The 66,493-nt window shown below is 46.3% G+C and overlaps 1 protein-coding gene across 1 annotated transcript; it reads left to right on the top strand.

The window, feature by feature from the left end:
• The first annotated feature begins 21,070 nt into the window (after nt 1-21,070).
• Nucleotides 21,071-65,606, top strand: WDR26 (WD repeat domain 26). The gene is made up of 15 exons (XM_073556402.1): nt 21,071-21,480; nt 35,500-35,599; nt 35,764-35,820; nt 51,731-51,805; nt 52,735-52,871; nt 53,341-53,438; nt 54,045-54,201; nt 55,193-55,331; nt 57,419-57,559; nt 58,448-58,567; nt 58,865-59,010; nt 59,164-59,242; nt 60,061-60,190; nt 60,497-60,682; nt 61,469-65,606. Exons 1-15 carry the CDS (start codon nt 21,203-21,205, stop codon nt 61,492-61,494), a joined length of 1,869 nt encoding a protein of 622 aa, XP_073412503.1. The 5' UTR covers nt 21,071-21,202; the 3' UTR covers nt 61,495-65,606.
• The last annotated feature ends 887 nt before the right edge of the window (nt 65,607-66,493 follow it).

The following is a 66,493-nucleotide window of genomic DNA, read 5'->3' as shown; positions in this document are numbered from 1 at the left end:
TTGCAGGCCTGCATGACAGTCAACTGGAGGTCAGGGGTAAGGTGTTCCGCCGTGTCCCGAGCTATTTGTGTATAAAAATGATGCGCTGGTCTGGTGAGGTCGACTTCCAGGCGCTCAAGGCGACCCTCGATAGACTTGTAGCGTTGGTCCAAAAGGAGGAAACCACTCTCAAGTCTATCGGAGAGTGCCTTGAGGCTACTCTGAAAGACCGAGCTCAGTTCAACGAACTCGGGCATGAGAGGCCTGTCCGAGGTCCTCTGCCGCTGCTGTTGGGAAGTGCCCGCAAAACCAGTGGCAGAGACCTGGGACAGGGGACCACCCGAGCGACCAGCTTCCTGGTCTCCAGATGACTGTGGTGCAGACCTGCAAGGTGCTTCCTCGCTGATGGATGGCTGGGAGGGGTCCGGGGCAGCTTGATGAAGGACCGCTTCGGGCCCAGGTTGCAGGGTGCTGCTCCAGGTGCTGTGAAAAGAAAAGAAAGAAATTACTACCATAAATTAACAATCGCCAACTCCTGTGGAATAGAAAAGCACAGAATAAAACACAATACAACTAGAAAATACTTACGTTCGGGAGGCAAGGACCGGTCTTAAAAATGCCAAGGCACGATGGTATCTGTACTTCGTGCCGGTCCTTGCCGCAGCACCACTGCGAACCTGCTTCTCCTGACGGATATCGCTGTTGAAGCGGTCCTGCATCGAGCGCCAACGGGTTCTGACTTTGTTCACTGTGGGGAAAAAAAAAAAAAGGAAGACTATGCACTGGAGGCTGTGATCATCCAACTGTGTGTGATGATAGAAACTCCATGGAGTTAATAGCATCACACACAGTTGGGTGATCCCGGCCAAGATCACTGCTGCATCACACTGCGTTTAAATACTTACGAAAATCCTTGCGGACCCGGGGAGAGGCGTTGTCCCAGCCATCCATCAGCGATTCGGCCACCTCGTTCCAGAGCCGCCGGATCACCACGTTGTCCGAGTGCAGTTGGTGACGGGTGTCCCACAACGGGACTCGCTCCTGGACTAGACGGATGAGCTCGTCGTTGTCCAGGGCGAGGTCCTCCTCCCGCTGTGGAGCCTAGAAAAGAAAGACAAACATTAATCTTTGAAAGATTTTAAAATGAAAAATCTAGAAAACTAGCTGAAGAGCCCGGCGCTGCCTGGGCATAGTAGAACTGTGGTTAGTTATAGAAAATTAAAATTATCCTCCATCCCATAGTCCCGTGCCCATATACCCATCACACATCCTCCAATCCATAGTCCTGGGCCCATATACCCATCATACATATCCTCCATCCATAGTCCAGTGCACATATACCCATCATACATATCCGCCATCCCACAGTCCCGTGCCCATATACCCATCATACATATCCGCCATCCCATAGTCCCGTGCCCATATACCATCATACATATCCGCCATCCCATAGTCCCGTGCCCATATACCATCATACATATCCGCCATCCCATAGTCCCGTGCCCATATACCCAAACATACAAACAAACATACACACACACACACATACATACACACATACACACTTTGAGCTTTAGATATTGATACACAAGCCATGAAAAAAATTTTTGTTTTAAATGAAAATAAATGCAAAAAAGCAAAAAAAACACCGAAAAAACAACCATGAAAATTAAAAAAAAAAAAAGTAAAAAATGATCACCAAAAAAAAAAGAAAATAAACCAGCCTAGAAATGAAGTTTAAAAAAAATCTGTAACCAAAAAAGCAGCAAAAAAAAACAAGGAAAATTACCAAAAAATACTAATAAAAATTTACCAAAAACATAAAAAAATAAACACCTGAAAGAATTTTCAATACAGTTACAAAAAAAAAGAAAATAAACCAGCATAGAAATTAAGTAAAAAAAAAAAACAGTCCGTCTGTACTTACATCCCGTCTTCCCGCCCGCACTTGGCCTTGCTGCTCCTGCCGTTCCTCCGTTGGTGGTGGCGTGGTGGAGGATGAGGTCTGAAAATTAAACAAAAAAAATTAACCACATGTGAATATTTTTACCAATCCATACGGAAGCATGGTACTCACTTCTTCTGCCTCTTACCCTGTCCCGGGGACATATTCATCACCAGATGAAGACATGCTGCAATAAAAAAAAAAGAGACATAAGTACATAGAAATGTATTGAAATTTCAGCCAGACATTAGGTTTTTCATACTTACATTGGTGCAGCTTGTGCTTAGCTGTGTGTCCACTCGTTGAGCAATCTGTTGTGGAATCCCAGTGCCCACACCATTTTATCACCTTGTTTTAATTTTTTTTTTTTTACTGTCTAGACCACATTCCAGGCGTGTTTATCTTAGAAACGCATGCGCATAAAAAACGCAAGCCTGCGCAAGACCATGCGCACGCATGCGCTCCCATAGGCTCCAATGTGGTGTTTTTGCGCATTCCGTGCGCAAGCGTGCGCATGCGTTTTTTTGATGAGACAGGGCGGAACAAAAAATGCAACATGTTGCGTCTGACGCGCCTGGCGCGAAAGACAAAAAAACGCATGCGCACGAAAACGCAAGTATGCGCAAGACCATGCGCACGTCATGTTAAATATAGGTGCGCAGTGCGCATGCACCCTGGTGCGCACGGTGCGCTGCGCACAAAAGCGCAAATGTGAAACCAGCCTTATATACTGTTTTTGCACAGCACATATGAGACATACGTAACGTTCTTGCGGTTACAGCTACAGTCTTAGTTCCTAAAAAAAAACAAAACAAAAAAACTGTGTACGCAGTGTGAGAAGACAAGTTTCCATCTAGATACTTGCTCAATGCCCCTTACATTCTTGCTAAAGTTTTGGTTAACCCTTTATGATATATTTTAACCCCTTAATGACCGCCAATACGTCTTTTTTACTGACCTGAGATATAAGAGAATAGCATCCCCATACAGGTGACAATCCAGCAGCTGTCGGCTGTCCACTATAGCTGACAGCTTACTGCATCAGCCATGATCAGTGTTGGCACCATCCATATCTGTTTAACCCCTTAGATGCTGCTGTCAATAGTGACTACATCCTATAAATGGTAATTCACGACCAAATAGCGGCCTTAGAGTCTGCCGGCTATAGCAACCTGCTCAGAAGTCAGTGTCATTTAGGTGGTAAAAATACATATTTTCATTCCTGTCATGTCACTTTGCATTAATTCCTGAAAATCACCTGAAGGGTTAATAAATTACCTGACAACAGTTTTCAGTATGTCAGGGGGTGCTGTTTTTAAAATGGTATCACTTTTGGGGGGTTTCCGATATATAGGTCTCCCAAAGTCATTTCAAACCTTAGTAGGTCCTTCAAAAAAAATAAATTTTGTAAATTTCCTTGAAAAAAATGAAAAATTACTGCTCCATTTTTAAACCTCCTAAGAGGCTAACAAAAATAAAATAACATTTTACAAATGGTGCCGCTGTAAAGCCGACACGTGAGAAATGTTATTTATTAATGTTTTTGTGTTGTATGTGTCTGGATTAGGCCTCTTTCACACATCAGGTTTTCGCCGTCAGGCGCGATCCGGCACTTTTGACAAAAAACGGATCCGGCGAAATGCAATGCCGGATCCGGTTTCCCCCCCATTGACTTGCATTTGCGCCGGATCGCGCCGAATGGCCATGCGTTTCATCCGGTTTCAGCCGGATCCGGCAATGTGTCGCGATCCGGCGTCTGGAAAAAACGGCTACTGTAACGTTTTTTGTCTCCACACAATGAAAGCCTATGAGCGCCGCAATGCACCGGATCCGGTTTATTTGGTCTGAGCATGCTCAGTAGCTCTGCCCACAAGACACATATATAAAAGCATGACAGTGGGACCCTCAGCCACACCCAACATGCCACCCAAGACAGGAACCAGGCGCAGGAGAAGGCAGGAGACCACTGCAGCAGCACCATCAGCACCACCACCACCCCAAATGGAGCAGCATGCTGAGCAACAGGAGGGGAGTCCAGCAGCAGATGAGAGACGGTAATTATCAAATCCCCCATTCCTCCAAACTAGGGCCATGGAATATCAAGATATTCATTGGCCCTTTGTTTCTCTTTATTCAACAGCCGCCAAAGAGATGCTGCAGCAGCAACAGTGGCAGCACTGGCAGCACTGGCAGCAGCAGTAACACCACCCACAGGCATGGAGTCTGGTCAGCAGGAAGACAGCACATCTTCTTCTGGGAGCCCTCCCTCGCATCGTCAGCGTTTGACGGTAAGTTTTTATTTCCAAAATCCATCATCTCTGTAATATATGTCTATTCATTGCCTTTTATTTCAAAACAGGAATCACAAGCTGAAGAGGAGCTCCCAGAAGAAGAAGGAAGGGGTGGACAGACACCTGGAGTGGGCTCACAATTGGTAAGTTTTTTGCATCAAACGCAGAAACACAACATCACACTACACACAACACATAGAAAACAATGTTCTGCAGACCACACACAGCAAACAAATGCCTACATCCAAAGACATAACATTTTTTCTTTTCTTCTCTAGTCTTCCCAATCTGGTGCTCGGCCAAGAGGTCCTCGCAGTGCCTCCCAGGGTCGTCGGCGACAGCGATGCGGCGGTCACCAGCGTGTAAGTATAAATATTTTTGCTTTGTTTTTTTGCACTTTTTATTTCATTTCTTTTGTGGAGGCTAATTATGTTATTTTTGTCTTTTTCTTTAACAGCCTTCACAGCGTGCTCCCGACTCTGACGGTGAGGATGGAGGGATTGATGTGGACCACCTCATCGATCTCGTCAGAGAAAGGGAGCCGCTATGGAATATGGCTGACCGGCGAACCTGATCGTTACCCGACGACTCTGGGAGGAAATCTGTTCGCTCCTTGTGGACCGCTGGGAGGACCTCGATGCTCGGGCCCAGATTAAAGAGCATAAGTATATACAGTACCGGTTGCTTGATGTAAACCAGTGTTTCCCGAACTCCAGTCCTCGTGGTCCCCATGGATCATGTGTTCAGGATTTCCATTTACTATGGAAATCCTGAAAACATGACCCCTGGGGACCATGAGGACTGGAGTTTGGGAAACACTGATGTTGTATACTAACCACTCCTTTCTCGTTACAGGGGACATAATTGTGAAGCGGTGGCGGTCTGTGAGGGATCGTTTCAAGAAGGAGTTCAATAAAGAGATGCGGGCCCCGAGTGGATCTGGAGGACGCAGGAGCAAGTACAAGTACGCAGAAGCCCTGTCGTTCCTCCGGGAAACAATGGTCACCAGAAGGTAAATATTACACACCACATGTGAAAAAAAATGTTTAGATGTAACAATTTTTTTTCAGCCAGGGCCATACCATGTCAGTATTTTAATTGTTTTTTTTTCTCTTTATTCCACAGCACGGTGAGCAGCACTCGGGAGCCTGCACGGTTGGACCCTTCTGAGGCAATCCCTGAGGAGACTGGCACCGAGGGACACTTCGGCCGCCCCGGTACATCTGCACCTTCACAGCCTTCCCACACATTCGACCCCTCTGTCCCATCCACCAGCACAGGAGCATCGTGGCCGCCTACATTACATTAAGCTGCTGGTGAGGAGATCGCTTTCCCTTTACCCCACCCTTCTGCCCCTGCCACCTCTAGTACACCTGCGGGTACTGGGCGGCAGCGGCAGAGGGGTCAGGAAAAGACTTATGCGCCAGAGTTCTTGCATCTGAATGCATCTTTCCAGAACTGTCTAAAAGTCTTGTCAGAGCAAATCTCCGCAGGCTTTCAGCAGATCAACTCCAGCATTCTGGAGGTGAAGACACTTCTGCAAACCATGCATTCAGAAGCAAGATCTTCGCCAAACCACACTTTTTTCAGGTCTGTTGTGGAGCGCATGGAAACGCTCTCTCCTACCCAGCAGATGCATGTAATGCATTCATGCCACGGTGCTCTCCAGCACATTACCTCCCAACCTCCTCATCCCACCCCAGTAGTTCCTCCACCTGCACCCCCTCCAGCCACTTTCCATCCTCCCCCTCCTATTACATACCATCCACCTCCCCAGTACCAGCCACCTCCCCAGTACCAGCAACCTCCCCAGTACCAGACATCTCCCCACTTCCAGCAACCTGCCCCGTACCAAACTCCTTCCCTGTACCAAACTCCTTCCCCATACAACTTGCCATCAACATCATCTGCTCCTACAGTCCCTGCCCAACCCTCCACTCCACCGCCCACCACCTCTTCTGCCTCCCACATGTCCACCCATTCTGTAGCTTTTTCCACACCTTCACCTCTAACTGTTCCTTCCCCACCACGATCCCAGTCCTCTCTCCACACTCCCAGTGTCGAAGTGTCCCGCAGCCCCTCCAGCAGTATTTCCACCCCACACTACACAGATTTATAATGTGTTTTTTTAATAAAAATGCCTATTGGTTTTAAAACCTTTATTAAAAAAGTTTTTTGCACATTAAAAACATTTTACAAAAAAAAAATATTTTAAATAAAAGTTAAATTATCGTTTCACAATGGTTGTCTGTCATTTCTTTCTGCGGCGAACTATGTTTAAAAAAAAGGTTAAATACAGGGTATTTAAAAGGTAAAAAGGTATTCAAAACCAGGTATATAACTGTGGGTAAATTTTAGCTTTTTGCCACAGTTGTGTTCCTGGTTGTGTTTGAAGCAAAGTATTTCACCTAAAAAGTTGTGTTTATTGTTGGTGATTTCCTAACAATGTACACAACTTTTGTTACAAGGTGAAATACTTTGCATAAAACACAACCAGGTACACACCTGTGGCCTAAAGGTAAAAATAGTAAGACCATGACAAGATAGCCAACTTTGGTTGGCAAAGGTATATACTGTTGGTACAGAAGGTACACAAGTTTGGTTAAGGGCACAAATCTTTCACACTCTGTCATCCTGCCAGTGTACTCTGCCTTGAGGTGACATAAAGTATAGTGCAAAATTGTCCCTCATTACTGAAACCGACACAGAACTTCTAGTGGTAATGTCATGGTAATCTTGCAAGGTGGTTTCTTCAGAGGTGTCCTCAATGGAAATGGGTTCCTTGCAGATAACAAAATTGTGGAGTACCACGCACGCTTTGATCACCTCGTCCACAGTTTCTGTCTTGAGGTTGATCGCAGTCAATAGGACCCGCCATTTGGCTGTCAGAATACCAAAGGTACATTCAACCATTCTTCTTGCTCTTGTGAGGCGGTAATTAAAAATGCGTTTTGTTCTTGTCAATCCTCTGCTAGAGTACGGTTTCAAAAGGTGTTCTGACAGCTGGAAGGCTTCATCCCCTACACAGACAAATGGCATAGGTGGACCAGATGTTTGCGGCAGCGGTCTAGGTGGTGGGAACTGGAAGGTGTTTCCATACAGTTTACGCCCCATGGCAGACAGTTTGAAAACTTGAGAGTCATTGGAGCGGCCATAGGCCCCAATATCAACAGCAATAAATTTGTATTCCGCGTCAGCGATGGCCATGAGGACAATGGAGAAATATTTCTTGTACTTGAAATATTCCGATCCCGATCCGGCTGGCTTTACAATGCGGATATGTTTCCCGTCCACAGCGCCCAAGCAGTTGGGAAACTGACATATCTGTAGAAACTTTTCTGAAATTTCAATCCACCTCTCTGTTGTGGGCTCTGGTAAAAACTCTTCAGCTAAGGAGTCCCACAGTGCACGGCATGTGTACTTCACTATTCCAGATATGGTGGAAATCCCGAGTCTGTACTGGAAATGCAGTGACGAAAGGGATTCTCCAGTTGCAAGAAATCTGTGGGGAATTAAAAAACAATCAATTAGTTTAAAATCACAGCATTACATACCAAAACTGACCTATAACACTTGGAGATACAAACTACCACCAACAAGATTGCAGTGAAAGTGTGCTCTGATGCGATCACATCCAATAAATGTGGCTTACCTTAAAGTCACCATCAGACGCTCTGCGGGTGAAACAGAGAAGCGGCAATAGGTGTCCGCTTTTCTTATGAGGTGTGCAATGCGCTCCACCAAGTAATCAAAATTCTCCATTTTCATCCGAACATATCCAAAAAATTTATCCGGGTTTCGTCTAAGGTCCATGCAGAGTGTAGAATAGACCCCACGCGTCATTCTCTTGGCTGTGATGGGGTGGATCCACAAACGTCGTCTACGATGCCTGATGCGCTGCTGTCTCGCTCTCTCCTTCTCCAGAACAATCACCCTCAAACGATTCGCCTCCGCTGTAAAATCCGCCAAATTCTTCAAAATATTTCCAATCACAACATCCATCTTCGCCAGTAACTTGCTCTTCTCTCCAACCTGCACTTTCTCCTCTACAACCTGTCAAAGAAGGGCTGTAGGAACATATAGTATATATAGTTTTCCAGTAGCCAATCCCGTTCGGAAGGCCACAAGGGGCGATTTTAAAAACCGGATCCGGCGTAATCCGTCGAAAAACGGAACAAAAACCGGATTAACCGGATGAGACGGATCCGGTTTTGTCTGTCAAGAACAAGACGGATCCGGCAGAAAAACGGATCCGTCACATCCGGTTTTACGAAATATTTGCCGGATCCGGCGCTCCGGCACGACGCCGGATCGCGCCTGACGCCGAAAACCTGATGTGTGAAAGTAGCCTAAAAGAGATAATCACTCAAAGTTTGAAAATTGCTATTTTTTTATTTTTTTTTACATTTTTGGCAAATTTCTGATATTTTTTGTGAATAAACACAAAACATATCGACCTAAATTTACCATTATCATAAATTATAATGTACACCGGGAAAAAAAAAAAACAATCTCAAAATCACTGGGATTTGTTGAAGCATTCCAGAGTTATTACCACATAAAGTGACATTGGTCAGATTTCAAAAAAAAAAATTGACCCAGTCACTAAAGGATTAAAATCATTTATCAGACAGAATATCCCTTTAAAAATGCAACAACAGTGCAAAGAAAGGCCCCATTTAATCTTCTGTCTGCCCCAGAAACAGAAACCCCCCACAATTTATAGTGGGCGTCTGAAAGGCCTAAAAGGATGTTCCCATTGAACGTAACCCTTTGCAATGCAAACGGTGAAACATGCGGCAAATTAGGACCCTTTCTGCGAAAATAACTTGTATCTGCAGCTCCAGGTTTTCTGCAGGATCAAAGATCTGAAAGATCATAATCATATACCAGGCCTCATCAACAGTAACAAAGCACCTTTATTTGGTTGCCATGTAGGCCTCGTATAAGATTGTTGTTGCAGCCCATAGCAACCAATCAAAGTCCAGCTTTCTTTTCATATAGTGCTCTGGAAAAATGAAAGGTAAGCTCTGATTGGTTACCATCTGGGCCTCATTTATCAAAGCTAATAGTTTCACTGACCTTGTTGCCCACTCAAGGGGTGTTCAAGGGTTGCTGTGGCAGCTAGGGGTCTAATGATGTCTCCAGTTGCTGGCATCTTGGGCCTGGGAACAACCTGGGCTTCAGCAGGGCTGTTCAGTTTCAGTATACACTGCAATACTAAAGCATAGCAGTATAAGGTACAGGCAATCGAAGGATCATAGGTTTGAGTTCATTAGGGGTCCTAAAAAAATAATATGTAGACTACTAAATTTATAAAAATATATAACATTTTCCTTCCTCAATATCCAAAACGGAAAAAAAAAATGTCTATCCATGTACCCATAGATGTCTCCAGTATGAAAATATAAAACTGGTTATCCCAAGCGGTAAACTGCAAAAAAAAAAAAAAAATAAATTACATTTCAGAATTGCCATTTTTTGGTCAACCATGCCTCCTTAAAAAATGCAACAAAAATCAATCATACCGCTGTATTTCTCCTGAAATTGTATTGTGGCGCCCCTGAGGCTCAGTCGCCACAGAGGTACTGCACCTTCTCCTAAGGTGTGGTGCCCCACCAACTAGGTAAGTTGGGAACTCCTTTCCACACTCCAACACTCGCACCCACACACAGGATAGTTCAGTAATGGACCGGATTGCGGCTCCATGCTTAGAGGATATCAGAGCACCTTTCGTGGGTCCTTGGTTCATAACACGAGATGTGCTGGGAGGTGGGTGGAGTTAGATAAAAAAGAGTGGGAAGGTTTGGAGTTGAGTTGAGTTCAGTCCTGGAGGAGAGGCTGAGAGCAGGCTGACAGGAGGTCAGCCTGAGGGGAGCTCAAGGCGGAGGAAGGCAGTCAGTCAGGAGAGGCTGAGGACTGGTCTTAATGGAACGAGCTCCCTAGGAAAGGAACAGAAGGAGAAAGACGTAGAACTGCAATCTAAGCTTCCATAAGAGAGAGAAGGAACGGTGCGGAACGAAGGAGTAGGAGAACAGAGAGGAGTTGTGGGTTGGAAGAGGAACCCTGCCTATAGGTTCTCAGCGCAAGGCCGGGGCCCGGTCCCCGAGGTTGTATGGACACTTATGGTTCTGCAGCAGACACCGGTGGAGTAGTTGACTGTAAATGCACTACTCCCATCTAACACTTGGGACACCACAGCAACCGAATAGAGAGCCAGGACTCCGGAGAAGGGAGTCGCCGATAGAGGCTACAGCTGTCTGTCATACAAGTAAGGTTCTAGGAACATCTGACAGGAGGAACTTCAGAGTACCACGGTACTGGAGCTCTTCACACTAAAGGCGCAATAGAGGAGTCGTTCAGGAAAGGTACATGTTGGCGGAGTGTTGGAGAGGAGAAGCCTAACTTGCCCGAGAGGTTGATTGAGTCTCTGCCCCGGAGGACACGGCATGGAAGCGGGCACCAGTGGTTACCAAGAACTGTGAGTAAAGCGTTGAAACTGCAAGCCCTGGTGTCCTCCATTCCTTCTTGTGTCCGCCAGCACTGCTACATTCCCTGCACCAGACACTACACCATCAAGGTGTCCCCACATCTACACTGCCCTGGGACAACAGCCATGCCTGTGGAGGGCTATACCACCATTGCTGCACCACACCATCTGTCCCAGAGGATCTGTCTGCAGCGTCGGCTTAACATCTCCCTTGCCGAACACCACAGGTAGCGTCACGAACTATTCAATTCCATTAACCACACACCACCATTGACATTGGGCGCCCAGGGCCACGGACCGGGTCACAGCTGCCGTGATACTTTCCCCCTCACACCGGCCCGGTACCCCACAGCCCTGGGAGGGCGACCCAGTATCAATAAGAACATCAGCTTGCCGAGTAAAAAAATAAGCTACAAATAGCACCGTCGAGGAAAATTAAAAAGTTATGGAAAATCGCAACACAAACTGAAAACTTTTTTTAGAAAGTAAAAAAAAAAAAAATATGACACTAAAATACTCCTGCATTGCTATATAACTGCGATCAGACTTAAAAATAAAAAAAATAACAATAATATATAAATACATATACTGTATATTTATATATTTATATGCTCTGGCAAAAATTAAGAGACCATTTTCAAATGTTCAGTTTGTCTGATTTTTCTCTTTATAGGTATATTTTTGAGTAAAATGTAAATTGCTCTTTTAGTCTATAAACTTCTGACAACATGTCTCCGCATTTTTCAAGCAATAAATTTTGTATTTTATTCTAACAAAGAAAATCGTCAAAAAAAACAAACAAACAAGCAAACAAACAGTGATTTCAGACCTCAAATAATGCAAAGAAAACAAGTTCATAATCACTTAAAAACAGAAATACTAATGTTTTACCTCAGGAGGAGTTCAGAAATTAATATTTTGTGGAATAACCATGATTTTTAATCACAGCTTTCATGCGTCTAGGCATGCTTGCCACCAGTCTTTCACGCTGCTTCTGGCGCAAAAATGTAAGCAGTTCTTCTTTGTGTGATGGCTTGTGACTATCCATCCTCCTCTTGATTACATTCCAGAGGTTTTCAAAGGGGTTCAGGTCTGGAGACTGGGCTGGCCATGACAGGGATTTGATGTGGTGGCCATAAATAAATATTATTATGAATAAAACACAATAAAAGTACACATATTTGGCATTGCTGTGTCCGGAACAAACTGTCCAACTAGCTAACCCCTTTAGTTAACACCAAAAAAAAAGATTTAAAAAAAAAAAGCAGACTTGGATTTTTTTCCCCCATTTTCCAGTACACTATATGGAAAAACCAATGATGTTGTTCAAAAGTATAACTCGTCCCACAAAAAAACAAGCCCTCACGTGGCCATATTGACAGAAAAATAAAAAAAGTTATGGCTCTGGGAAGAAGGGGAGCAGAAAAACAAAACTCAAAAATGGAAAAATCAAAGGTGGTGAAGGGATTAAGATGAAAACAAGCTTGGGGGGGGTAAAGGGATTAAAAGGGGCATTTGATAATGTTACTGTTCTATATGGGTTTGCCCAAGAGCCGGGGGCCAACATACTTTGTGGTAAATGTGGACTTGCTATATTGGGTTATTATACTGAGAGGGGAGGTAATAGAGCAACTAGTGGCAGCAGGGCCTTATAGGCATAGGGTGTTAGACCTGGCCCATTTTCATGTCTTAGGTGGGTATCTGGGTATAGACAAAACCCAAGAGCAGGTCCTTCATAGGTTCTACTGGCCTGGATGTCACCAAGAGATTGTTAACTATTGCCGATCCTGTCCCACCTGCCAGCTTACTGCTCCCGTTTCTCACTACCGTAGTCCCCTATTGCCATTACTCACAATAGAGGTCACACTTGACCTCTTTGCTATGGATCTTGTTGGACCCCTGGTCAAGTCTGTCATAGGGCACCAATATATCCTGATGGTCATGGACTACGCAACACGGTACCTGGAAGCATTACATCTGAGAAACTCCTTCACTAGTAGTATAGCCCGAGAGCTAGTATACATTTTTTCCAGGACAGGCTTGCCAAAAGAAAACCTGACGAACTAAGGAACTCCTTTTATGTCTAAAGTGATGAGGGAGATGTGTAACGCCCTCCAGATTATGCAACTCAGGACATCAGTGTACCATCCGCAGACGGACGGACGGACTGGTGGATAGGTTCAACAAAACCCTGAAGTCAATGCTCAAAAAGGTTTTAGAGAAGGATTGCATACTACCGTATCTGCTATTTTCTGTTAGGAAAATTCCACAGGCCTCTATGGGATTTTCTCCTTTCAAGCTGTTGTACAGTCGGTACCCTCAGGAACCTCTGGATATTGTAAAGGAGACCTAGGAAGCAGTGGTTACACCCCACCAGAGCATCACCGAGCATGTTGCCCAGATGCAGGATAGTATTGCGAAGGTGATGCCTATTGTGAGAGAGAGCTTCCTTCAGGCACAAGAGGCCCAGACAGGAGTTTGCAAATCGGTCTGCAAGACTGAGACAGGACTGAGACAGTTCAGCCCTGGAGATTGGATGCTAGTGCTGATTTCCACTGTCGAAAGTAAATTTCTGGCCAAGTGGCAGGGATCATACAAAGTGGTCGGAAAGTTGGGTGACGTCAACTACAAGGTCCACAAGCCAGGGAGCAGAAAATCCTACCAAGTGTACCACATCAACCTGCTTAAGCTGTGGCGAAACAGGGAGCTAATGGAAGCTACATGCCTGGGGGCCAATTCCGAAGTCAACGCTGAGGATGTCACAGTGGCAGAGACACTGTCACTGGCCCAGAAACAACAGTACCGAGAACTGCTTCAGCGGAACCGAGACCTGTTTTCAGATTTGCTGGGATCTATGCAGGTTGTCAAGCATGAAATTCTGACGGAACCACATGTGCGAATAAACCTACAACTGTAACGAATCCCTGAAGCATGGCGATTTAGAAGGAGGTGAGGAGAATGTACAGCCTGGTCGTCATTGAGGAGTCAAAGAGCGGCTGGTCCAGCTCTATTGTCCTTATACTGAAGCCCGATGGAGAATGGCAGTTTTGTAACGATTATAGGAAGTTGAATGAGGTGTCCAAATTCGATGGGTATCCGATGTACCGTGTCGATGAACTCGTTGAGAGGCTAGGGTCAGCCAGAAACATCACTACCCTGGGCCTAATAAAACGGTACTGGCATATTCCCATGTCCCACAGTGTAAAGGAGAAGATGGCCTTCTCTACACCTGACGGTTGCTTCCAATACACCAGAATGCCTTTCGGGTTGCAGGAAACCCCAGCCACCTTCCAGAGGGCCATGGACTAGCACCTAATAAAAAGTATGCTGCAGCTTACTTGGACGAGATTGTGATCTTCAGCCCGGATTGAGGAAGTCATCTGCAGCAGGTCCAGGCGGTACTGGATGTGCTGAGGAAGGCAGGGTTTACCATAAACCCAAAGAAGTGCACCACGGGGAAGGAGGAGGTAAAATACTTAGGCTATGTCATCAGTAGAGGAAAAATAAAGCCGCAAGTGAATAAGGTGGAGGCAATCCAAAAGTGGCTGCAACCTGTCTTCAAGAAACAGGATAGAGCATTTCTGGGAATTGTGGGATACTATCAGTAGTTTAATTTCGCCATGATAGCTGCACCCCTGACTGACCTTCTTAAGAGCACAAAGACATTGACGGCCAAGTGGTCTTCTGAAGCGGAGATGGAAGCTTGCCCTGTGTTAACAGCCGATCTTGGTCATACCTGACTTCAGTAAGGAAATCGTAGTCCACACAGACACTTCAGAGGTTGGGAGCCGTGTTGTCCCAGGAAATAAATGGTGGGGAACATCCAATCCTATATCTAAGTAGGAAATTCTCCTGTGAAAAGAATTATGCTATCGTGGAAAAAGAATGCTTGGCCATCAAATGGGTAACTGACACCCTGAGGTACTACCTGTTACGCCAGAAGTTCAGGCTAGTGTCAGATTATGTGCCCCGAGATGGATGAGGGAAAGGAATGGGAAGAATGCCCTGGCGAATAGGTGGTCTCTAGCGCTCCAGGACTTCAGCTTCTATGTGGAGCACAGGTCCAGAAAAGTACATGGTAACTCAGATGCCCTGTCTAGGTTTCCGTTTAATGACTGAAAGTGCCAAAACCCCTGACTTTAGGCAGATGGGGGGGATATGTGAGAAGGTCACTAGTAAAATACTGTAGGGGAGATATGTGTCACTGAGGATGTTAGCCTCAGTGATATGAATCTGAAAAAAATACTCCAGCACACTAAGTGCTCCAAGGGGTTAATTGGGTTAAGGGCTAGGTTTTTGTGAACACTGAAGAGTGGGTGGGAGGCTGTTCACCATATATCCACCCCAGGGTGTGGTTCAGAAGGTAAATGTGGAGCCTTTACTCATTCAGTGCCTGGTGTGTCTGGAGATAAGATTTTCAGAGCTGTGCTCATGTTAAAGAAAACTGAACCTTTTTTTTTTCCCCTAAGCGGGCGGATCCCCACTGCGACACAGACTGTACTGTATGCTATTTTGTTTTTTCCCGTTATGCCAGAAGGGCCGTGTTTACTTACTTAATTTTGGACTGGTTTATGCAGTACATTTTTAATAAACCAGTTGAAATCTTAAACAGAAAGTGTTCGTGTCCCTACCTTTTTAGGCAGCCGAGTGAGTTGATCTATCACAATCACCAAAATCCTTTTTTGCTACTTTTGATCTCCCTTGCAAGCTTCACTTCATTACTGGCTTTAGCTCTTCTAACTCTTACCCTGCATTTTTCTTCTTTAGATATGCCCCTCTCTTTCCATTTAATATACATTTCTTTTTTTCCTTTTTAGCAAGTGTGTAAGTTCTGTGTAGTGATGAGCGAACGTGCTGGGATAAGGCATTATCTGAGCATGCTCAGATGTTATCCAAGCGTCTTCGGAGTGCTTGGATAATATGTTCGAGTCCCTGCGGCTGCATGTCTCGTGGCTGTTAAGACAGCCTCAACACATGCAGGGATTACCTGTTTGATAGACAGTCACAACACATCCTGGGATTACCTAACAGCAGCGAATCATGCAGCCGCATGGACTCAAACATATTATCTGAGCACGCCCGAGATACTCGGATAACACCGGAGCATGCCCAGATAACACCTTATCCCAGCGCGTTTGCTCATCACAAGTTTTGTGTTCATCCATCCCGGTCTCTTTAAATGCTTCCGATACTTCCATCTTTTTGGGCTCTGGGTGAGGGCTTATTTTTTTGCCCTGAGCTGACATTTTTACTGATACCATTTTGAGGTAGATACAATAAGAAGCGATAGAAGGATTGTATTTTATTGCAATGTTTCAGTGGCCAAAATAACGTAATTCTGACGTTTTTTTCTCTCGTTACGCCGCTTACCAATCGGCTTAATTTACTCTATATTTTCATAGATCACAGTTTTACGAATGCTGCGATTTGCACGATATTACGCCCGAAAAACACCAATGCAAGTCTATGGGGGCAAGAAAAATACGGATTACACACGGACCAGAGTGTGACTTGCGAGAAATACGCACCGGTGTCCTTTAGATTTTCTCAGCACGTATAATACGTCCGAGAAATCAATCGGCTGATGGGAGCTGCCCCATAGATTAACATTGGGACGAGTGCAGTGCATAGGACTCGTCCGTATTTCTCACTAGTGTGATTCCAGCCTAACCGTAATAGGGTGTATGTGTTATTTTATTTTTCATTTTTAATAGCGCCATTTTACTCTTTCTATAAATTTTACTCTTTCTATAAATTATGAATTCACTGGAACTTGTCCTGAGCCGTTCACATACGCCGTTACGGCCCCGCACAGCTGCCGAGACGCAGGCGCGATCAGCGGGCAGCCTTTTTTTAAAAAAAAAATATTATTATTCTAGTACATTCATGGATTTTTTTTTATTACTTATTCAAAGAGCCAAAAATATTTTTTATATTTATTTATATTATTGAGAGAGCTATCAATCAGCCTCTGCTGCGCTGGGAAGAACCAACCAGGGGAGATGTCGGACTAGTCCAGTCACCAGCTTTGAACCCCTGGCCGGCTCTTCCCAGCATCACTGTCGGTGATTAACAGGTCTCTCCCTCTATACATGTGCTACATATAGTAAACCATGACATACAGTCATATGTTAAAGTTTGGGCACCCCTATTAATGTTAACCTTTTTTCTTTATAACAATTGTGGTTTTTGCAACAGCTATTTCAGTTTCATATATCTAATAACTGATGGACTCAGTTATATTTCTGGATTCAAATGAGGTTTATTGTACTAACAGAAAATGTGCAAGCTGCATTTAAACAAAATTTGACCGATGCAAAAGTATGGGCACCCTTATTATTTTCTTGATTTGAACACTCCTAACTACTTTTTACTGACTTCCTGAAGCAATAAATTGGTTTTGTAACCTCATTGAGCTTTGAACTTCATATCCAGGTGTATCAAATCATGAGAAAAGGTATTTAAGGTGGCCACTTGCAAGTAGTTCTCCCATTTGATTCTCCTATGAAGAGTGGCATCATGGGCTCCTCAAAACAACTCTCAAATGATCTGAAAACAAAGATTATTCAACATAGCTTTTCAGGGGAAGGATACAAAAAGTTGTCTCAGAGATTTAACCTGTCAGTTTCCACTGTGAGAATCATAGTAAGGAAATGGAAGAACACAGGTACAGTTCTTGTTAAGCCCAGAAGTGGCAGGCCAAGAAAAATATTAGAAAGGCAGAGAAGAAGAATGGTGAGAACAGTCAAGGACAATCCACAGACCACCTCCAAAGACCTGCAGCATCATCTTGCTGCAGATGGTGTCACTGCGCATCGGTCAACAATACAGCGCACTTTGCACAAGGAGAAGCTGTATGGGAGAGTGATGCGAAAGAAGCCGTTTCTGCAAGCACGCCACAAACAGAGTCGCCTGAGGTCTGCAAAAGCACATTTGGACAAGCCAGTTACATTTTGGAAGAAGGTCCTGTGGACTGATGAAACAAAGATTGAGTTGTTTGGTCATGCAAAAAGGCATTATGCATGGAGGCTAAAAAGCACAGCATTCCAAGAAAAACACTTGCTACCCTCAGTAAAATTTGGTGGAGGTTCCATCATGCTTTGGGGCTGTGTGGCCAATGCCGGCACTGGGAATCTTGTTAAAGTTGAGGGTCGCATGGAATCAACTCAGTATCAGCAGATTCTTGACAATAATGTGCAAGAATCAGTGACGAAGTTGAAGTTACGCAGGGGATGGATATTTCAGCAAGACAATGATCCAAAACACCGCTCCAAATCTACTCAGGCATTCATGCAGAGGAACAATTACAATGTTCTGGAATGGCCATCCCAGTCCCCAGACCTGAATATCATTGAACATCTGTGGGATGATTTGAAGCGGGCTGTCCATGCTCGGCGACCATCAAACTTAACTGAACTGGAATTGTTTTGTAAACAGGGATGGTCACAAATACCTTCATCCAGGATCCAGGAACTCATTAATAGCTACAGGAAGCGACTAGAGGCTGTTATTTTTGCAAAATGAGTATCTACGAAATATTAATGTCACTTTTATGTTGAGGTGCCCATACTTTTGCACCGGTCAAATTTTGTTTAAATGCAGATTGCACATTTTCTGTTAGTACAATAAACCTCATTTGAATCCAGAAATATAACTGAGTCCATCAGTTATTAGATATATGAAACTGAAATAGCTGTTGCAAAAACCAAAATTGTTATAAAGAAAAAAGGTTAACATTAATAGGGGTGCCCAAACTTTAACATATGACTGTATCAAAACGACTTATATATGTCAGTGTTTATTAAATTTATTAGTTTGTGTTAGGAAAAATTTGGAATTCTAGGGGTTAAACTTAAGGCTATAATCGTGGAAAAAAATTGCATGGGCTCCCATGCAATTTTCTCCACCAGAGAGAGAAAGCCAGTGAGAGAGGGCAGAAATTAATAGCCTAGGAAGGGACCATGGCTATTGCCCCCCCCCTGGCTACAAACATCTGCACCCAGCCACCCCAGAAAAGGTGCATCTGTAAGATGCGCCTTTCCTGGCACTTAGCCTCTCTCTTCCTATTGCCCTGTAGCGGTGGCATATGGGGTAATAAGGGGTTAATGTCACCTTGCTATTGAAAGGTGACATTAAGCTGAGTTAATAATGGAGAGGTGTCAATAAGACACATATCCATTATTAATCCTATAGTAGTAAAGGGTTAAAAAAGACACACACACACACACACAGTCATTGAAAATTATTTTAATGAAATAATGACACAAAGTTTTTGACCAAGTGTATTATTCTGCCAATCCAACTGAAGCCATTGTTCTCCTGTAATAAAAATTTAAAATAAAAAAACAACAATATCCATACCTTTCCACAGTACAGTCAGGTCCCTCGCTGCAATCCATCACAACGGGTTAACTAGTTTACAACCGGGAAGGATGCTAATGTGACCGGCCCGGGCTGTAAACCACGGAGGAATGAATTAAATCATGTCTGCGCAGGCGGCTGACCGGAGATGAACTAATTAGCGTGGGAAAGTTTCGGAACTTTTTTGCCACACTCATGAGTTCACCTCAGGTCAGCCAGGGACTTCGCGCAGCCTCAGTGACGTCAGCGGTAGTCGCTGAGGCTGCGCAGACTCCTCGCCTGACCTGCGGTGATCTGACAGCGTGGGAAAATGTTCAGAAACCTTCCCACGCTAATCAGTTCATCTCCGGTCAGGCGGCATATCAGTCATTCCTCCGTGGTTTACAGCCAGGCCAGTCGCATTAGCACCGCTCCCAGTTGTAAACTATTTAACCCCTTGAGATGGATTGTGGCATGGGACTTGACTGTACTGCGGACAGGTATGGATATTGTTGCTTATTCATTTTGTATTTTTACAGTAGAACGACGGCTTCAAATGGATTGGGAGTTTAATAAAGATGAAAAAAATGTGTTTATTTCATTAAGTCTTTTTTCTTAATATTTTTTATCCCTTTCTGACTAGTGGATTAATAATGGATAGGTGTCTTCTTATTGACACCTCCCCATTATTAATTAGGCTTAACGTCACCTTACAATAGCAAGTTGACAATAACCCTTTAGTACCCCATATGCCACCGCTACACAGCAGTGGGAAGAGAGCGGGTAAGTGCCAGAATTGGCGCATCTTCCAGCTGCTCCTTTTCTGGGTTGGCTGGGGGCAGATTTTTTTTTAGCCAGGGGGGTCGAAAACATTGGTCCCTCTCTAGGCTATTAATTTCTGCCCTCAGTCACTGGCTTGCCCTCTCTGGCGGAGAAAATTGGGCATGAGCCCACAACAGTTTTTTCCTGTTAATTAATCCTTTAATTTAATACCTACAGCTCCAATTTTTTACACATACACTACAAATATTATTGAGGGACATATAAAAATATAACGGATATGCAATGGTTTACTGTATGTAACCCATGTCTCATGTCCTCTCGGGTTCTGTAAAGATTTTATAGATGCCGACAATTGAATTATCGGCTATTCTGCTATCTAGATCTCTGTGCAGTATAAATATTTATATGTGTCTCACTGACATATGTATATATACTGTATATATGTTTTCACGAATATTTGAGGCCATGGATCCATTATATGTCCATTTTGCAAGCCGGTGAGAAAATCTCGCCCTACGGATGTCACACGGATCACTGTTCAGGGAACATTTCTGCATATTTCGTCCAAAACGGACCGTATCTTTATACGTGTGTGACTCCGGTTACGGCTTTCTGTTTGCTGAAGACCAAGTTGTCAAACTTTAATGCAGCAATGAATGAACTTTATTTACACATAATCTGCACATCAGGACGCGTGGATTCTGGGATTTGTAGTCCCATAGCAATAACTGTCCAGAAGCCAGTGGCTATTTCTCCCCCCCCCCCCAATGACGCCGCTGTAAAACTACAAGTCCCGGCATGCACCGCGGAGACAGCTGTTTCCGGTCCGGAGAGGTGTCGCAGTGATCGGGGCGCTGCTCAGTGGACGCTGCTCAGTCCGGCAGGGGAGTCTCGCCCGGTGACGCCGCCCGTTCTCCTCCTCCCCCCTCAGCAGCAGCGTCGTGTGTTGTCACTCAGCCCCGGCTCCCCCCCTCCCCCTCCTGCAGAGCCGGAAGTGAGCGCGCGGCCTCTATAGGCATTTCCGGTGACGTCACGGCTCGGACTCCATTAGTGCCGCAGCTGAGGGGGAAGCCGCCTGTGACAGCCCCGGAGCCGCCGAGCAGCGGCCGCGGATCTCCCCCCTCCCGTTCCCCGCTTCCCCTCCCCAGTCCTCGCCTCCACACCCCGGGAGGGGGACGGCGCGGTGTCCTCTCTCCTCAGCCACCAACCACGGCCGCTCTCGGTGAGGAAACTCTGGCCTCCGCTTCCTCCTCAGACTCGGACACCGGCGGCCGAGCGACCCCTCCCCCGCGGAAGAAGCTCCGAGCCTCGGAGGAGGCGGCGGCGACTCAATCGGTCATTCCCGGCGGTAGAGGAGCCAGCAGCGGGGGAAACATGCAGGCGAACGGGGCAGCTGCAGCGGCGGCCGGTGCGGGGGGCTCGGACAGCGGCGCCCCGGCCTCCCCCTCCCATAACGGGGAGGCCTCGTCCTCCGTGCCCGGCGGGGAGCAGGCTCACAGTAACGGCCTCCTCAGCACCAGCAACGGGGCCGCCTCCTCCTCCTCCGCCAGCGCCGCCGAGCAGCCGGGCCTGAAGAAGAAGAAGCGGCTGAGCCAGGCCGACGAGGACGTCATCCGCCTGATCGGACAGCACCTGCACGGCCTGGGCCTCAAGTGAGTGCGCCCGTGTCGCGATCCTGCGCCGCCGGTCCCGATAGGTGACGTCACGCCGTGCTGCGGACATCTGCAGCTTGTAAACAGCCTGATGGGTGACGTCAGAGGAGGGGGCTCATTATCTAATGGGTGTGACGTCATTGGCCTGGGGATAGAAGAGGATTGTTTACTCCCTGCGCTGCCCCCTACAGACAGGAGCTGGGATGTCACCGAGACTAGTGGCCGCCATGTCTGTAGCCTGCGACCACCGGAGGGGAACGTAATGGCTCCGGCACTATGTCATGCAGGTGACGCGCCAAAACAGGCCTCCAGATCGGAAGAGGAGCCGGGGGCCACGGGCTCCAGACATGGCGGCTGCTCCGGGGGTCCTGTGCCTCGCAATCATCTGCCTCTGATATGTGTGATCTATAATCACGGTGAAGGACAGGGGGGAACAATCTGCGGCCCCCCCAATGAGCCATCTGATTCCTCCGTGTTCAGTAACTCATACTCTGCGCTCGCTGAATGGTCCATCTTGACTCCTTTCCTTCTGGAGGGGAGCAGAGGACCCTATGTCTCTACAGAAGTTCCAGAAATGGGACCCCCCCCCATTATTAGATCGTGCTGTCGATATATCATTATCTGATCAAAAATTGGCGCCTGGACCCCAGAGCTGGTTGTGCCCCTCGGCTGTAACGTTACATGAAGGCAGACTTAGTTTCAGTGTTTTATGCAGGGCTGTGGAGTCGGTAAGCCAAACCTGCAACTCCGACTCCTCAATTTCTCTTACACCGACTCCAACTCCGACTCCGACTCCCACACATATATTGCTTATATTTAAGTGAAAAATGTATTGTAGTACAATGTGAACCTCAGACATTTAATCATTTTTATGATCCCATAATCAAGATATTTATATAGAACAGAATATATATTGGTGTACTACCCGGTTTTCATTCTTTTTGGTACAGATACGATATGGATAGACAGATATGGATATATAGAGCAGATTTCTAATCTGCTTTTGCTATTGAAAACATTATCTATGAGCTCAAAAACCTTTCAGGTGATGCGGTTTTTTAAAAAGATGATCGGCTTTTGCAACTGAATAACGTATCCTCAAAAAACACAGGAAAAACGCTGTGTGTGAATGTAGCCTTAGATCAGGAATAGAACAGTCATTTATAGGACATTTCATAACATTCCCAAACTCCTATGAAAAAATATTCAGCACATCCTGCATTGAATTACTGTACCCAATTTATTATATATTGTCGGAGTCGGTCCATTTTATACCGACTCCACGACTCCGACTCCACAGCCCTGGTTTTATGTGGATATTTCTGCTTTTTTGTGTCACACGGTAACGTCTGTAGATCTGTCCCAGACGCTCGCTAATCCGGCATCTGATAATCCCATAGATCCGCGATGACCGGTCACCTGGACGTCTTCCCCCCCCCCCCGTCCGGTGCAGTGAGTGACACATAATGTGGGCGAACAGCTGACCCCTCTGCCCATTGTGTGCCCCCCTCCGTAGTGGTGGTAGATAAACCTATCACATGAGGTGTGAGCAGATGGTGCCCGGCGTGTCCATACGCAGCTGGCACCGTCCGTGTGAGCCGCTGCGGCCTGAAGTCAGGGTCTGTTTATAGCCGGGCTTATCTCTCAGCTGCAGGGCCTGTCTGTGCCGAGGCCTCAAGTGTCACATGGACTCCTGTAATGATTACCCCGTGCCCACGCCGGCGGGATCACACACACGTCGCCGTTGCCCACGGCTGAAATTTCTGCCACCGTTTTTAGTTTGAGAAATCTGCCTTCCTATAATCTGCATCAATCTGACAGGTGCTGGATTATCAGATTCTCTGGATAATCCTAATGCCAGTTTAAAGAGACACCCCGTATTTATGGGCACGGTCTAATGCCTTTTTATGAAATGCCATAAATTGGTGGGGGGCGGCAAGGTTGGTGTTCATCACCTATTGAAGGGTGGTCCCTGCACCTATTAAAGGGGCATTTTCCATTATACCCAATGTCATGAGTGGTAAGAGTATGACCTCCTTGCCTCATAACATTGTTTTTGTTTTTTTTCTCTTGAGTATCTGGACCCCCCCCCCCATATCCATAACTGCTGGCGTGTGTCTGAGGTGTGAATTATTGCTTTATTACGGCCTGTGTTGTAGCAGAGTCGGTGGTGCTGGCAGAGTTGCGCTCCATTGTCTGCAGATCTGCTGCTTTCTCCGCCGCCTGCGTATTTGCAGGTTGGGTCTCTTTGCAGTGTGTGTGTGCTGTGAGCGCTGAGCCTTTCCGGCCGCTCTCCTCCGCATACATTTTCTGTCTTCTTTGTGTCTTCCATCTTGTCGTTGATTAAGAAGCTGCATTTTTTTTTTTTTATGTTTTGTTTTTCCTCTCCCTTTTGGCAGCTGATAAGAGGTTAATATTGGCCAGTGATGACGGGAGGGTGATGTTTACATCCAGTAGTGGCTGAGGAAGAGGAGGACTTACTATTACTCTGCTGACACAAGGGAGGGAGGGCGATGCTGCCTCCTTAGATGTGGGGGGAGGGGAGGCTTATAGAGGAATCCTCACACCCCGGGGGTCTCTAAATGTCTGAGGGAGGATAAACCAAAGTTATTACGTAACCAGAGCAGTATGTGTGTGACCGTGACCCCTCCGGTAATGCTGACCTGTGATGGTCGCCTATAGAGGACAGTAAACAAGTGGATTAACTAGTAAACTGCCAGTGCACAGTATAAGCTGCAGACAAACAAGGTGGAAGGGATGGAAACAAGGTGCCTGCTGACATGTCTGTCCCCTCCCCTTTTACACTGCCCTCCCCCTTACCATCCTCTTGCTGACTGTTGACCCCCCCCACTTACCGTCCTCTTGCTGACTGTTGACCCCCCCCACTTACCGTCCTCTTGCTGACTGTTGACCCCCCCCACTTACCATCCTGTTGCTGACTGTTGACCCCCCCACTTACCGTCCTCTTGCTGACTGTTGACCCCCCCCACTTACCGTCCTCTTGCTGACTGTTGACCCCCCCCCCCACTTACCGTCCTCTTGCTGACTGTTGACCCCCCCCCCACTTACCGTCCTCTTGCTGACTGTTGACCCCCCCCCCACTTACCGTCCTCTTGCTGACTGTTGACCCCCCCCCCACTTACCGTCCTCTTGCTGACTGTTGACCCCCCCCCCACTTACCGTCCTCTTGCTGACTGTTGACCCCCCCCACTTACCGTCCTCTTGCTGACTGTTGACCCCCCCCACTTACCGTCCTCTTGCTGACTGTTGACCCCCCCCCACTTACCGTCCTCTTGCTGACTGTTGACCCCCCCACTTACCGTCCTCTTGCTGACTGTTGACCCCCCCCCCCACTTACCGTCCTCTTGCTGACTGTTGACCCCCCCCACTTACCGTCCTCTTGCTGACTGTTGACCCCCCCCACCGTCCTCTTGCTGACTGTTGACCCCCCCCCACTTACCGTCCTCTTGCTGACTGTTGACCCCCCCCACCGTCCTCTTGCTGACTGTTGACCCCCCCCACCGTCCTCTTGCTGACTGTTGACCCCCCCCCACTTAGCGTCCTCTTGCTGACTGTTGACCCCCCCCCACTTAGCGTCCTCTTGCTGACTGTTGACCCCCCCCCCACTTAGCGTCCTCTTGCTGACTGTTGACCCCCCCCACTTAGCGTCCTCTTGCTGACTGTTGACCCCCCCCCACTTAGCGTCCTCTTGCTGACTGTTGACCCCCCCCACTTAGCGTCCTCTTGCTGACTGTTGACCCCCCCACTTAGCGTCCTCTTGCTGACTGTTGACCCCCCCCCCCACTTAGCGTCCTCTTGCTGACTGTTGACCCCCCCCCCACTTAGCGTCCTCTTGCTGACTGTTGACCCCCCCCCACTTAGCGTCCTCTTGCTGACTGTTGACCCCCCCACTTAGCGTCCTCTTGCTGACTGTTGACCCCCCCACTTAGCGTCCTCTTGCTGACTGTTGACCCCCCCCACTTACCGTCCTCTTGCTGACTGTTGACCCCCCCCACTTACCGTCCTCTTGCTGACTGTTGACCCCCCCCACTTACCGTCCTCTTGCTGACTGTTGACCCCCCCCACTTACCGTCCTCTTGCTGACTGTTGACCCCCCCCACTTACCGTCCTCTTGCTGACTGTTGACCCCCCCCACTTACCGTCCTCTTGCTGACTGTTGACCCCCCCCACTTACCGTCCTCTTGCTGACTGTTGACCCCCCCCCACTTACCGTCCTCTTGCTGACTGTTGACCCCCCCCACCGTCCTCTTGCTGACTGTTGACCCCCCCCACCGTCCTCTTGCTGACTGTTGACCCCCCCCCACTTAGCGTCCTCTTGCTGACTGTTGACCCCCCCCCACTTAGCGTCCCCCCCCACTTAGCGTCCTCTTGCTGACTGTTGACCCCCCCACTTAGCGTCCTCTTGCTGACTGTTGACCCCCCCACTTAGCGTCCTCTTGCTGACTGTTGACCCCCCCCACTTACCGTCCTCTTGCTGACTGTTGACCCCCCCCACTTACCGTCCTCTTGCTGACTGTTGACCCCCCCCACTTACCGTCCTCTTGCTGACTGTTGACCCCCCCCACTTACCGTCCTCTTGCTGACTGTTGACCCCCCCCACTTACCGTCCTCTTGCTGACTGTTGACCCCCCCCACTTACCGTCCTCTTGCTGACTGTTGACCCCCCCCCACTTACCGTCCTCTTGCTGACTGTTGACCCCCCCCCACTTACCGTCCTCTTGCTGACTGTTGACCCCCCCACCGTCCTCTTGCTGACTGTTGACCCCCCCCACCGTCCTCTTGCTGACTGTTGACCCCCCCCACTTAGCGTCCTCTTGCTGACTGTTGACCCCCCCCACTTAGCGTCCCCCCCCCACTTAGCGTCCTCTTGCTGACTGTTGACCCCCCCCACTTACCGTCCTCTTGCTGACTGTTGACCCCCCCCACTTACCGTCCTCTTGCTGACTGTTGACCCCCCCCACTTACCGTCCTCTTGCTGACTGTTGACCCCCCCCACTTACCGTCCTCTTGCTGACTGTTGACCCCCCCCACTTACCGTCCTCTTGCTGACTGTTGACCCCCCCCACTTACCGTCCTCTTGCTGACTGTTGACCCCCCCCACTTACCGTCCTCTTGCTGACTGTTGACCCCCCCCCACTTACCGTCCTCTTGCTGACTGTTGACCCCCCCCCACTTACCGTCCTCTTGCTGACTGTTGACCCCCCCCACCGTCCTCTTGCTGACTGTTGACCCCCCCCACCGTCCTCTTGCTGACTGTTGACCCCCCCCCACTTAGCGTCCTCTTGCTGACTGTTGACCCCCCCCCCACTTAGCGTCCTCTTGCTGACTGTTGACCCCCCCCCCCACTTAGCGTCCTCTTGCTGACTGTTGACCCCCCCCCCACTTAGCGTCCTCTTGCTGACTGTTGACCCCCCCCCCCACTTAGCGTCCTCTTGCTGACTGTTGACCCCCCCCCCCCCCAAATCCTTTTATTCGGACCTCTGTCGCCTTCTGTTTTCCCAGCACTGGCAGTAATACTCTGATCTGGGTGCTGTTACACGACTGTAAATGGTGTGTGGCTTACTACTGCATTTTGGGGGAGCTGTTACATGTAGAGAGTTTGCATACAATGTATTTTTGCTACTGTGTTGTCACACTGTAACATCTCCTCCCACCTAGAAGCAGTGGATTAATATGTAGTCTGACGTATATCACCCGGTGACACTCTATACCGCCACCATGATGCATTGCGCTGTGATGGGGATCATACATCTTGTGAATGTGGTCCTTAATTTGTGCGATGACCAAAACTATACACAGCGCTCACAAGCTGTAAGACCCTCATATGCATGAGGCAAAGGTGGGGTGACGATTCATCTGCTGTTCAAAAAATAATTTGTATCTCAGCTTTTTTTTTTTTTTTAAATTTTTTTTCTGCTGTTGATACAAACAGTGCTGATCGGCCAAAAAAAATCCAACATGCCTGATCCGTCCTCTGAGCATTGCGGGACATGCGCCGGTGTCATGGAGGCAGCTGACAGTCATTTGTTATGAGTTGCCTTTTCTCTGATGTGAATGGGGGAAATCCTTTAGTGACCTCCATGATGGTGGGCCGATGGTTCAGCCAGCACTTGCCAGTGGTCGGACATCGCTCGGACTGTGTAGTGTGTACTGACCTCTCAAAGTCAATGGGATAATTCACACTTTTTCCTTTTAGGAAAAAAATACTGGATCCTTTGGGCTAGTAAAGGGAATACGCTCGGAGACTGCTGGGGGTATTTGGCAGCTGATTATCCCTCTTCCCATTGGAAATACATCCTTAGCTTCTCCATTCTAGCGTCTGTATGGGGTCGAGCGGTAAAGCTGAGACTGCTGTTGCAAGTGTTTTGGTGTCTAAAGGCCCAAATACAGACTAGATCAATGTCCTCCAAACCCACAGATCAGCCAATAGTCCAATGTGTATTGAGGCCCCCCGATTCTCTCTAACAAATGCCGCGGGAGAAAGATCCAAGGTGTCCCATTTCAGACTGCCGGCCCCTTAAAGGAGTCTGATGATGGCGCTCTTAGAGACATCCGCGCTTCTGTATATGGAGAGGGATCTGTCAGTCCTTCCTGCCAGCATCTGTGTATCGTGCATCTCTTGGGGGAGGGCTGGGATGCCCCCATGCACATTAGACTGTTGTCTTTCCATCGATATGGGCGGCTTCGGCGACATTGATCTAGTGTGTGTGTGCGCATCTTTTACAACTTTGGCCCCTTCTTCCAAGGCATTGAGCTCTGGCAGCATCCTATTAAAAATCTTGACCTTTTTTCTCCCGCACGTCCATTATGGGATCGGCCCAAGTGTTTAGATCGATAGCTGGTGACCCCCCCCCCCCCTTTTCCTTCTTTTTATAGCTAGGAAAAGACCACCCCTCCAACCACTCAATCCAGTCAGTGGTAAACAGGTCTCTCTGGCAGGCAATCTGATGGCAATGATGGATGTCGCCCGGTGCGATACCAGTGGAGAGGTGATAAAGGTTTCTGGCTGGATCGCCCATTATGATAGTCATGTGAATAAAGCCTCAATGGGAGCCGGTCCTGAAGGCAGTCCCCATTTTCAGTTCTGCCCTTAAAGGGAAGGTTAATCCAAACAGACATTATAAACCTAGACAAGTAGCCTTGTAGAGGATATAGCTTCTATAAAAATTGCACCTATATTGGTCTAATCGCTGCCTACTTTTTGCCAAAACTGAAATTTAGTCAAATATGGTAATTAGATGCTTGGTGCATCATCGGCATGGCCATGAGGCTCAGTGCACCATTCCCATAGACCATGAATGGAGCAGAGGTAGAGCTTCACCCTCACTCCATTTGAAGCGGAGATGCCGATCCCAGGATCACTAGAAGTTTAAGTGATCAGACCCCCCAGCGATCCATAAGTTATCATTCCCCTATCTTCGATTAACCCTTTAAAATTTGTTGGAAGCTTTTGCCATAATTACCTGGTGCAGCTATATATTTTTTTTTTGTTTGTAAAATGGTGGAAACCGTGTAGGCATCGTCGTATTAAGGATCTGTCACTTCACTTACGGTTTAAAGAACAGACCAAACCAAATTAGTAATGCTGATGCCGTATCTTGCCCTGTCGTAGTACAGGCTGTTCTATGGTCACTGGTAGCAAGCAGAGATCTTTAAAATGGCAGAGGACTGAATCACAAAAGCATGAGAAGTTTGGCAACCTCTCAGCTTTACGGGATGGGTGATGACTTTGTGGAGGTCCCCCACAATGCTGAGAATAATGGATCTTTCTCGTTCGCCTTATTGGGGGACACAGAGACCTTGGGTGTATGCTGCTGCCACTAGGAGGCTGACACTATGCACAAAAAAAGATGGCTCCTCCTCCGCAGTGTACACCCCACCGACCGGCAGAGAATTCCTCAGTTTAGCTTAGTGTCAGTAGGAGGTGGACACGGGTCTTTTATTAGACCCATATCTACCTCGTCGTGCGTCGTTCCTTTTCAGGTTCTACGGAGGGATACAGAGTGAAAAGTCACATCTGTACTCCCACATGGAGTCTGCAAGTACAGCGTGTACTGCCACCCCGTATCCTTGCAGTTCTCCGCGGCAGGACCAGCCAGACGGACGCCGACACCAAGACGTGCCAGCGACTCCAGGGGTCCTTGTCGCCAGTCTCCCTCCCACTCGCCTACCAGAGCCTGTCGGTTGGATGAGACGCAAGACTTCTTCAGACAGGTAACGGATCGTGGATGGGTGAGTATTAGGCCCCGGCTAAATATTTATTTACCTGGCTGCCCATTCCCGACGGTCACCTCTTCAATGGTCACAGGGGTAGGCGCTGCGGTCGCTCGCAGTCGCCACAAGGCTATAGGCAGCTCAATGTTGCTGGGCATCCCCCCCCCCCCCCCCCTTTCCCTCCCCCCTTTCTGGGTACAGGGAGCACAGGGTTTTTTCCCATTGGGAGCGACTTGCGACTGCGGCGTCCCACTTTTTCGGACCTCCGCGCCGACCCCCTGCTGACAGGCGGCCGCCGCAACTAATTTAGGCCCCGGCTTCAGTTGGGGCCTACCGCTGCGTCACTGCCACGCCCCCCGCCCCTTTCTTCTAAGCGGGCTTCTCTCCCGCTCTTCCCAGGCCCTCCCACCGCCTGTCCTTCACCTGCCCAGCCTGTTATTGGCTAGAGGGCGGTGAATCGTTAACCCTGCGTGGTGCTCCACCCTCCCTCCTCTCCTAAGGCGCGCTTTTTCTCAGGACGGCGCCATTTTCCCAGCCTGTTAGCCGGGCACCAGCTCCTCACTGGACACATCTTCTCCAGCTGGTTTTTTTCAGGAGGTCTGTCGGCCGGATTTCGCTCTGACCTGCATCCACTGACAGGTCGCAGAGCATCGCTTCTGGGGACACCGGACCGTGAGTAGCTCTGCACTGCAGACTGACCCTTCTCCGCCCTCTGTCCCCCAACCTTCCGGCATTACCTCAGCTTTTCACTATGTCTAAGTCTGATCGTACCCGATCTACCGCCCCCCCCTGCACTTTAGTCAAGTACTTTGCATGTTCTTCGTGCAATCGCAAACTTCCCTCAGGCCAGTCCACTCCCCTCTGCCTGGATTGTAGCAATCCAATTCAGCCTGTCGCCGTCCAGGAGCCATCTGCGGCCCCAGGTGAGAGTGAGCCCCCCATGCCTGGCTGGGCCTCCTCGCTATCTCAATCAGTGGCAGACCTCACCAGGGTGTCTCAGTCCCTGGTGGCCGTTCTTGATAAGTTGCCCCTGGACTCTTTAGCAGGGCCAAGCAGGTCCCAAATTGTTCCATCTGAATCAGCCAGCGGTAGTCGCAAAAGACCCAGGCAAGATTCCCAGCCGGAATCCACTCCTAGTCCCATCTCACCGCATAGCCCTTCTCACCAGTCTCCCTCTCGGGCCTCCTCTCCCGAGTCAGGGGAAGCGCTTTCGGACAGGTCATCTGAGGGGATTTTAGAGCTGGATTCAGACCAGGATGCAAGCATGAAGGTCACAGTGCAGGACCTCATTGCTGCGATCCATCATACCTTCGATATTGCTGACTCCCCTGCGAAATCCTCAGATCAGGAGGTTTCGTTCAGACGGGCAGAAACTCCCTCCAGGGTTTTTCCTTTCCATTCCCAGTTTGGGAAAATTTTTACCAAGGAAAGAGAGGATCCGACCAGACGCTTTCAAAGAGGAAAACGTCTCGGCATACTCTACCCATTTGCTAAGGAGCTCACGGACAACTGGTCGGCCTCTCCCTCGGTCGATCCGCCCGTGTCCAGGCTATCCAATAACACGGTACTCCCGCTTTCAGTCGTGGCGTCCCTAAAGGATTCTAATGACAGGATTATAGAATCCCTGGCGAAGTCTGCCTTTGAAGCGGCTTCAGCGGCGGTGTGTCCAATCTTTGCTTCATCCTGGACAACAAAGACCATAGCCACGTGGGCAGACGACCTTCGGCAGGGCATCTTAGATAAGGCGCAACCGGAGCATTTGGCCAATCTCGCCAATCAGATCTCCCATGCTGGGGACTATCTTCTCTCCGCTTCCTTGGATGCTGCATCCTGTGCAGTTCAGGCGTCAAGCAACGTTATTGCAATTCGACGTACACTTTGGCTAAAGGCATGGCAAGCGGACTTGTCTTCTAAAAAGTCCCTCACTAACCTGCCTTTTCAGGGGGTGTGCCTCTTTGGGTCCCAATTGGACCAGATTATTAAGGACGCCACCGGAGGCACGAGTTCACTCCTCCCTCAGTCCAAGCCTCGCAGACCCCCACTAAGGCGTCAGTTTCGACCCTTTCGGACTTTCCGCTGTTTCAATACGGCGGACAACTCCAGCCAACAGAGACCGCAGGCTCGCCAGGAGAGAAGGAAAGTTTCCTTCATACCCACTCCTTCCTGGCGACCCCACTCCTCCCAGGGCAGACCGTCCAGATCTAGATCTGGACGGTCTACTTCAGCATGACTATCATCGGGCACGCGAGGGGCCTTTCCAATTGGGAGGTCGACTTCTTTCCTTCAGGGACGTTTGGCTGGCCGCCGTGGAGGACGCCTGGGTCAGCGAGGTCGTATCCTCAGGATACAAGATAGAGTTCGAATCCCGGCCTCCAAAGGATCCAGCCTTGATCCCGGGGTTCTCTACAGCTATCGCCGCTCTCCTCAGTTCCGGGGTGATTGTGCCCGTTCCCGAATCGGAGCGCTTCACGGGGTTCTACTCGAACCTCTTTGTAGTGCCGAAAAAAGACGGCGCAGTTCGACCCATCTTGGATCTCAAGCTGCTCAACAAGAGGGTCCGCCTTCGCCACTTCCGCATGGAGTCGCTTCGCTCGGTCATCGCCTCCATGGAGGAGCAGGAATTCATGTGCTCAATAGACATCCAAGATGCCTATTTACATGTTCCAATTTTCTCCGGACATCAGAAGTTCCTGCGCTTTGCGATTCGACAGCACCACTACCAGTTTGTCGCACTGCCCTTCGGTCTTGCCACCGCTCCCAGAGTCTTCACGAAGATCATGGCTGCGTTGATGGCTTTGTTGATAGTCAGAGGCCTCGTTCTTTTCCCGTACCTAGACGATATTCTGATCAAGGCTCCCTCATTCCAACAGGCTCACCAAAGTTTGTCAATCGTCCTGGACACTCTTTCCAATTTTGGGTGGATCGTCAACAGGAAAAAGTCCTGTCTGGTTCCTACCCAACGCCTGGTCTTTCTAGGTCTTCTGTTCGACACTCGTCGGTCAAGGGTCTTTCTCCCACAAGAAAAGATTCTCTCTCTGCAGCAGGAAGTACGATCGCTACAGACCTCGCGATTCCCATCCCTCTGTACCGCCATGAGGGTCCTGGGAAAGATGGTCGCAGCAATAGAGGCAGTTCCCTTTGCCCAATTTCACGCCAGGCCTCTCCAGCAGGCCATTCTGTCGAAGTGGAACAGGTCGCCTCGGTCCCTGGATCGCCCTGTCCATCTTTCTTACCGGATCAAGCGGTCTCTCAACTGGTGGTTGTCGTCACCTCTCATTCTATCGGGTCGATCCTTCCTTCCCATTCACTGGCAGATAGTAACCACAGATGCCAGTCTCCTCGGTTGGGGTGCTGTGTTCTGCAACCACACTGTTCAGGGTCGATGGTCGGATCGGGAATCAGCGCTACCGATCAACGTTCTGGAGATTCGAGCGATCCATCTTGCTCTGGTCCACTGGGAAAGGCTCCTCAAGGGACTGCCGGTACGGATTCAGACAGACAACGCCACAGCGGTGGCATATGTCAACCGCCAAGGGGGAACACGGAGTGTCTCAGCCCTGGCGGAGGTGTCCAAGATTCTTCGTTGGGCGGAGATTTCCGTCCCGACAATTTCCGCGGTTCACATTCCCGGCGTAGACAACTGGGCCGCCGATTTTCTCAGCCGCGAGGGTCTCGCGGCGGGAGAATGGTCCCTACATCCGGAAGTGTTTCATCTGCTCTGCCTTCGGTGGGGAACCCCGGATGTAGACCTCATGGCGTCTCGCCTCAACAGGAAAGTCCCACAATTCGTGTCCAGGTCTCGGGACCCTCTGGCAGTGGGCGCCGACGCACTGGCCGTTCCTTGGTCCCAGTTCGAACTTCCCTACCTGTTCCCTCCTCTGCCTCTTCTTCCCAAGCTGTTGAAGAAGATCAAGGCAGAAGGACTTCCGGTCATTCTCATCGCCCCGAATTGGCCCAGAAGGTCTTGGTTCGCGGACATTGTCAACCTTCTCGCGGACGCCCCCTGGAAGCTTCCAGACAGAACAGATCTGCTGTCTCAGGGTCCGATTTGCCACCCCAATTCTCGGCCGCTCAATTTAACGGCGTGGCTGTTGAGACCGAGGTTCTGAAACGAGCAGGATCTTCCGACCACGTAATTCAGACCATGATCCGAGCCAGAAAGCCATCATCTTCCAAGATTTACTACCGTACTTGGAAGGCCTATTTCACTTGGTGTGAGACCAATGACGTCGCGCCCATGTCCTTTTCGCTCCCTTCAGTCCTAGCGTTTCTTCAGGCAGGATTGGATGCGGGGCTTGCCCTCAGTTCCCTGAAGGGTCAAGTTTCGGCGCTGTCCATTCTGTTTCAGAAAACGTTGGCTTCCCATCCTCAGGTTAAGACCTTTCTTCAGGGCGTGGCTCACACGGTTCCGCCGTACCGGGCGCCCGTGGATCCATGGGATCTTAATCTGGTTCTTGAGGTTCTGCAAGGTCCGCCCTTTGAACCCCTCAGGGATATTTCCCTTTCTCTCCTTTCTTGGAAGGTAGCCTTTCTGGTGGCCATCACCTCCGTCCGGCGCGTGTCGGAATTGGCAGCTCTTTCGTGCCGCTCTCCCTTTCTGGTTCTCCACCAGGATAAGGTAGTTCTGCGGCCTCCGCCCTCGTTCCTTCCGAAGGTGGTGTCCTCGTTTCACCTCAACGAGGATATCGTGCTCCCGTCCTTTTGTCCGAATCCAACTCATCCCCGAGAGCGGTCCTTGAACAAGCTGGACCTGGTTAGGGCGGTAAGAGTCTATCTGTCTAGGACGTCTTCCTTGCGAAAGACAGTCTCTTTTCATTATCCCTGATGGAGCGCGGAAAGGTCACCCGGCGTCAAAAGCCACCATTGCTCGCTGGATCAGATCGGCTATCCTGTAAGCCTACCGTGTTAAGCGTCGCGGAGCCCCTCCGGGTATCAGGGCCCACTCTACTCGAGCAGTGGGTGCCTCCTGGGCGGTGCGCCACAGAGCTTCCGCACTGCAGCTTTGCAAAGCTGCAACATGGTCATCGGTTCACACGTTTGTGAAATTCTACAGAGTCCACACCTACGCTTCGGCGGACGCCAGCCTAGGTAGACGGATTCTGCAGGCCGCGGTGGTGAGTCCGCTGGCCTGATGGAAGTTTGTTTCCCACCCCAGGGACTGCTTTGGGACGTCCCAAGGTCTCTGTGTCCCCCAATAAGGCGAACGAGAAAACAGGATTTTTGGGTTGCTTACCGTAAAATCTGTTTCTCGGAGCCTTCATTGGGGGACACAGCACCCTCCCATGTTTTACAGCTCCTGTTCTTACTTTGGTTGAATGGTTACAGTTGAGTTGTTTATGTTGTCAACCTATTCTGTTACTTCTCCTACTGCTTTCTCACTAACTGAGGAATTCTCTGCCGGTCGGTGGGGTGTACACTGCGGAGGAGGAGCTAACCTTTTTTTGTGCATAGTGTCAGCCTCCTAGTGGCAGCAGCATACACCCAAGGTCTCTGTGTCCCCCAATGAAGGCTCCGAGAAACAGATTTTACGGTAAGCAACCCAAAAATCCTGTTTTTTGGTCCTTGTGGGGTCCCAGAAGTCCCATCTTCCCCTGGTAGCTGACAGGCAATGGTTGGTTGCTATAAGGATGGATCAGACTGTATGAGGTTGGTCTTAGGACGCTGGCGGCACATCCAGCCATAATAACCCTTCAGCGGGCATCTGGAGTTGAGCGGCTCCGTGCCACGTTTCCGTCTGTGGGCCTGGTAAGTTGAGCGGCTTCTGACACTGTGTCTCTCTTGCAGCCAGACGGTTGATCTCCTCATGCAAGAATCAGGATGTCGTTTAGAGCACTCGTCTGCTACCAAATTCCGCAACCATGTCATGGAAGGGGAGTGGGATAAGGTAATGATGCCACTCCATTACTCCTTTCATAGTAGGTGCTGGTCAGAGGGTGCACAGCGTCTCGTGTCAGAGCAGCTTGGTACAGATCTTGTGTTTTTTGGATGAATGACTTATGTTCCCCGCTCGCTGTGAGTTTCTAAGATGATGTGATTTGATCTTTGCAGGCAGAGAACGATCTGAACGAGCTGAAGTCTTTAGTGCACTCTCCGCACGCCGTGCTGGTAAGAAACCTTCCGTCTCCTATCATTAGCATGCTATGTGGCCATCGCTTTTCTGCATGGGGAGGGGGTCATTTAAAAAAGCAATTTATTAATTTTCAAGAATGCCGCTTGCTGTCTTTTTTTTTTCTTCTTCTTTTTTTTTTTTTTTTTTTTTTTTTTTAATTAAAATGCTTTCCATCCGTGAAAAATTGTTTATAACCCCCTGAGAATGGTATAAAATATCAAGAGAAGTAATATTTGCCAATCCTCTACAACTTTCAAGCCAAAAAAAAAAGTTCCTTTTCGCAGTTTGTAAGGCTTAAGCGGTTCTGTCTACTTGTGTGACCGCTGCAGCCGATCACTGCTTAGGGTGGCAAACCCTAAACAGTATCATCCGTTGCATGTCCTAGCTAAAGCCTTATAAACATGAACTGCAGGTAAACGTCTGCCTGGGAGCAGCAGGGCATTGGTGAGGTCAGGATTGCACTGTATGTTTGATCAATTTTACTATTGCGCATCTCCAGTGTTGTTCAATCCAAAAGGTTAATAATCAGAAACCTCAATATTTAAGAAAGTAAAAGTGCAGTTTTGTTTTTCTTAGGGGAATATCTCTGTGCAGGATTATTGGGAAACTAAATTAAAAACTTGAGATATAAAATTTCATTGTTTTCATCTGTTTAAAAGTGAGAATAAGAACCAAACAGTTCAAAATGTACAAAATAAATTTCTGGCATCTCCATAAAAAAAATGTCATTGACCAGTATTCACTGCATTCCAAATTATTCCTCAAAACTGATTTAAGTGTCAGATGTAATTTATTTATTTTTCCCTTAACCTTGTGGCTGGTTTGTGTCTTGTGGTCTTCGGATGGCTGAAATCCATCTCGCACACCTGTGATTACACTGAACAAATATAAACACAACTTTTTTTGCTTCCATTTTTCATTAGCTGAACTCAAAGATCAGACTTTTTGTCTAATTTATCATTCACAAATGTGTGTAGATCTGTGTTGGTGCGCTCTCCTCCTGACCTGTGTTGGGGCGCTCTCCTCCTCTGCTGAGAGCATCCATCCCCCTCACAGGTGTGGCACATCCAGATGCTGATTAGAAAGCATGATTATTGCACAGGTGTGCCTTAGACTGACCACAATAAAAGGTCACTCCAAAATGTGAAGTTTTACAGTATTGTGGGGTCTGGGGGGTTCAGAAAACCAGTCAGTATCTGGTGTGGCCACCATTTTCCTCGAGCAGTGCAGCACAGTTGATCAGGTTGTGGATTGTTGCTCCTTTCCAATGTGAGAAGTTGCTGGATATTGGCAGGAACTTGAACACGCTATGGTACAGTCATGGCCAAAAGTTTTGAGAATGACACAAATATTAATTTTTACAAAGTCTACTGCTTCATTTTTTCTAATGGCAATTTGCATATACTCCAGAATGGTATAAAGAGCGATCAGCTTAACAGCAATTACTTGCAAAGTCAATATTTGCCTAGAAAATTAACTTTATCCCCCAAAACACATTTCAACATCATTGCAGCCCTGCCTTAAAAGGACCAGCTAACATCGTTTCAGTGATTGCTCCATTAACACAGGTGTGGGTGAGGACAGGGCTGGAGATCAATCTGTCATGATTAAGTAAGAATGACACCACTGGACACTTTAAAAGGAGGCTGGTGCTTGGCATCATTGTTTCTCTTCTGTTAACCATGGTTATTTCTAAAGAAACACGTGCAGTCATCATTGCACTGCACAAAAATGGCCTAACAGGGAAGAATATCGCAGCTAGAAAGATTGTTGACTGAGGTGCAATCTATCGCATCATCAAGAACTTCAAGGAGAGAGGTTCCATTGTTGCCAAAAAGGCTCCAGGGCGCCCAAGAAAGACCAGCAAGCGCCAGGACCGTCTCTTAAAAGTGTTTCAGCTGCGGGATCGGGCTACCAGCAGTGCAGAGCTTGCTCAGGAATGGCAGCAGGCAGGTGTGAGTGCATCTGCACGCACTGTGAGGCGGAGACTCTTGGAGCAAGGCCTGGTCTCAAGGAGGGCAGCAAAGAAGCCACTTCTCTCCAGAAAAAACATCATGGACAGACTGATATTCTGCAAGAGGTACAGGGAGTGGACTGCTGAGGACTGGGGTAAAGTCATTTTCTCTGATGAATCCCCTTTTCGATTGTTTGGGACATCTGGAAAACGGCTTATTTGGAGAAGACCAGGTGAGCGCTACCACCAGTCTTGTCTCATGCCAACTGTCAAGCATCCTGAAACCATTTGTGTGGGGTTGCTTCTCAGCCAAGGGAATAGGCTCTCTCTCAGTCTTGCTTAAAAACACAGCCATGAATAAAGAATGGTACCAGAATGTCCTCCAAGAGCAACTTCTCCCAACCGTCCAAGAGCAGTTTGGCGATCAACAATGCCTTTTTCAACATGATGGAGCACCTTGCCATAAAGCAAAGGTGATAACTAAATGGCTCAGGAAACAAAACAGAGATTTTGGGACCATGGCCTGGAAACACCCCAGATCTTAATCCCATTGAGAACTTGTGGTCAATCATCAAGAGACGGGTGGACAAACAAAAACCTTCAAATTCAGACAAAATAAAAGCATTGATTTTGCAAGAATGGACTGCTATCAGTCAGGATTTGATCCAGAAGTTGATTGAGAGCATGCCAGGGAGAATTGCTGAGGTCCTGAAGAAGGGTCAACACTGCAAATATTGACTTGCTGCATTAACTCATTCTGTCAATATAACCTTTTGTTACTCATAATATGATTGCAATTATATTTCTGTATGTGATAAAAACATCTGACAAACACACATAAAAACCAGAGGCCAGCAGATCATGTGAAAATATAATATTTGTGTCATTCTCAAAACTTTTGGCCATGACTGTATACGCTGATCCAGAGCTTCATAAACCTGCTCAATGGGTGACCTGTCCGGTGTGTATGCTGCCATGCAAGGACTGGGATGGTTTCAGCTTCCAGGAATTGTGTACAGATCCTTGCACCATGGGGTGATGGTCGTGGATGAATGGCACAAACATGGGCCTCAGGATCCGGTCTGTCTCTGTGCATTCAAAATGGCATCAATAAAATGCACCAGTGTTCGCCGTCCATAACATACGCCTACCCATACTATAACCCTCCACCACCATGGGCGCCACCATTCACAATGTTGACATCCGCAAACCACTCAACCATGTGACGCCATACTCGTGAAAACCGGGATTCCTCCATGAGAACACCTCCAACGCGCCAAACACCATTGAATGTGAGCAGTTGCCCACTCAAGTCGATTGCGATGACAAGCTGTGGTCAGATGGTGACCTCGATGAGGATGGCGAGCATGCAGATTAGCTTCCCTGAGACTGTTTGAAAGGTTGTGCAGAAACTCTTTAGTTATACAAGCAAATTGTTGCAGCGTGTGTCTGGTCTCGGATATTGGAGGTGAAGATGCTGGATGTTAGGTCTGGGGCTGGTGTGGTTACACGTGGTTTGCGGTTGTGAGGCCCATTGGATGTTCTGTCAAATTCTCTGAAACTCCTTGGCCATTACTGCAGTCAGCATGCCAATTGCACGTTCGCTTGACACTTGTCACATCTGTGGCATTGTTCTCTGTGATGAAATTGCACATTTTGGCATTGTCTTTTTATTGTGGCAGTCTGAGGCTGATCTGTGTGATCTGCATCTTAATATACCCCACCTATGAGGTGGATGGATTATCTCGGCAGATAAATGCTCACTAACAGATTTATACAAATTTGTGAACAATATTTGAGGAAAAGGCCTATTGTGTCCATTGAGAAAGTTTTATATCTTTGCGTTTAGGTCACGGAAAATGAGAGCAAAAATGCAAGTGTGTGTATATGTTCAGTTTAGCTTGCCAGGTGCTCAATTAAAGGAAAATTAAGAACGACATTCCACATTATTAAGCAGTCTCAGGTTTCACCCAATATGTGAAAGACAAAGTTTCTCTCTGCCGCCGAGAAACATCAAATAGAACAATGTCTTGGACAAGGTATGAAAACCTTAAGTTTGTGAAATATAAGTGATCATCGTACGATGAAGAGATTTATGACTGATGCAGAGCACAGATGGGCTTGTGCAGATAAAGGCATAATGAGGAAGGTTTCAGACAGACAAATTCATGAGATTACAAGAACAGCAACTAAAATGACATTACAAAGCAACAAACGGGTATCTGAAGCTGCTGGTGTCTCAGCAGTCTCGTGAACGTCAAGGCGTAGGACCCTCCAGAGAGGCTGCAGTTGTGCATAAACCTACTATTCAGCCACCCCTAAAGAGTGGTCACGAGCAGAAACTGGGACAGTGGGCCCAGACATGCATGAAGACTAATTATAAAAGTGTTATTTACTGATGTCATGTAACTCGATGATCCAGGGGTTTGTAGATGGCCACCGTGTCCCAGCAAGGAGGTGGCAGTCATGTTTTGGGCTGAAGTTATAGGGAAACAGCTGGTAGTGCCTTTAGGGTTCCTGAAGGTGTGAAAGTGACCTGTGCAAAGTATATAGTTTGACCACTGTCTTCCATGGTGCAAAAAACTGTGCAATCCATAGCAAAATCATGTTCATGTATGTCAGTGCACCATCTCCTGCTGCAAAGAAGACCTGAGTCATTGGCTGCTATGGGTATAAAAAGATAAACTCATGTTGTGGCCACCATCTTCCCCTGACCTCAACCTTATTGAAAGCCTTTTGGAGTATCCTCAGCAGGAGATCTGAGGGTGGGAGGCCAATCACATCAATAAAGCCGCTTCAGGAGTCGATATTTTTGACATCCTGCAAAGAAAGTCAAGCAGAAACTCTCCAAAAACTCAAGTTCAATGGATGCAATAATTGTAAAGGAGACATCACAGAAGGCTCCAATGTTAACATGCAACTTGACTAGTTAAGATGCTTTTGATTTCAGTAATTGTGACCTCTTAAAGGGAATCTGTCACCCTTTTTTTGGACTATGAGCTGCCGGCATTGACATCGGGGGTTTATCTACAGCATTCTGTAAAGCTGAAAATAAGCCCCCGATGTAACCTGAAAGATAAGAAAAACAAGTTAGATTATACTCACCGGAGGGGTGGTCCGGTCCGGCACCTCCCATCTTCATACGATGCCGTCCTCTTCTTCCCTTCCTGTAGTGGCGCAGGCGCACTGCTCTGCCCAGTTGAGAGCAGAGTCCTGCAGTGCGCAGGCGCCAGGAGACCATTTTGGCCATTTTCTGTTCTTAACCTGTTAAATGTTTGGTAACTCTAAGGTGTAGAATAATTTGGTGCATTTTTAGTTTTGAAGAAAAATACTGTTATTGGGAAGTTTTTCCAATAAAATGTGATCTTCACTCGAACGACTAAGTATGGAATGGACAAGGCAACTGTTAGGTGGATTCATAACTGGCTTGGTGATCGGACCCAAAGAGTGGTTGTAAATGGCTGCACATCCAGTTGGAAGAATGTCTCAAGTGGGGTACCACAGGGCTCTGTCCTGGGCCCTGTATTGTTCAACATCTTTATCAATGATTTAGATGAAGGAATTGAGGGTAAACTGATTAAATTTGCTGATGACACAAAGCTAGGAGGGATAGCTAATACTAGAGAAGAGAGAGGATTCAAAAAGATATAAATAAACTGGAGAAGTGGGCATCAACTAACAGAATGGTTTTTAACAGGGAGAAATGCAAATTACTACATCTGGGCAATAAAAATGAAAAAAGCATATATAGAATGGGAGGAATAGGGCTAAGCGACAGCACATGTGAAAAAGACTTGGGTATACTAATAGATCACAGACTGAATATGAGTCAACAGTGTGATGCAGCAGCAAAAAAGGCAAATGCAATTCCAGGATGTATTAACAGAAGCATACAGTCTAGATCACGTGAAGTCATTATTTCCCTCTACTCCTCTTTGGTCAGACCTCATCTGGAATATTGTGTCCAGTTTTGGGCACCACATTTTAAAAAAGACATCAACAAACTGGAGCAAGTTCAGAAAAGAGCGACCAGAATGGTGACCGGTCTGCAAACCCTGTCTTATGAGGAAAGGTTGCAGGATTTGGGAATGTTTAGTTTGCAAAAGAGAAGACTGAGAGGAGACTTAATAGCTGTCTACAAATATCTAAAGGGCTGTCACATTGTAGAAGGATCAACTTTATTCTCATTTGCACAAGGAAAGACTAGAAGCAATGGGATGAAACTGAATGGGAGGAGACAGATTAGATATTAGAAAAAACTTTTTGACAGAGTGATCAATGAGTGGAACAGGCTGCCACGAGAAGTGGTGAGTTCTCCTTCAATGGAAGTCTTCAAACAGAGGCTGGACAGACATCTGACTGGGATGATTTAGTGAATCCTGCTTTGAGCAGGGGGTTGGACCAAATAGCCCAGGAGGTCCCTTCCAACTCTACGATTCTATGATTCTAAGACTTGCCCATTTCTACCGACTCATCTGCTTTGACCATTTAGGAAAATCGGAGAGCATTTCCATAAACATTTGGAACATGGTGTAGTACCAGCTGCCCTTTTCCCTGATGGTGATAAGCTGCATCGACGCAGTCTGTCTGGTTCTTTATCTGTTGACAATCAAGTTTATTTTCAGCACCAACCACAGCCCCAGGCACTGATCTAATGGGTGACTGTCCTCCTTCACCGTAAATCTCACTTAAGCCAACAACTAAATGAGAAAATTCACCAAATAATAAGTCATAAATGGATATTCATTATAACTACAATAACCTACTCAAAAAAATGAATACACCAAACGGAGTCCAAAACATTAAGACTCAAATTTATTACATAATTACCAATGAGTATACAGAACCAGACATAGTAACATACCATAATTACAGAAAAGTACATATAAAAAATGCATATAAAAAGGACACAGTGAGCACTATAAATAAATAATCATACAAAAATGATGAGGATAATAATAAAGTGCATAATATATATGGGCTGAAAAAACAGCTCCTAATAAAGTGCATAAGAAATACACAAAAATTATATATAAATCCAAATCATATATACCCGTAATGTGTGGCTCAAAGTGTCCAGGCTCCCTCCAACGTACGTTTCGCCCACCGTGGCTTCACTTGTAAGAAGGACCACAAGTTCCTACTAGTATTTAGTTCCGGTGAGGATGGAGTTGGATCATTATGCTCAATATTTAAGGCCTTTCCTGGCTCCCAACAGTAGAGACTCCGATGCTGCAATGGAGCTTTGTCCTGCAGAAAAATCCTGGTTTTCTTGAAAGATGCAGATTGCCCCCCCCTTCATGGAAGAAAGTGTCGTCTAAACACTGTCAGCAGGTTTGGGCATTGCTTTTTCAGTTCGTCTTCAACCCAAAAAGGTTAAAGGGTACCTTCCCGGGAACTGCCATCAAGCTATCGCACCTGCATGTTTCTGCGTCCCCCAGATCCGCCCCGCAGTGTGTTATGAAGTATTCACACTGCGGGGCTGGGAATCTTGGGACGCAGAAACACGCAGGCGCGATAGCTTGATGGCAGTTCCCGGGCCGCTCGCATTGTGCATGCCCGAGAACTGTCACTGCGCAGGCGCCCGACAACATGTAACGGCAGATACAAAAGAAGGAAGCGGTGCAGGGATGCTGTAGAGGGGGGTTGATGGACAGCTGGGAGGCAGCGGCACTCCATACCTCTGTGACAGGATGCAGGTATGAGGAACGGTTTATAAGTGTCTATATTTTGGCATTAATGGGGGTCAGAAACAGCAGAGACACCTTCACAGAATGCAGCCTTAGTGCTGCTGAAGGTGGCTCTTTTAGTGAAAAAACGCCTGGGGGGTGGGGCGGGGAACAGGTTCCCTTTAATCATTCCAGCCAATATCAGTGCCCACATCCACCTTGCTGGCATTTTGAGTGGAAGTAGACATCTGTGCCCAGTATTGATACAGCCACTGCCCATCCATCTGGTCTGTCCAGAGACTCTCTCGTCTCATCAGTCTATAAAACCTGCGATCTTTCAGCTATAACTTGGCTCAGTCTTGACGTTTCCACTTCTGTGTCTTGTTCAGTGGTGGTCGGTCTCAGCCTCCTCGCCTTGGCTAGGTCTGTGAGCACTGAACACCTAGTACTGCTGGCCTCCAGGTTTATACTTTTCACAGGTGGAAAATTTCTAGAAAAATAGATATGGTGGAAGTTCTAAGTTAATGTGCACACTTTGTAGGCCCCATTCATGTTTCTTGTACATGTTTCCTTTTTTTCACAGACAGAACACTTAAAGGGCTTTTTCCATAATGTTCATTTTAATAGATCTTTGGAAGAATATTAATTTGTGTGTGTGATCTAGTAAATGTGCCCCTGCTGTATACTGTTATGGTCGTGTCTGACCATACATGGACATGGTCTGATCATACCACATCTCCTGGGTAGGGGAAGAAGCAAAAGAGCATAGACATTACATCACGGGATCACAGCTGATTCTTTTTGGGAGTAAAATATTTAACTGCCTGTTAGATCAATGGTTCACGTTAAAGAATGAATCAGCTATGATCCCGTGCTGTAATGTCTGCATACTCTTTTGCATTTTCCCCTGACCAGGAGCTATGGTATGATCAGACCATGTTCCTGTATGGTCAGACGCGACCATTACACAGTACACAGCAGGGACACGTCTATAAGATTATCTCCGCACAGGGACTTTTTTTTTTTTTTTTTTTTTTTACGCATCCAATTGTGGAAGTTATTATTCTTCAAAGATCTATTGATTTTAAAAATGGCTATTTAACATTTTTCATGGGAAATCCCCTAAAAATTAGTCTATGGGGCTGCTATCATGCTGGTAGGGGAACCTTGTTTCTCACAAAAAAACAAGGAACAAACACATGACCCGAAGGGGCTAAAAATTGTATTAAAAGCACTGATCAAAATCAATTATGTATGCAAAATGTCTAAATGAAATCCTAGGCTGCATACATCCTGATGCATTGTCACCATAGTGCTCCCATTTTTTGGGAAAGGAGTGACTGCAATTATTATAGGTTGTGGTCAAAACTCATGACTTTTTAATGCAATGTGTTCAAAATTAAAGTAAAACTGGAACAAAAACAATACAGTTTTAATGCAATCTTTAATATCACAGTTTAAAAAAAAAAAAAAAAAAAAGTGACAGTGGATATGAAGTCTACACACCCTTATTAAAGTGCCAGGTTTTTGGTACGAATTTTTTTTTAATTTTTTTTTTTAAATTACAAAGAGAATCTTTTCAGAAATTCTTCCACTTTAATGTCTCCTATAATCTGTACAAATCCACTGAGAAACAAATTGAAATCGTTGAGGGTTAGCATTTAAAAATAACAAAACTAAAATAATGTGGTTGCAGAAGTGTTAGATGTGGGTTTTTTTTTTTCAGAATTAGCCACTCAGATTTGCCCTCATGTTACATAGTAGTCAGTGCACGGCCGCTGTCATTTACAGCGATTTCTGATTAACCACATTGAACGTTTTGCTGTTCTAGGAAGATTTTCCTGACCTTTTTTTCTTTAGTTGAATTTTACAACAGAAGTGTAAACAGCTGACAACACAGCAAAGGGATCTCATTGTTGAATGTATCAGTCAGGTGAAGGGGACAAAAACATTTCTAAGGCATTAGCTCTACCATGGAATACTGTGAAGACATCATCAAGAAGTGGGTTTAATTTGGCACAACAGTGACATTACCGAGACCTGGATGTTCCTCAAAAATTGGTGAAAAGAGAAGAAAATTGGCCTAGGAGGCTGCTAAGAGGCCTACAGCAACATTAAAGGAGTTGCAGGAATTTGTCAAGTCCTGGCTGTCTTCCACATGTGACCACTCTCGTATTCTTCAGTTTTCCTGCCTGTGGGTAGGTGGTAAGACTGAAGCTTTTTTTCTTACAAACAAAAATATCCTGACTGTTTTGCCAACATACATCAAGTCTGACAAAAGCAGGTGGGAAAATGTGTTTTGGTTGGAGACCAAGGTGAAATTTGAGGCATAATTTCAAAAGGCATATTTGGTGCAAAGCTAACACTGCCCATCACCAAAAGAACACCATACCCACAGTGAAGCATGGTGGAGGCAGCATTGTGCTTTGGGGCAGTTCTTCAGCAGCTGGAAATGGGACTTTAAAGTGGAGGGAATTATAAACTCTTCCAAATGATTATCAATTCTGAAACAAAACCTTCATGCCTCGGGTGAAAATGATTGATTAATTTTACCCTTCAGCATAAGCCCAAGATTACCACCAAATCACTAAAACAATGGATTCACAAGGAGATCAAGGTTTGTAATGGCTGAGACATGAATTCAAGTGACAATCTGACCTGAAGAAGGTGCTGTATAGATGTGGAGCTACTTCAAGGCAAAGATTGCAGATTCTGGGTGTGCTGTCCTGATTAAACTCTGACCCAAAAATACTGAGTCCAGAAATTCACAGGGGACTGACACAAAGTATTAGAGTAAGGGTGTGCAGATTTGTGCAACCACATTAGTTATTTTTCCACTTGATATTTTTTTTTTTTTGTTTGGAGGTCCCCGACTGAGTTTCTGCAGCCCCGCTCGCCGTCTTGGTCCACATTACATACCTGCAGACACGCTGTTCTCCGCCATATGGAGGCATCGTTTTTTACTCTGTCTCCTACTAACCCCAAAATGTCTGAAGTGGAAAAACCTCCTTGTAAAAACCAAGGAGCACAAAGGTGCGAGCTGTTACAGATCCACACTGGCTGCTCTGCCATACAGGCCGAGTAGCTGATGTGCTTGTATTATGCTAAATCCTGTTGAAGCCCTTTGGATCTCTCCATGGCCGTGATTGGTGACTGTTGGATCAATTCGGATTTTAGTTGATTTCCTCAAATATTAACATTTGTTCAAAGCAATAACTGGTGAACTATGTTGGTTTGGCTTGTGGTGCGATGTGCAGCTGCACGATGCGTCACAGGAGCTGTTACTTTGTGCTACCCCTTGGCGCAGTGGCTGCTGAAACTTCCAGTGCCGTGCATTGAATGTCCCCTTTGTGTGATTAGGTCATGATTCCAGTCATACAGCGAGCCCCGCATGTGAGGTCACCGAAAGGGCCACACACAGGTGACTATCGCTCTGCACATACCAGGTCTCTGTATAGCGACGCCCTACTTACTGCAGGGCAGCTAGTCCCAGTAGCTGTCTGCCTGCTTTTCAGGAAAGGAGTGTTTTGTTTTTTTTTGTTTTTTTTTTTAATGGGATTAAGACTCCTATAATAGACATGGACAGAGCTGCCAGAGGGAGAAGGAGACTGACTGTAGGAGTGCAGCATGCAGAAAATGAGGAAGGCGTCATTTTTCAGTGTTTCCCAAGCACAGCATTGCTCTGACATTTGGCTGTTTTTCTGATTTTGCAGAAGCCTGTCTGTGCTCAGACAGCAACACACAGATGTGTGAATGTAGCCGTAAATGTACCGTATTTATGCCCTTTAATATTATGGCTTAGTGCTGCAATCTGCCATGAAAATATAATCGCTGGAGCTCCAACTTCTGGGTCACCCCATTTATGTAGGAAACTAAGGTCTCTGGCACTTTTTTACTTTTTGTAAATTGCTTTTAAAGGGGATCAGTTTCCAGATTAAACAAGAAACATTGTACAATATTGGGTACAGCTTGGGCCTGACTAGGTTAATGTTATTAAATTGAAAGCCCAGGTCTGAATGGTTATAAAATCCAGATTGTAAAATTAAATTAAAAAAATGGTAACATAAGCAAATTATGAGTTGCCTAAAGAGTGAGGCCTCATGAGTCCTAATGCACTCTCTGCCCAACCTGACAGCTTGTACAGAGTAGTGGGAGATCTCTGCAGAAGCACGGAAGAGGGACAAAAGGAGCGGTCCGGCTAGGTGGGTGAAGATTCAGCAGCAGGGTGGAAGGACACTGAGGACCTGTCAAGCAGGCTAGGCAGGTGTTGGTTGTTTTCATATATTACGCAGTCATTGTGCACACCAGCCTCACAAGGTCCAGTGGATCTACGTAGTAATGTATGCAGTGTATATTGTGAAAACTGGTGGTGGATCAGATTTAACGGTCACTGGAGCGGGGTCTTCAGGACTGAGCCGGTCCACGCAGCCTGATCTGTCGATCATATCTTAGCAATCTGTCATTTATTTTTGAGAACCTTGTAAGGAAGCATTTAAATTTTTTTTTTTTTTTTTTTTTTTTTTTTTTTTTTAAAATCTTCAACCCTAATTCTAGCAGTTGTATCTGTGTAACACGTAAAGAACATACTAATGCAATGATTTGGAAATCTATTATCTCTATGTTGTATTCACAACAGATCAAAAGTTGGACATTTTTCCACTTCAAATGAAAATAATTAAGTGAATCAAGCAGGTTTCGGTTATGTAATCTGAGGGCAGCATAGCGTGGGGTGAGAAACACCAGTCACAGCGATGCATCACTTACTGGCTGCTTGCTGTCATTTTGGATGGATATATATAATAATATTTTTTTTTTTTTTTTTCTTTGCTGAAGATGTAGCAGAGGTCAGAATACTGAGCAGTGTATAATACTGGCAGCTTTCTGCGTACACTGTATAACCAGTTTTAGGAGCAGGGTTACAGTGAAGTTGACTAGAAGGCACAATACGACTAGTCCTGTAGTGATCTCCTGCTGATAAAACACTGATTTTATTGAAACAGAAACACAGCCCAGTAATCCATACATACAAAAACTTCCTGACAGATTCCCATTAAAAGTGAACCTGTCAGCAATTTTGGCCGCTATAAGATTCTGCCGCTGCCTTTCAGGGCTGATGTACAGTATTCTATAATGCTGTAGATAAGCCCCCGATCAGACCTGAAAGATAAAGAAAATACGTTTTATTATACTCACCCGGGTGGGTGGTCCGGTCCGATGGGTGTCGCAGGTCCGGGTCCTCCCATCTTCTTGCGATGCCGTCCTCCTGCTTGCTTCATGGTCCCCAACATCGCGCTCCTGCGCAGGCGTCAGGAAAGGTCAGAGAGGTCCGGCGCCTGCGCACTGCATTACTGTGCTCTGCCCTCAACGGGGCAGATCAGTACACCTGCGCAGGAGCGCGATGCCGGGGAGCCATGAAGCAAGCAGGAGGGCAGTATCGCAAGAAGATGGGAGGACCCGGACCTGCGACACCCATCGGATGGGACTGCCCACCCCCCCGGATGAGTATAATGGTTATTTTTCTTATCTTTTAGGTTGGATCGGGGGCTTTTCTGCGGCATTATAGAATACTGTAGAAAAGCCCTGAAAGGCGGTGGCCACATCTTATATTGGCCAAAACAGCTGACAGGTTCTCTTTAAATTTATGAATTGATGGCAGACGAGTTGTGCCCAGGATGTGTCCACCATTGTGCAGCGTCCCCTCTTCATGTAGGAAGTGAGGAGACCTGGAGATTTGGGAGCGGAACATTTGTTCCATTCTTGTCGGATTCTCGCGGCTCAGCAGTTTTGGATCTTTGGATTTCTTGTTACATAAAGCACCAAATGTTTTATATAGCTGATAGGTCCGGACTGCCGGCGAACGGTTCATCCCCCGAGCTCTTCTTTTGCGGAGACGCACTGCTATGATGGAGGAAGTATGTGGTTTACCATTGTCCTGCTGAAATATACAAGATATTCCCTGACGTAGACTGTCTGGATGGAGCAGATGTTCTTCTATCACCACTATATAGTGCCCAGCAGTGATGACGCCCAGGCACTGCCCCTACCATAGGCACTGATGCCCCCTCCAACCATCAGAGATGCAAAACTGTGCGCTGATAACAAGCTGGACGGTTCCTCTCCTCGATAACTAGCTTGATGCTACCTCTCTCCTCCGGAGTCTGCAGAACACTGTCAGTGGTTTCCATAAAAAATTTCACATTTTGCTTCCACGGACCACCTAACATTTTTCTACTTTGCCTCCATATATGAGGGCCCAGGAATTGGGAGTATCCAGTATTGACCTTCAGCCTTGTGCACATGGATTTCTTCAGAACCACTGAATCTCTTGGTATTATGTTCTGTAAATGGAGGATATTCAGTCTTTTCAATTGAACATTTTGATAAAATGATTCCACAATTTTTAGACACCGTTGTTCAGATTGGAGAACTCTGAACATGTTTGCTTCTGGGAGACTCTACCTACTAAAATTGTGGCTAAACAACTTTGTTTAAAGCATGTGAAGCTTGTTCAATCTCACCTGTGGAAAGTAACAGGTGTGGACAATATGAAAATCACACCTGAAATCAGATAAAAAGGGGAGAAACTTACTCAATCTTTTCATTTTGTCTGTGGGCCACACTAAGCATGGAGAATAGAAAGAGAAGAGAACTGTCTGAGGACTCGAGAACCAAAAGTTTTGAAAAATATCAACAACCCCAAGGTTACAAGTGTGGATCTCCAGAGATCTTGATGTTCTATTCTCCACAGTGAGCAACGTAATTAAGAAGTTTACAACTCATGGCACCGTAGCTAATCTCCCTGGACAGCGAGGAAAAAGATTGCAACACAGGATAGTCCGGATGGTGGATAAGCAGCCCCGAACAAGCGCTAAAGAAAATCAAGGCAGGCTCAGGGGGCATTGGTGTCAGCACCAACTTTCAGTCTACATGTGAATGACATGAAACATTGGCAGAAGACTCAGGAGGACCCCAATAATGACAGACCTAAAATGAAAGGGGGGGTATCTTACTGTGTGGGAATTCTTGTGGATCTGATGGCTCTGCTAGGGGTCATTTTTAGAATTGGGACCAGATTTTTATTTTAAAAAATTAAATACAAATTTTTTTTTTCTTTATCTTTGCTTCGTGCCAGATGACTACTTTCCAAACATATACGGCTACGGATGGGAGGGGGGAGACATTAGTGTCCTGTAATGCTTTATCTGCATCTGGCTGCCGAGGGGTTAATGCAGCTTTGTTTGCTGGATCAGCTGACTGCCATCTTTGCTTTGACTTCCAGCCTTGTGTGTTTTTTTTTTTTTTTTTTTTTTTCTTGATCCTGCCAAATGGGGGGGATGGGAGTCGGTCACAGGAAGTGAGGTAGCAGATGTTTGTCAACTGAGCTGTTTAAAGGGCCAGAGTCTCCTGTAACCATAACAGAGCGGGTCGTCGCTGGGCGTCTGTGCATGTTCCAGTTTGCAGATGCTGGAAGATTTACTTCTGGTTTTGGCTCCGCTGTTTATGCATTTTACTTTTTTTTTTTTTTTTTTTTTTTTTTTTTTCCTCTGCAGTAGAAGCCTCTTTCCAGGCAGATGCCCCCCACCCTCCTAATCTCTGTAATCTGAGAATATGACTAATGCTGGTGAACCATGCATACCTTGTGGGGATTTGCTGAAGTGCAATTTACATTATTTTATGGGTTTTTTTTCATGCTCCGCCAGTGACCATCACACGTTCTTTGCCGTGTATACGCATCGTGCGTCCGTGTTTGGCTCTATAAATGCACAAGCAGCTGCATGATGAATATCGCTGCTCATGACTGTGCGGCACATGATGATCTCAGCCGCACCAGACTGATTCTGGTGGGGATGTACAGATCATGCCTCATCTTTATGGCCCTGAGATTTTCCTGTCTGTTTTCTGTCCCTTTCCAATTCTGAAAGCATGTACGCTCAGCTGAACAGAGCATGCATATTCCGATTACGGCTGTAAACGGGTCTTTCTTGTACACGCATACGCTCCACCGTGCTTGTGCTCTGATTGGGGAGAGTGGAGTAAACTGCTGTGACATCTTGACTGAGAACAACATGTTCAAATACAGCCGCCCAATCCTTGTATATTCATATTTCTGCTGTTGGAAGGTCCTCGTACGTGTTAGATGCCTTGCTGAAATCTGCTTCAGTCTTGTCTGTACATAGCCCCAGACCTGACATTATAGTGCGGACAAGAATTTTTTTTTTTTTTTTTTTAATTTTTTTTTTTATCTTTTCATCTGTTGATAATGATTCTTTGTGTTCCTGGCAGCCGTGTCGCCCATCCGCTGGAGGTTCAGGGAGCGAGCACTCCTCCTCGTCCTGCCCCACGTCTGATGTCATACGGGTGAGTGCACTATACATGACGTGGCATAAGGGTGGGTATACAGAAGCCCACCCAGCACAGCACCACAGAGCCTGCCAATTTGCTAATATATGGTATAGGTGATCAATGCAACCCCACAGATCCCGAGTGCACTTCCCCTTTTATTCGTTCTCTACGGGACCGCCGGGGATGGTCGAGTGCTGCAATGGTGTGCATGCTTCACCTACCCTCTAGCTATGTATTCTCCACAGGACTGCCAGGGATGGCCGAGTGCTGCCCTGCTGAGCAATAGCAAGCATGTTTCACCTCCCCTCCATTCACCACGGGACCACTGGGTATGGCTGAGTGCTGCTCTGCTGAGCAATAGCACGTATGCGTCAACTCCCCTCCATTCACCACAGGACCACTGGTATGGCCGAGTGTTCTCAGGATTTAGAGGGGGTTCAGTGGACAGGGCTCCCATAGATCGATAGGGGGGTAAATTGTGAGCTTTAATACAAACTATGCTGCCATTCTGGAGCATAAGGGCTGAATACAGACTGTACTACCAGGGGGCAGCTGAGAAGTAACTTGTAGTGACTAAGCAGCAGTAAAAGTAACATGGCCCCATAGATTATATTGTCTATGATCTGAAATTCACAGGTGTAAAAATGAGCTGGGAAAGATTTGGTTACAACACATGAAATGGCTGAAATAACCATAGTATGAGCACAGAGGATACGGCCCACCCCAAACCCCCGCATATTGCTTCCCGCGCACACAAGTGTATCCTGAAGAGTGCAGTCATTTCCATCATGATGAATCTGAATCACACTTTGCCCCCCAAACAGAACGCCCCCCCCCCCCCCCGTTAAGGTAAATCTGTCATGCAAAGAGGAGGGTCTCCTGCTTTTGGGTCACTGATGTTCCCTTTTTTTTTTTTTTTTTTTTTTTTTTTTTTTTTACTCCAGAGGATGAAGTTTTTGCTTCTCCAGCAGAAGTACCTGGAATACTTGGAAGATGGCAAGGTCCTAGAAGCCCTGCAGGTCCTGCGCTGCGAGCTGACGCCACTGAAATACAATACCGAGAGAATTCATGTCCTCAGTGGGTAAGGGGCCCTCTCCACTGTGTCCCTCCAGCACTAATGCAAGATTTTTTTCTATCTTATCCGTTCTATAATGTGGGGTAAAACATGCTGATCTTGTGTCCTTGTGATTGGATACCCAGGCCTCGTATTGTAGAGCACAGCAAGCTTCCCGGCATTCTCTTGGCCATTTTTGCAATTCGTGTTCTGCTGCTGTCTGTGTCCTGCTGCAGAGCTGGCCATAGTCACTCCCCTTGAAATATCTCACTCCCACTGATCACCTGATTAAAGGGGTGGCGGTGCGCAGTAAGTGACCCAGCTCCATACACCGTGTGGTGGCTGTGATTGGTACTGCAACTCTTATACAAGAGGAGGAGGGGAGAGAATGTCGAACTTCTGAGATTCAACATTGGTCCTTAATGCTGATCAACCAAGAGAGGATGTCTAACGTTTGTTAAAACACTGAAGTAACGCGCTTATTTCTGTATCCCAGGTATTTAATGTGTAGTCACGCAGAAGACCTGCGAGCAAAGGCAGAATGGGAAGGAAAAGGGACAGTTTCGCGCTCTAAGCTGCTTGATAAGCTCCAGAGTAAGTACTCACATCCGGGGTCACGTCGTTGTCCGTTATTGGCTGGTCATTGATACGACCTCACTCCAGCCCGTGTGTAGTCAGACGCGTGTATGTAGCGCAGGGACTTGCGTGGATTTCGTGAATGTCATTTGGTCAGAAAGCGGCAATGTATGGTGGGGGGCCGGCGCTGCGGTGGGCTCTACAGTATGCATTGATTTTCTGGGTTGCTTCTGTAGGAATGAGGCTACTTAAAGGGACCCGACAGCAGATTCATGCCGCCCGAACCACAGACGGCACAAATGACTGTGGCTTGATGCGTTTTCGCTGCTGCGGTTTTTGTTTATATTTAAGAAAAGAAAAAGTACTTTGACAAGCCAGCCAGGGGCTGCAGTATGCTTCTCACATGACAAGTCGTACGTTGACTTTTCAGACTTCACTAATTTGCAAGGTGACCGTGCGATGGCTGATCTGCTCAGCCTTGGAAGAATCAGTAAGTTTTTGCCAGCGCCCCTGCCTCTACTGTACAGGTGTCGCTGCCTAATTTCCTGCGAGTGTTCACCTGTAATTCTTTGGCAGTGTCATTGAAGTGTTCACAGCGATCTGCACATTTTCCCTCCTCTGCAGCATACCTTCCGCCATCTGTCATGTTACCACCCAGACGTTTGCAAACTCTACTACGTCAAGCTGTCGAGCTACAGCGAGATCGGTGCCTCTACCACAATACGAAACTTGACAATAATCTGGACTCTGTATCCCTGCTCATCGATCACGTCTGCAGCAGGTAGGTAAAGTGTCATTAAAGGGGGTCTCGCCTGAGTCTAAGAGGTTAAACCATAGTATGGTTAAACTGTACAACCCCGCACATCTGTGGAGATAACTATGACCCGACTCGCTGCTGTCAGTCTGTCTGATTGCGGGAGCCCTTGTGGTTACTATTGTGATACCCCTGTAAAACCCAGCATGTGACTGACACTATATACATTACTGCAGCATGTAGAGCCAGCAATCTGATCTGATTGCTGGAACAAGTTCCCCGGCTATTTAAAATAAAGTTTTTACTTTTTGTCGAGTCACGCCCATCTCCGCCATTAAAATAAGGAAATTAAAAAAAAAAAAAAAAAAAAAAAAAATTATATCTGAGTCCATAAAAGACCACCAGTCCCATCAGTATATACAATTAATCTGTGTGGTAAATGCCAGACCCCCTCACCATCACCACCAAAAAAAAAACAACACCAAAGCAGTAAAAAAATGAAAATGTCATGTGTACCACAAAATAGTATCAATGAAAACCTCAGCTGGCCACACAATGGGGGTCTTATAAATAAATGAGACTTTTTTTTTTTTTTTTTTTTTTCTGCAAATTGCTGAATTGTATTTTCACTACAACATCTATAGATTTATTTTTATGACTACAACAATACGAACGTGGAGAATTATCAAGTTGTTGTTTTTTGTTTTTTGTTTTTCCCCAACATTTTATCCCACTTGAAATTTATTTTCCCATTTTTCAGTACATTACTTTTTTAAAATGAATGGTGTCCTTCAAAACTACAACTTATGTGAAAAAAAAGCCCTCACAAAATGATGGAAAAATTGGAAAAAAAAAAAGTTATAGCTGTTGGAAGAGGAGGCAGAAAATAAACGAAAGTGCAAAAATTCTAGTTAAAAATATCCAGCACTTTTACGTTCTAGTCATTCTTGAACGCTAAAGAATTTGGGATTTTTTTTTTTTTTTCTATGCCGATCTCATTCATTCCTTCTAATTTCAGGAAACAGTTTCCATGTTTCACACAGCAAGTCCTCACGGAGCACTGCAACGAAGTTTGGTTTTGCAAGTTCTCCAACGACGGCACTAAACTAGCGACAGGATCAAAAGACACAACTGTTATAATATGGCAGGTCGATCCAGTAAGTGTGGAAATTGCTCATTACGACACATCGGAAATGAAAATGGTGGAACGTTCCCCCGGGTATATCTGCTGCTGCCAAAGAGTGACCGCTGTAATATTTGGCACTGCAGATATCATGGCAGACATGGTGTGGCAAATCTCCGACATTGTCTGAAGCTGAATCCAGGGCAGGAAGCTTTCTACAGCGGATTATTATGGAAGGCGGTTTATGGGCAATTTTTGTTCAAGTGAATGCCTGCCAAAATCTGAATGGAGAAAATAATCTTTTAAACTTTGAGTTCAGATGCTCTGGACTTGTGCAGATTCAGCAGCACAAAACCACAGCCTCATTTTTTCCAGTAACCGTTCACACTGCCTAAAACCGTTCATACTGCCTAAATTTTAAAGAAAAGTGTCATGTCATTTATTGACATGAAATTCACATTGGGTAACTACACATAGGTGATCCGTATTAAATGGGACGAAACCGCAGGTCATCGAGGGATTTGCACCCTGTAGATAATCTGGCAAAAATGCCCTTAGGATACAATACACTTGGGTGAGATTTTCCTTTCTTCTTCTTCTTCTTTTTTTTTTTTTTTTTTTTTTTAAATGAATAGGGTGGAATCCGCAGTAGAATCCTCTTGGAAATAGCCAAGGATTTGTGGTGGAGTCTATCTGTTTTCTCCAGGCATATATGAACTAAAACCAAACCTGAATGTAATATATCTCAGACAGTCTGATTCTGTCCCAGAACTGCAATCTGTCGGAAAGTATCTCAAGTTATGGAGTGCCAGATAATTACCGACCTAATCGGAAAGTTCTCAAATTAAAAGGAAAAATGTGTTTTCATTCGTGACCGGTCTTCAGCGCTCATCTTGCCCCCTGGGGCACGAGCCCATTGTATTTTTGATTATTAGGATTGCACAGTAGCTTTAGGACCTGGGTGACAGCCGAGACTAAACCAGTTCTTGTCGGCAGGTTGTTTTGTGAGGTGCTCGGGTTAATTACAGCCTCATGAAGGAGGTCGGCGTTCCTTCCCATAAGAGCTGTAACTAAACAGGAATGTTAATTGTGCACAGGAATCTTATAGGAGTGAGCCGGTGTTATAGGAGGGGCCCAGAATAAAGCTCTGTCCCAGCTGCCGCCATGACTCCCCAGCCTACGTAATCGCATCCGCCCATAGCCGGGTGTTCTCGGCCTCTCCCGCATACAATGACTTGTCATTTAGTCACTCAGTGAATGTTTGATCCTTTCTATAATGCCTTGGTTTAGTTGGTTGTAAAGTCAGTGGAAAAAAAAAATTGATGAAAAAGCCCCTTTTTAATAAGGGGGCTTCTGGTGACCATGTTTGAGATGCAGATGGGGTGACAGGATGTATATTTTCCTTTTAACCACCTAGATCCCACCTTCACTATTGTCTAGAGTTGAGCGAATTTGTTCGGGTTTCCTCTTAATCTGCAAGCTATAGCGCTTACCGAATAAGCTGCAGAGGGAACCCGGCTTCCTGGATCGCTCCGCCTGATCTGCGCCACAGCTGTCATGTGTTGCGGGTGTGTCAGTCACAGCACATGCATGGAGAGCCCAACAAACAGGATCTCCATGCATGTACTTTGACACAGCCGCGACACATGCAGCTGCGGCGCTGATCAGCTGAACAGCCAGAGAGATCCAGGAAGCCGGGCTCCCTCTGCAGCTTATTCGGTAAACGCTATAGCTTGCCGGATAAGAGGGAACCCGAACAAATTAGCTCAACTCTACTGTTGACCACAGCATCTAAGGGGGTTTAATGGCAGAGATCAGAGCAATCGCTTGGCCATCCCTGTGGGATATTGGCTGTATGTTTCAGCCAGCGTCGGAGCCTGTGCCAGTGCCATGGACAATACTGGTATCCATTTGCGGATTTTCTCTGTTAATCTCGTGTGTTCATAAACTTTTTGGAAGCTTCCAAATTTAACAAATCAATAACCCACTATTGTGTTAACCAGTATAGAGAACAGCAGGCGTGAAACAAAAAAGGCTATTCGAGTTGTCAAAACTGCAAGCAGTCAGCCGCCCCATCTAATGCCAAGAGGCCATTAAACATCTCTTGTCTTTCATCCTCAGGACACGCACCAGCTAAAACTACTTAAAACATTAGAAGGCCACGCATACGGGGTGTCCTACCTAGCCTGGAGTCCTGACGACAACTATCTTGTGGCCTGTGGTCCAGACGACTGCTCTGAGCTCTGGCTGTGGAATGTGCAGGTGAGATACCGTCACTGCAGTAGGTAAGAAACCAGAGATCATATGCGAACTGAGGCCTGAGCCTCTATCAATCCTGAGATTTAATGCATCTCCACCAGCAGAATAGTGAGGGCAGCTCTAGAGTATAATGCATAACTCAGGATCAGTAATGTATGTACACGGTGACTGCACCAGCAGAATAGTGATTGCAGCTCTGGGGTATAATACAGGATGTAACTCAGGATCAGTAATGTAATGTATGTACACAGTGACTGCACCAGCAGAATAGTGAGCGCAGCTCTGGGGTATAATACAGGATGTAACTCAGGATCAGTACAGGATCAGTAATGTATGTACACAGTGACTGCACCAGAATAGTGAGTGCAGCTCTTGAGGATAATACAGGATGTAACTCAGCATCAGTAATGTAGTGTATGTACACAGTGACTGCACCAGCAGAATAGTGAGTGCAGCTCTGGGGTAAAATACAGGATGTAACTCAGGATTAGTAATGTATGTACACAGTGACTGCACCAGCAGAATAGTGAGTGAAGCTCTTGAGGATAATACAGGATGTAACACAGGATCAGTAATGTATGTACACAGTGAGTGCAGCTCTTGAGGATAATACAGGAGGTAACTCAGGATTAGTAGTATATGTACATATAACACAACTTTTTTTATGTAAACTCTTTAAGCTTTTAGTTTGTGCTCATAACTAGACATATTAAAGACCCTGAAGAAGGGAGGGTGTAGTGTAAAGTTGCAGAATGTCCTCAGTCATTGCTCCACTACGTTTTGCACAGTGTAATCTCCTGACCTGATGTGAACTCTGCTGGAAACCTGATCTATAGTGTGGGCCAGAGCCCGTGTTCCTGACGTCTATGATTTCCATCTGTCTTCTTTCAGACTGGGGAGCTAAGGACAAAAATGAGCCAATCTCATGAAGACAGTCTGACTAGCGTGGCCTGGAATCCAGATGGAAAGAGATTTGTAACCGGCGGCCAACGTGGACAGTTCTACCAGTGTGTACGTACACAGCCCTCCCATCTCAAAGTGGTCTATTACCTGTAGTAAGCTAGCTGCTTGCTGTTTCCAAGACCCCAGGCTGGCATACCAAGAGCTGATACAACAACCACACAGAGATCAGCAGCTACAGGGGTGTCCCATAAAGCTTTGTCTCTTATCCATATGGTAGAGGATACATGTAAGATTTCTGGAGTCCCATAGTCGCCAGTGTGAATGGAGCAGACCCAAACTGACAGTGGTCGCACCTGTAATGGTTGTTTTTGTGTTGTTTTTTTTTTTTTTTTTTTCCAAACACAGGATCTGGATGGCAACCTTCTGGACTCCTGGGAAGGTGTGAGAGTGCAATGTCTGTGGTGCCTAAGTGACGGCAAAACTGTCCTGGCATCCGACACTCACCAGAGGATCCGGGGCTATAACTTCGAGGACCTTACAGATAGAAACATGTGAGATCTGCCCTCTTGTGTCTGGGTGTATTGTCTGATCATTATGGGGGGGGGTGCGCACAGAGGTCTCTTATGCCTCAGATTTCTTAGGACATCGGATACAGTGTATTTCAGATGTTGCCTCATTTAACCCCCTACTTTTGTCTGTTTCAGAGTACAAGAAGACCATCCTATCATGTCATTTACAATATCGAAAAACGGAAGACTAGCATTGTTAAACGTAGCTACTCAGGTAAGCCCTGACCCTGCGCTCTGGTCTCTAGAATATGTATGTAATCAACGGGCAAAATAGAAATCTAAAAAGTTTCTTTGGGGCAGTCAGATTGTCCCTCAATATCTGCCATCTTGTGGAAACGAGGATCTCACAGGTTGGACTTCTGCTCGGCCGATCTTTTACGCTCAGGCAGCTGCTTATTCTCTCCACCCCAGTGAAACATCTAAGCTTAGATCAGCCAATGGTGCAGGTTTATTTATAGGGAAGTTGGGAGAGACGGGTGACCAAAAAAGCATCTCACAGACAGCTATCTCCTGCCGTAGAGACTAAATATACTGAGGCCAGGATAAAACCAACCACGTGCCAAATGTTTGGTGCATGCAACGTGCATTAGAATACAACTGGAAATCTTTTAGAGTTATGTCTAGTTGGAGGATTCGTGGGGTCTTGTAACTGAAAAATGGAGGTCTGAGTATGCTTAAAAAGAAAATATGAAATTAAAGGGGTTTTGCATTACTTGGACACCCCTCTTAATATGCATGAAGCAAACCAAAAACTTTAAATCTACTGGTGCCGCTCCAGCAATGTCAGCGGCTTGTGTGACAGCCGATCAGTGGGTTGCTGTCGGGCTGATTCACTCACACTTACCTCAGATGCTGAGTGTTTTAGCAGGCGCTGATTAGCTGCAGCGCTCGTGACATAACCATGGCATGCAGGCAGCAGGAGACTTGCCGCTGTCATTGCTGACCCAGCGCCAAAGGTAGATTTTAAGGTATTTTTTTACTTCTAATTTTGAGTGAAGTTTTTCATGGTCTTTTTCCCTGTTTTTCCTGCAGGGTGTTCACTTATGGGATTTGCAGGACCGAGTTTTAGTGAGAAAATACCAAGGCGTGACGCAGGGCTTCTACACAATACACTCGTGCTTCGGCGGCCATAACGAAGACTTCATCGCTAGCGGCAGTGAAGGTAACACGCTTCAGCTTTTCTCTTCTACTCCAGTACCTGGGTTTTCTGTACTGGTGATATTGTAGTTTACTTGTGCCATCCATCCCAGAAATTTTAAAGGTATCCCTTCACACCAGGCCCTGCTGATGTGGTGTCCACCAAACATTTGGCAGGTACCATATGCTCCTGTCGGACATCTTACACCCATCCCTTCAATAGCTGTGAAGTGTCTGTATCAGCAGCGTATCCCAGCTCCTGAGTCAGAAGCATAAAGTGCTGGATGGCCCCCTTTTTAATTAAGAATCTCTTCTGCCCGTCTCTCAACAGATCATAAGGTATATGTCTGGCACAAACGCAGTGAGTTACCCATCGCAGAGCTGACTGGACACACGCGCACCGTAAACTGTGTGAGTTGGAACCCACAGATTCCCTCGCTGATGGCCAGCGCTTCTGATGACGGCACAGTTAGAATATGGGGACCAGCACCTTACATAGAAAACCAGGAGTTTGAAGGTAATTATGTTACATATTGAACGGCCATTGATTTCTCTTAACGAGCTGCAGTCGCTAATTTGCCTTTAGTCCCCGGCTTCTGCCGGGAAAGAGTAAAGGAGACCTACCACCGGTGGGGCACCCCAGGACTGGAGGGCGGCAGAACGTGCACAAACAAATTAGAAAGATGACTGAAAGCAGCAGAGGGAAGATTGGGAACTGCAGAGAACCCTATAAAGTGATAAGGCTAAAGTCTACAGGGGGCAGGAGGAGTCCAGGAGATCAGAGATGATGAGAATACAACTCTTAATACTGCACTATGGATATAGCGGGTGGGATGTAGAGCGGGTCGGGGTGCGGCAATACTTACCTGTCCGGTGTCATTAATGGGGTATTGCAGGCATTATGGGGAAAAAAAAAGTTATTGGGAGGGTGATAAACGCTCCTAATACGTGAATCCTAAATCGTGATGTCCGGTTCCACCCCAAACCTAAACATTTGGGGTCACATATAAAAAAAAAAAAAATTATCAATGGGGAATGTTATTGTTAAAGGGGTCGTGCAGGATTGGAAAAACATGGCTGATTTGTTTCAGAAACTCCACCACCACCGACCACAAGCACAACCCAGGCTCAGGGGAGCTGTTTTATTTCAACAGTGCCATGTTTTTTGAATCCTGGACAATCCCTTTTTAATGTTCATAAATCAGTAAGAATTGTTGAATTTTAACTTTTGTTCGTTTTTTTTTTTTTTTTTTCTCCTTTCCTCCTTCTCTCCCTCCAAAATGCCCCCACACTTCCGCTCTAGAGGAATGCAGTAGCATGGACAGTTGATGGCAAATTTCTGTTTTTTGTTTTTGTTTTTTTCCTTTTTGGCTGAAGACGACTTCTCTTAACTTAAAACTTAGTCGTATTTTTAAATGGCTTGGGATTGGTGCAAACAAAACAGGATTGATAGCGGGACAGACGCTTTTCAAGAGAAGTTAAAAAAAAAAAAAACACACACAAAAAAAAACCTACAAGTCTGGTGCCCTCCCCTGGGGGCAGATCATATACCACCCTGCTTCATAGTACCCGGCTCTGATGATGAAGCACGTCGTTAGATTGTTATTGGACACCTTGTTACCCTCTCCCCATCGGTTGTGAAGAACTGTGCTATATTCAAGCTGTCCATTGAACTCGGTATTTTTTTATTTTTTTTTTATTCCCATTTCTGCCTTTTTTTTTTTTTTTTGTTTTTTTTGTGTCCGGCAGCCTACCATCCTCGTTGCTCTTCTGTGTAATGAAGTTTAATGCTTGTTTGGGGGGGAAACAAATTGAAGAAAAAAAACAACTTATTTAACAGTTTAGAAGGCTTGATAGATCGCTTTAGTCTGAGTATCCATTTAATAGGAAAGTATTTTCTCCTCTCGTTTCATGGATTCTTTCCGCCTTATTTAGCTTGAGATCTTTCCAGCTTGGTTCATGGATAGTAGCCTTACTTCTATTATATATTTTATTTTTTTTCATGGTTTTTTTTTTTTAATTTTAAAATGTATCCAGATATTAAAAGTTTGCTGAACCCTGTCCAAAAAAACACACAAACCCAGTATATATGATATTAACAAAAAAATAACAATTTAACCTAACATATATATAAATAAGAAAATCCTAGGTTTTGTACTTTGCAGCATCACATGTGTTGCCCCCCCTCTCCCCCACCTTGTCAGGGGTTCATGGCACAATTTTTTTTTAAAAGAATAAATTATTTATAGGACTGTAGGGAGTTCATTTTGTGTAAAATTTAAAAAACAAATAAAAATAAAAAATTTCAACCAGCTTTATTGAGACTCTCCACAGCGGAGATAATGGTAGGAGGGGTGGTCATTGGTTTATAACCATCCCTCCTTCCCCTTTTAATGCACAATTTCAAGACAGGGGAGGGGAATGGTATTTTTTTTGCCCCCCCCATGTTTGATCGCAACGCTGTAATAGACGTCCTTTTATTTTGCTGCTGATGTTTAGGTCTTAGATGAGGTCTGAGGCACAGACCTCATTCTTTGGCAATAGGGAGCCGCCTCCGCTGGGGTCACTCAATCAGTCGTGGCCAACGGTGTTTTTATTTTGCGCTTTCTAAGATCCGGGGGGGAGGGTGAGTAACGGAAACGGCGGCTACCCTCATCCTCAGATTAAGGTGGGTCTAATATAATGCATTGCTGTGTTACTGGATGTGGTTATGACTGCAGCTCCCATCATCCCCCTGAAAGGCAGTGTCTGTTACTGCACGGTGGGAGTTGTCGCTTCACAATCGCGGTGGGGTCCTGTTCACACTAGGCCTCACTCTGGGCAGACCTGTGGTCTCTGTCCTATGACAGTCATGTGGTTCTATGGGGGTATACCATATCGCTTCCCCATGTCCCTAGAGGTAGTATGGAGCCAGAGGTGGCGGGTCGGCCCGTTGTAGATCTTACATTGGACCTGATCTATAGGACAAGGAGCGGCCATAGAACCCGTTTCCATATGGGGGCGCCGGAGATGGGGAGATGTGGACTGATCCCTCCTTTCTTTGCAAGTTCAGTTTTGTTTACATTTTCTTTTCCTGTGCACCTCATACCGTACAGTATCCACACAGTCTGCTATGATGAGTTGGGGGGTAGTGGAGTGCCATACACAATCCCTCTGAGGTTTACAGTCAAAGCTCTATCCTACAGGTAGACTTTTTTTTTGGGGGGGGGGGGGTGAGGAGAATGGCTTGCAACCCATTGCCAGTAATGGCAGATGATAGTAGGCACGGGTTTGCATGTTCTTCGTGCAAGAATGATGATGGGACCGAGTCTTCCAGATCTGCTGGATGCATGGTTTGGAGTGGTCCACGAAACCGTGGGCCATCACCTCTCCTGCCACATCCCCCATTACGAATGGAAGATATAAGGGAATTCATTAGTGCTTTAGCAGTCATCCAATCCAGGGTTTCCCAACTCCAGTCCTCAAGGCACACCAACAGATCATGTTTTCAGGATTTCCTTAGTATTGCTCAGGTGATAATTGCTTCACCTCTGCAATACAAAGGAAATCCTGAAAACATGATCTGTTGGTGTGCCTTGAGGACTGGAGTTGGGAAACCCTGATCCAATCTATTAGTGGTGACTGCTGTGATCTGGCTCAACCACAGGCACCATTTTCAGCAGAGAAGGAAGAATGGCCATCTTTAGCAATGGTGGGTAAGGTTTGTATGGTGTAGGAGCGGGCATGTGGGGGGGGGGGGGGGGGGCAATACTAGGATCTAACATTCAGCTGGATCCTATAAGACCACCATAAACAGGTGCATATTTTATATTGCAAAAGGAAATATGTACAGGTCTTTGTAACGGCCCCTCCGGAAAGCCTCTGGTGCACTTATGTCACACACGTATGATCTATGCAGCATCGCCCGGCGGCTGTTACAGACCAGACCCTGGCGCTGTGCACACCATCACATGTCGCTTTGGAGCACAAGCGACGGGCGGTTCATAAAGCCTCATTTTTTACATTTGATTATTTTATGTATTGCCATCATTTAAGTTACTGACAACCACTAGAAGCAGATGACTCACAAGTAATAACTGGGGGCTGAGCTGTGATACCAGACCCAGCCTCTGGCCAAGAGAGGCACTGTTCCTAACTTCATGCTACCGCTTTTCTGTACCCTCCCAATTGCAGAGTCGGCCAAATGGAAAAGGAGTATTAGAAGCCGTAGTAGTCCCTGTGTATATTACATAACGAGAAGTCCCATGTCCACAATTAATACAGCCGCTGACCTTGCCAGTGACGAAGACGACTGAGATCTGTAGAAAAACCTTTCAGAAATGGTGCCACCACCCCGAATGTGGGTTGTTCTTGGTATTACAGCTAAGCTCTGTTCATGTCATGGTCTGGGGGTCATGCTGTTTCTTAAAGGGGTTGTCCAGAGTTTGAAAAACATGGCTGTTTTAAGTTTTTTTTTTTTCCTTTTTAATTGCTGTACGCAGCAAAATTTAGCTAGTGTGTGGACACAAAGCAATCATTAGCACTTAGTCCGAGGTCGAGTCGTGCACCCCTGTGTAAGGCAGATCCCCCCCCCCCCCCCCCCCCCTGCTCTGTGTTGTAGAAGCAGAAGGTAAGCATTCATTTTGCAAAATGAAGACTTGGAGGACTTTTTTTTTTTAAATTCCCCAGATGCAATGAATCTCCTTTGATTTTTGTCCCTCGTTGGGCACAAAGCTGCCATTGTAACTTGCCAAATACAAGTCCTGCTCTTTCCTTAATATCCCAAGTAATGTGGATGGACTGACTCGACCGTCAGTATATTTCTGTGCAATAAAAAAAAAAAAAAAATCAAGGAACCGACTGCTTCCGGCACCGTATGTGCTGCGTTTCACGTCTCCACAGTGGCTCCAACTATATTTTTATAAGCCTAGAATTTACATACGACACCATTTTTTTTTTTTTCCAATTGGTTTTATTTTTTATTTGTTTTCCACCCTTTGGGTCAGGATAGATATTCTAAAAGTTTCATATGTTTAGTATTAAGGTCAGATGCAAAAAACAAAACAACAATGGCATCTTGAAAAATAAAAAGTTTAAAAATGTTAACAAAAAAAATTAAAAAAAAGTAAAGAAAATAAAAAAAAATGACAAGGTTTTAGTGGGAAAAAGTTAGAATTAAAAATAAAAAAAGACCATAAAGCATTACGAACCAAGCTGCAGGGATCAAGAAGAATAAAAACTTTTAAATTGATCTCAAGATTTTAAAGTTGTGGAGATTTGTATGGAGTTGTGGTGGATCTAGTTAACACTTAGAGCTTTTTGGTATGTAATGACTATTTGCTATGGACTGATATTAAATGTTTCAAAAGAATGCTCTTACTATTTTATTTTTTTTTTCTTTTGATCTATATTACGCCGTTTGTTACTTTGTATTATTTACCACATTAAAGTATAAAACTAAAGTCTCCAATATTTATTTTCACTGCTTTTACTAATTGGGAGCTTTTTTTTTTTAGGAAATGGGGGTTTTTTTTTTATCCCCTTTGTCAGTACACAGCATAATGTATTCCCTTTCTTTCAAGTCAATGAACAGATAAGTAATAGATCAATTTATCTTTTACTGATACTGAGTTACCTCCTGTATTATACTCCAGAGCTGCACTCACGGTGTGGTCAGTAGTATGTGCCCCCCTCCTATTCACCACCTCCCATCCTACATCCATTAATATGGAGTCGGCCCTTCTGCAGACATGACAGCTTCCACTGTGCTGGGGAGGATTTCTATGGGATTTTGGAGTTTTCCTCCTTCAGCCAGAGGAACATTTGTGAGATCAGACCCAGTTGCTGGGGGGAAGCTGAGCTCACAAGCTCCATTATTGGTGAGGGATGGGGCTGAGGTCTTGGTTCTGTGCGGCCGCTCATGTTCACCCCCCCATTGTCTGTATGGAGCTTGTGCACTGGGCACAGTCAGGGGAACAGAAAAGGGGTGAACCCCAACTGTTCGCACAAAGCTGAAGCTACAATTGTCCACAATGACTTGAAGATTTCCCATCTCTGGAACTAAGGCCACCCCCGATTACACCCCCATAGCATTATCCTCCACCATCTGTACAGGAGCACAATGCAGTCAGGGGGCAACATCCTCCTGGAATCACCAAACCCAGACTCCTCCATCAGACGCAGATAGAGAAGTGCGATCCGTCACTGCACAGAACACGTCTCCTGCAGCGTCCAGTGGTGGCGGCTTTTTACCACTCCATCCGACGCTCAGCGACATACAGCTACATGCAGCTGCTCGGGCATGAAGCTCCCCGTGGGGGCGCAGTGTTTATGCTGATGTTACAGCAGT

Source organism: Dendrobates tinctorius, unplaced genomic scaffold (genome assembly GCF_039654945.1).
Source record: "Dendrobates tinctorius isolate UK_male_01 unplaced genomic scaffold, ASM3965494v1 ptg000232l, whole genome shotgun sequence".
Lineage (NCBI taxonomy): Eukaryota > Metazoa > Chordata > Amphibia > Anura > Dendrobatidae > Dendrobates > Dendrobates tinctorius.
The sequence above is the reverse complement of the archived record's forward strand: the minus strand, read 5'-3'. Positions and strand labels throughout refer to the sequence as shown.

Bases quoted from the DNA above. Each gene is read 5' to 3' on its own strand.
- WDR26 (XM_073556402.1), top strand. From the start codon at position 21,203: ATGCAGGCGAACGGGGCAGCTGCAGCGGCGGCCGGTGCGGGGGGCTCG. The intron at 35,821-51,730 runs GTAAGAAACCTT...TGTTCCTGGCAG, and splicing joins ACTCTCCGCACGCCGTGCTG to CCGTGTCGCCCATCCGCTGG. The intron at 60,191-60,496 runs GTAACACGCTTC...GTCTCTCAACAG, and splicing joins CATCGCTAGCGGCAGTGAAG to ATCATAAGGTATATGTCTGG.